This window comes from Triticum urartu, chromosome 6 (genome assembly GCF_003073215.2).
Source record: "Triticum urartu cultivar G1812 chromosome 6, Tu2.1, whole genome shotgun sequence".
Lineage (NCBI taxonomy): Eukaryota > Viridiplantae > Streptophyta > Magnoliopsida > Poales > Poaceae > Triticum > Triticum urartu.
In genome coordinates, this window is record NC_053027.1 from 497,331,348 (window position 1) to 497,403,218 (window position 71,871).

At 46.0% G+C, this 71,871-nt stretch overlaps 3 protein-coding genes and 1 pseudogene across 4 annotated transcripts; 2 read left to right on the forward strand and 2 right to left on the reverse strand.

Annotated features, from left to right (window-relative positions):
- Positions 1–18,747: 18,747 nt before the first annotated feature.
- LOC125516881 lies at positions 18,748–21,085 on the reverse strand (annotated as a pseudogene).
- Positions 21,086–21,507: 422 nt separating this feature from the next.
- LOC125514553 (nicastrin) lies at positions 21,508–27,382 on the reverse strand. The gene is made up of 16 exons (XM_048679893.1): positions 27,170–27,382; positions 26,341–26,454; positions 26,093–26,210; positions 25,801–25,874; positions 25,636–25,712; positions 25,361–25,438; positions 25,209–25,280; positions 25,016–25,089; positions 24,739–24,871; positions 24,591–24,662; positions 24,224–24,343; positions 23,797–23,868; positions 23,132–23,272; positions 22,922–23,006; positions 22,401–22,839; positions 21,508–22,075 (listed from the first exon to the last, which is right to left on the reverse strand). Exons 1-16 carry the CDS (start codon positions 27,246–27,248, stop codon positions 21,811–21,813), a joined length of 2,013 nt encoding a protein of 670 aa, XP_048535850.1. The 5' UTR covers positions 27,249–27,382; the 3' UTR covers positions 21,508–21,810.
- Positions 27,383–27,432: 50 nt separating this feature from the next.
- On the forward strand, positions 27,433–37,342 carry LOC125514552 (ATP-dependent RNA helicase DEAH13-like). 2 transcript variants are annotated; one of them, XM_048679891.1, is made up of 13 exons: positions 27,434–27,624; positions 27,699–27,777; positions 28,051–28,206; positions 28,313–28,387; positions 28,464–28,513; positions 28,600–28,660; positions 28,746–29,165; positions 29,259–29,471; positions 29,593–29,823; positions 30,226–30,339; positions 30,423–31,601; positions 31,700–33,197; positions 36,968–37,342. In XM_048679891.1, exons 2-12 carry the CDS (start codon positions 27,706–27,708, stop codon positions 33,125–33,127), a joined length of 3,999 nt encoding a protein of 1,332 aa, XP_048535848.1. In that variant the 5' UTR covers positions 27,434–27,624; positions 27,699–27,705; the 3' UTR covers positions 33,128–33,197; positions 36,968–37,342. The 2 variants fall into 2 exon arrangements, with proteins under 2 accessions (XP_048535849.1, XP_048535848.1); XM_048679892.1 differs by lacking the exon at positions 28,313–28,387 and having other exon boundaries at positions 27,433–27,624; positions 28,051–28,128.
- Positions 37,343–38,424: 1,082 nt separating this feature from the next.
- LOC125516882 (NAC domain-containing protein 2-like) lies at positions 38,425–40,999 on the forward strand. Its single transcript, XM_048682163.1, has 6 exons — positions 38,425–38,740; positions 38,848–39,164; positions 39,827–40,003; positions 40,490–40,541; positions 40,577–40,713; positions 40,748–40,999. Exons 1-6 carry the CDS (start codon positions 38,425–38,427, stop codon positions 40,997–40,999), a joined length of 1,251 nt encoding a protein of 416 aa, XP_048538120.1.
- The last annotated feature ends 30,872 nt before the right edge of the window (positions 41,000–71,871 follow it).

The following is a 71,871-nucleotide window of genomic DNA, read 5'->3' on the forward strand; positions in this document are numbered from 1 at the left end:
TTATGTTCAAATACGAATCCAACGATATAGTTCTTAGTGACATGCATTAAAATTTACTCAGTTAAATCTATGGTCAAATTTTGATACTACAAAATTGGAAGAGTAAACCAGGACGGAGGTAGTACTTGCTCTTAGGGTAACCATAGAGTTACTGGAGTAGTCTAAGTTACTTTCTACTATGACTAGCCTAGGTTACTATAGTAGTACAGCATAAAAACGATGCAGGTGATCACGTGAGAAAAAATACTAAAAACATTTCTTTCGGTGCAGTGCGTAGATGCAATGTTGAACACTACACTTGTCATCGTAATTTGGGAAAATTACGAAAAAATTGAGCTACGTTGTGATTACCGTTTACTTATAGAAAAGAAGTTTCACCTCGATGAGTAGCTTCTCCGTGCACGGAAAGCATGTAAGGAATCCAACAACTTGATCCAGATTGGGGCCGATAGATTTTAGTGCTAAGATCTTCACCGTGCGCATGGACTGGGTCAAGCTTGTGGGAATCATTTTCTAGAAGACGGTCGTAAATACATCAAGACAAAATTTAAAAATGTGAATTTCAAGAAGACGGAGAAGAAGATGAGTGATGTACCTGAACGATTACGGATCCAATAAAGAGTTCGGAGAATTTAGCAGACGAGTACACCAACGCTGTCAATTTCGGCGCGTCAATGACCCTGATTTTTGTTGGACCTTCTAGATCCGATACAAGCAATCTCTCAAGGAAAGGCACATTCTCAATGACCATAACATGGAACAGCTGGAGTGATCTCTTCCCAATTGATGTCTTGTTGCGGGGCCAAAAGACACATAAATCCATCGGAGATTCATCGAGGCGATGTGGAGGCTAATGAACCCGTGGATCTGCTCAAGACGAAGGTACTCGAGCGCAGTATAGCTGCGGAGCAGGTGCTCCATAGCCTTATTCGAGATGACAACGTCGAAGAGGTCGAGCTACTTGAGTTAAGGGAGAAGAAGAGCGGGCGTGGCATTAATCTGGGGAAGATAGCAGGAGCTGAAGCTGGCGCGGCACAGCGTTGGCGTGAGGCGGAGCGCGGACGGCGGCAGAGAGCGACATCGTTCAGCTTCAAAGCTGAGCTCCTCGAGCTGATCTAGGGCGGGGGATAAGAACCACTTGTCGAACTTGGGTTGGACCTTGCAGTTGGTACTGAACATGCGGATGTCAAGGCGTTTGGCTGGCCCAGGGTGCGATGAAAGGATCTTGGAGACTGCGGCCATGCGTTTGCAATCCCCGTCGCAGAGGCAGCTGTCGATGCTGAGGTTGAGGGGGACGCAGCGCCAGAGGGGGCGCCACCGCCGGGAGAGCAGGGCGGTCCGCACAGCAGATTTGGTGGGGAGGAGGCCAATGATGACGAGCAGCATGTCATCGGGGAGGCTGCTGATGAAGTCCAGGCTCGCTGGATGCGGTTTTGGCTCGAGCCGCCTCCGCTTGTTGGCTGCCTCACCGTCCATCTCAACCGGCGGCGACGCCGGTGTACACGTGTGCTGGTGTGTGTTGTGTGCTGGGTGTGCGCGAGTGCGTCCTTCTGTGCATGCCGCCGCGCAGTGGTGAATTGTGCGCGAGTGCGTCCTTCGCGCGCAAGAAGTTTGTCCTCAATGTGCCCTCAATTTACTAGCGTGTGTGGTGCTACCCCGAGTGGTTTCAACTTTGTTTACTTCACCGCGTGTCAGATGGGCCTCTAGTTTACTTATTTTCACCCACTACCACATGGGCCAGCACACGAAGATACAAAACACGAGCTGACAAGGCAGCATGTGGATTGGTTGACCGGTCAACTAAACAATATACGGAGCTATACGCTGACATAGTGAGCGTATAATCCGTCAGTATAGAGAGTTCGAGTGAGAGGGGAGGCCCGTGAGAGATAGCAGAGAGAGAGAGAAAGAGCTACTCCCTCCGTTCGATAATGTAGTTCCAACATTTTTTAAGTCAAACTTTTGAAACTTTGACCAAGTTTATAAAGAAATTACTTATATCTACAATACCAAAGATAAATGATAGTATGAAGTAAGTACATGTTGTGATGAATCTAATGGTCGTTCCAGATGTAAATGTTTTTCTCCACATATACCTGGTCAAACTTTTCTGAGGTTTGACTTTTCAAAACATCCATATGCTTATGGACGTGACAGAGTCCCTAATAAGAGAGAGAGAGTGAAAAAAGTGTGTGTGCGTGTGTGAAAGAGACATGGACAACACACGATAAAAGTAGAGAAAAAGCGTGCGTGTCTTATGCAAACATATCACACATGCATCTTCAACAACGGAGGCAAGTTGAGGAGATAGTGTGTGGTTGTTTGGAACCGAGAGAGCAAGACCCCTAGCACGTGGCCAAGAGGGGTCGGACAAACAAGGGAGAGAGGTCGAGAGAGACGTACGGAGAAAATGCAGACATGGGGAGGAGAGAGTGTATGTTTGTCATAGAGAGATCCCCTGAAGATCGTGATGGGACTACATGGGTGGGAGATCGAGTGACAAGGTGTGTGCGCGATAGAAGATGCCCCGAGAGATATCGAGATAGACGTATGGATGGAAGGAGACAATACGTGTGTTCCTGATGGCTAGTAAGAGATAATCATACTTAGGAGGGGGGAGTGCTTGCGCCTATGATGGATTGAGGGATTATGGTACTTAGGGGGGTGCGTCACATGGAGAGAGAACAAGGGCGGAGAGTGTTGGATGGGTCTATATGTATAGCGCGAGTGAGACATGTGTATGTGTGAACCAGGGAGATATAAGGCCAGTTTGGCTTGCGTCCTGAGCATCTTTTGTCTGGCCTGGGGTTGTGGCTGGATTTCATGCACGCTTGTTTGGTTGCTACCCTGTGAAAAAGAAAGCCCGCCTGGCCTGGGTTCCCTTGCACTTTAATTAGCCTGGCTGAACTCCAGACACTGCAAGTAGCCTGGCCCAGGCGACCAATTTCGAACGCCTGGCCATGCCTGGTCGTGTGGCCACGAGGCTAACAGCAACATGGATGGATATTAGCATTAAATAATTGATGCATGGATTGATTGATGGGACGTTGATGCTTTGCCTGGCCCAGGCATGAACCAAACGCTTCAGCACCACACAAGCCTGGCCAGGCAGAAATATTTTACATCTCACGTCCACACCAGGCAGTACCGGCCATCAAGGCATGAGGGTCAGGTCAGGAACCAAACTGACCAATAAAGTTTGAGAGAGATTGAGGAGCCCCGATAAGGCTGAGTGGTGCATCAGATAGCTGAGAGGGGAAAAGAGATATTCCATCCGCTCGATAATGCAGTGCATGTAAATTTTTTAGAAGTCAAACTTTGGAAACTTTGATCAGGTTTACGCAAATGTTATTTATATCTACAATACCAAAGATACATCATACAAAACTACATCTCATGGTGAATCTAATGGTATATGTTTGCCGTACTAGATGTAATTCTTTTTCTCCACGTACATGGTCAAACTTTGTGATGTTTGACTTTTCAATAAATCTATATACTATGGACTGAGGAGAGTACCTCAGTCGAGACAGATCAAGTGTGTGTGAAGGAGAATGAGTAAGTGTGCAAAAAAGAGTATGTGTGTGAAAGAGAAAGTGACAACAAACGATAAATTAGAGAGAGTGTGTGTTTTTTCGTTTCTTATGCGAACATATCACGCATGCATCTCCGAGATGGAAAAGCGAGGCGAGGAGATACACGAAGATAGCTAGTGTGTGATTGTTTGCAACGGAGAGAGACACCCCTGTAGCACATGTCCAATAGAGGTCTGGCCAACAAGGAACAAAGGTCGAGAGGGACACATGGATGGCATGGACGCATGTGGAGGGAGAGAGGGTGTGTTTGTGATAGAGAGATCCCGTCGAGATCGTGAGGGGACTATATGGGTGGGAGATCGAGGGAGTGCGTGCGCGATAGAAAGATGCCCCGAGAGAAATCGAGATAGACCATGCACATGTTTGTGATGGAGACTAAGATTAGCTAGTCATATACATATAGGGGGGGACTGCGTGTGCCTACAATTGAGTGAGAGACCATCATACTTGGCTAGCTGAGCATGAGATTGTGTGTGTGCGCGTGTGAGATGGAGAGAGAACGAGGGGGAGAGATAGAGTTTTAGATGGGCCTATCGAGCGCGAGTGAGATATGCATGTGTATGTGTGACCCAGGTGGATGGAGAGTTTGAGAGAGGGGGGAAGAGCTCCGAGACGACATAGTGGTGCGTGAGAGAGTTACGGGCAAAGAGCCAAGGAACCTGTGTGCGTACGATGAGTGCACCCAAGATATCTAGCTTGGACTAGCTAGAGTATCATACATAGTGTGCGAGAGAGACATATAGATGGTGTATATATGCATGCGAACTAGAAAGACCCCCTCCCCCACAAACACACACACAAAGAGAGAGAGAGAGAGATGGAGAGAAAGGGAGAGGGACCAACAAGGTTTTTGTGTCAGATGCGTGCGACAGAATTGAAGATTGTCGGCGAGAGAGAGAGAGAACAGGAGTCCGGGAGAGGGGGAGGTCGCGTTTTATGCATCCAAGACTGATATAAACCATGTTTCGATATAAACTTGCATTCAAATATTTAAATTGGAGAACATGTTGTCTGCAATCCACACATGAACGGATATATGCGTATATCAAACAAGTTCATTAATTTGACTTTCAACATGTTCATGGAGTACTATAATAATGTACAACATGCTACTCGATTGAGGTGTTCAATTTTGGATTTAGTTCACTATTTTGACCTACTGAACGAGCTATTTCATTGAATCGAGCTATTTCATTTTGGGTTTGATTCGTGTTTTTGAGTGGGTCAACTATTTGTCATATAGTAAATCGCTAGCAACGAGCATGTAAAAACACATTACTCCCGAGCATCATCTCTCCATCTAAAAAAGGAGTGGCAAGCTAATATTTCAAAATTTGATCCGAATCGACTTGGTAAGGTAGACGTGGATGCTCGTTCTCCCAAAATTTGAATGAACCGTTAAACATCCTCTCTGCTCGGTGGAATTCGCCAGAGCAAATAAATGGGAGACGCGAAATTACCATCCTATGTGGGACACGCATCAATTGGCCCGTTGTACATCGAGGGTAGGTTCGTAACTTCATCCAAGCGCGCCTTCTCCTCGGCCGAAATGACATGTGCCGAATAATTCATAAACCATGGTCGGCAAAACACGCTCTCCTCGCCCGAAATAGCTCGCGCCCACTATTTCAAAACACGTTCTCCTCGCCCGAAATCGCTTGCGCCCACTATAGTTCAAAACACGCCCTCCTCGCCCGAAATCACTCCCGCCCACTATTTGGGGAGAAGCAAAGTTACTCTACTATCCCTGACCCTCAGTACACAGAGCCAAGCCGAGAAGCCTATATGCAAGGGTAGAACTGTAACTCCCCCTCACATTTTAGACAAATGCGTCTTTAAGACATGGTTCCACTCCCCTCCCAATCCCCCCCCCCCCCCCCCCCCCCCCCGCCCGCCCCCATTCATACCTCGTGGGTGCCAAATCACCTTCTCCCCGGGAAGCTCCCTTCTCCCAAGCCGCGAAACCTCAGCCCCACCTCCATGGCGCCCCCCACCGCACCAATTTCACAGCCGCCCTCCTCCCTAGTGCCGGAGACACTGTCCATTTGCCGTCGTGCACTGGATCGTGTGCCTCTTACTCCGTGCTGCTGGTGCTGCCTCGACGACGGCCGCGTGAACCGTATCGGAGCTGATTCCCCCCCGCCGTTGTTCACGGCGTCGGAGCGGCTCCAACTTCGGATCCGTCCAGAGTCCTGGCGCTGCTTCGGCGTAGCCGTCGACCGTCGCGACATCGCTCTTTCCCTGCCGTTGGTCGCCACCGCAACCGCGCCGGCCTCATCGACTCGGCAGCTGGACCTGCCTACTTCACCATGCCGCCAGATAGGTCGCACCCTCATCTCAAATCACATTCTTTAGGCATCAGTTGTCTGAATTTTTATTCTAGGCCAATCAATTTGCAATGGGAAGCAGCACCCCTCGAGGCAGCGGAGCTCCTAGGCTGTCGGTTGGCTGGTGTCTAACGTAAGGGTGGGGGCCGCAAGTTTGCTGCGGAAGCAGCGCTTAGATGGCTATCATTTAGAGTTGCGTGGGTTGAAGGTACTGCCGCCGCCGGATCTGGATGATGGGGAGTCTTTGTGGATTGGCCCGGGGGCGGCGCAACCACGGCAGTGCGGTGGGGCGGGGAGCGGGGTTTTGGCCGGGGCCATGGACGGCGGAAGCAGGCTGCTCTGCCGTTGGTCACTGGCTCTTCGGGGAAGATTCCGAACAGTGTCAGCCGGGAGGCACAAGATGGCCATCCATCCGACGTAGATCGGACAGTACCAAAATAAAATAAAATCGTGTGACCCCAATTTAGTCTTCAGTCAACAGACGCGTGACCACTCTCGTACCTTGCTATTGATCTCTTAGTGTATTTCTTCAGATCAAAGAGATATGTCGTTCTTAACATTATGCGTTATCTGCATCTTCAGACACACCGTCTTCTGACTCACCGCAGCTGCTCCAACAAGGGAAGCATACACCAGAAGGGAGCTATAGTCCCCACTCAGCAGTTCCCTGCATCGAATGCACGTGCCCGACATGCACAGCCACAACAACTGCAGGGCCATCGACAAGTCAGCACATGATGCTCACTCCTATGGATGGCAGCCAGATAGGTTGTACCCTCATCTTACTTGTGTGCAACATTTATGGCTTTATTATTCATCTAAGCATGGAAAATAGATCATCACATTTCACTGTATATTCATGCTGATCTCTTACGGGTCTTGTTCAGGAGTTAACGTTGTTCCATAGTTCAGGTAAGATACTTGTTCTTTAGGTAACACTGTTCCATAGTTATCATCCATCAGCCAATGCTATCCCACAGGCTGGTGATTATAGTATTATACCACTTCTAGTATTACCTATGTTGTTCTTTAATACTTTTGTGTGCCATCTAGTTAATCTCGAGTACAAACAATACATATTCTGTAACTTTCATCTGTGTTCTCCCTTTAGTTTATGAGACCTGTTGCTGCTAGTTAACCCCAGTCCTACTATTTATGTCGTCTCCTACAGGCACTCATTACATAAATCTAACTACTAGTTGTCTTCCATGCATGTCAGATATAATTGCACACACTGATATATCCACAAGAACCTCACGGAGCAATGTAAAGGCCAATAAACTTGATGTCAATGATACCCAATATGATGGAACATGTAAAGGCAGTTCTTTAGAAGACTTGCAGAAAGATGATGAATCCTCTTCACCCCACAAGGTCCTTGCTCTAACTTGGCCTGTGATATGGGTACAACATGCATATAATGTCCTGGAGTGTATCTACTCTGTTGCAATGCCATGTGCTTAGCATGCTGATCATGCATGTAAATATGTCATGCCTTCCTGTTTTTCAGTACTATCATTCTACTCTATCGCAATGCCATCTGCTTAATTTGGACATCATGCTTCTGAATATCTTATGCATTGTTATTCATCAGTATGTACTTCATCTGTCTACCATACCATGTTTTTTTACATTGAAGTGCTATTCTAGTGCTCTGTTGCAATGCCATCTTATTTTCCCAATCATACACGTGTATGTTGCCTTAGTTATTTCTGTACGTATTCCGCTAGCATACAGTTTTACATTCAACTAGTGTTTTTTTTTCTATGTTGTCCTGTCGTATCCCTAGCTCTTACACCATACTTCCTCCGTCCGGATTACATGTTGCCGAAATGGATAAAAAAAGGATGTATCTAGAACTGAAATACGCCTAGACCCATCCATTTTTTTCCAGATGGAGGGAATACATGTCAATATGTCATGCCTTTCTATTCTTCAGTACCTATTTCATCTCTCTACTGACGCATGTTTTATAATTAAAGCATCATTCTTCTATACAAGGCATTCAAGGGGAAGATGACTATGTTAGAATCTGAAGGGTTACAAACAAGGCCTTTGCAAAAGATCCAAACGCCAGGAGATAATAAACCAACTCCATTTTTCATAGATACTGCTCCAGCACAGAGAAACCCAACTCCCACTGATAATAAGCAGATTCCAATGGCCAAAGAACTAGTCCGCTCCAGTCCAGCAAAAGAATGTCAACTCCATTCTAAGAAGCGTGTGCGTATCCTCGCATCATGAAATTTTATAGCATTCTTATCATATTTTCTACATGTTTATTACCCATCTCTCTTTTAGAAAATAAGGTTAAACGATACAAGACTTCCTCCATTGGGATCGTATTCGAGGAAAATATCTTGCGGGAATTCTCTGTGCTCCAGTGCTGATGTAAGTATCTGTTGTATATCACTATATTTTTACATCAGCATGTATTTTGTTAATCGGCGTGAATCCAACCTTTATCTGATCTAAATTTAGTTGTAGCAAAATGTATGATTAAAGGCCACGATGTTGATTTTTGCAAGGAAAACTGCCTGGTAGTTTTGCATCCTGAGCTGCATGAGTGTACTATCTCATATCAGTGGGTTTGAATACATTGGTTCTGCAGTGGGTTTTTCAGTGTTTTTTTTACTGTGTTGTCCTGTCGTATCCCTAGCTCTTACATCATACTCCCTCCGTCCGGATTAAATGTCGCAGAAATGGATAAAACTGGATGTATCTAGAACTGAAATACGCCTAGACCCATCCATTTATTTCTGGATGGAGTGAATACATGTTAATATGTCATGCCTTTCTATTCTTCAGTACCTATTCCATCTCTGCTGTAGCATGTTTTATAACTGAATCACCATTCTTCTATATAAGGCATGCAAGGGGAAGACGGCTATGTTAGAATCTGAAGGGTTACAAACTAGGTCTTTGCAGAAGATCCAAATGCCAGGAGATAATAAACCAACTCCATTTTTCATAGATACTGCTCCAGCACAGAGAAACCCAACTCCCATTGATAATAAGCAGATTCCAGTGGCCAAAGAACTAGTCCGCTCCAGTCCAGCAAAAGAATGTCAACTCCATTCTAAGAAGCGTGTGCGTATCCTCGCATCATGAAATTTTATAGCATTCTGATCATATTTTCTACATGTTTCTTACCCATCTCTCTTTTAGAAAATAAGGTCAAACGATACAAGACTTTCTCCATTGGGATCGTATTCGAGGAAAATATCTTGCGGGAATTCTCTGTGCTCCAGTGCTGATGTAAGTATCTGTTGTATATCACTATATTTTTACATCAGCATGTATTTTGTTAATCGGCGTGAATCTAACCTTTATCTAATCTAAAACTAGTTGTAGCAAAATGTTAAAGGCGCCAATGTTGATTTTTGTAAGAAAAACTGCCTGGTAGTTTTGCGTACTGAGCTGCATGAATGTACTATCTCATATCACGCACATTACTGAATTGTAGTGCTTCTCTGGTTGCCCATTCATTCATTGTGTCAATGTTGCTTTCGTATTACCTTACCTGGCTGATGATAGCTGTGCCATATTGTGTTAATTTGGTGTAAGCTAGTTGCCCAAACGTTCATTGTGTCAATGTTGCTTTCCTATTATCTGACTTGGCCAATGATAGCAATGCTAGTGTGTTAATTTTGTGCAGGCTGCTGAAGATAAGAAGACAAACTCTGAAAATAGCAAGGCAACCCCATTGTTTCTTTCCAGTAAATCTAGGCCAGGTAATATGGCAATAACTCATGATCAATCTATTTGGTTCTCGTCCTAATTTATGTTATGATGCAGTGGTCGAGACACTCTCCACTATCAATAATACAAGCCTGCCAAAATCGCCATCTGAATCTATTTAGTATCCTCTGTCTCAAATGCAACGGAATAAATGTATGTTTGTGAACCAATTAATGGTTGAAGCAATGATGGAAATGGTGGATGAATCAGAGGTGCAGAGTCGTGCGACACAACAACTGATCAATGTTTTCAGAGACAGTGTGGCAAAGCAGCAAGAACTTGCCCACATGCTTATGGGCGTCATCTGTGCTGAGGTTGCAGATTGTGACGTTGTAGATGGTTAGGTTCTGCTCATTTATTTGCACTGGCATCAATCTTTGATTGCCCAGTGGATGTAATTTCCTGTAACATATTCTGGATGTGCAACGTTATTCCCTGTATGTCGTACCTTTGCTCGTCGTAATGGGCTCAAATTATCTAATTTGGCCTAAAGACATGAACGAACTTTAGTGGGCCCATTAAGTTAATGGGCCGTTACTAGGCCGAAAGTTAATGGTTGGCCCTCTTACCTCCCGGGTCGTTAACAGGCCGACATCGAAGCGGGCAACAGGTGGCCCCAATTTATTTCACGGGCCGTTAACAGGCCGTTACTAAGTTTGGGCTACATATGGCCCAACTATACTGTAGGCCTTTAGCAGGCCGAAAGAGACAGCGGGCTTGTACTGGACCATGAAGAGTGTGGGCCGCTAAGAGGCTGAAAGTCAGGTCGTATTGTAAACGGCCCAACTGTGTTGTGGGCCTTTAGCAGGCTGAAAGAGAAACCGGGCTGGTATTGGACCATGAAGGGCATGGGCCGTTAAGAGGCCAAAACTAAGGTCCGACTACAAATGGCCCAACTCATTTATGGTCCGTTAACAGGCCGAAAGGCACACAGGGCCAGGAATTGGCCCAACACTTAAATGGGTCGCTAAAAGGCCAAAACTCAGGTCCGACTACAAATGGCCCAACTGATTTATGTGCCGTCAACAGGCTGAAAGTGACACCGGGCCAGAAATTGGCCCAACACTTAAATGGGCCGCTAAAAGGCCGAAACTCAGGTCCGACTACAAATGGCCCATCAGATTTATGGGCCGTCAACAGGCTGAAAGACACACCGGGCCGGAAATTAGCCCAACATTTAAATGGGTCGCTAAAAGGCCGAAAGATGTACATCCTGAAAATTGGCCCATCCATTAAATGGGCCGTTAACAGGCCGAAATCTCATCGGGCCGATATTGAGCCCAAATACATAGCGGGCTGTTAACGGGCTCGAACCGACGATGGGCTGCAATGGTGTCAAATCTTTAACGGGCCGAATTGGCACATCTCGTATGGGCCGTGGGCTTAAATGGACCTGACACAAGTAGGCCTTATATGGGCCGGCCTTCTAATTTTTACTGGGCCGGCCTTTTTCACCGGAATGGGCCACTGTTGGGCCGTGCCACGTGTCGACCTATCATAGGCGCCTCCTGTCAAATGAGTGGATGACATCTATCCTAACGATGAGCCGACACGTGTTTCCTCTAGCCAATGATGATTTTACACGTGGGAAATCCCCATTGGTCGGGGTTGTTAACGGGTTATCAGATCCAAAACCCGACCCGATAGCTTAACGGCGTTCCATTACGGTGGATGCCATGTGTCGGTCACCCTTGACGAAAGCACTTCTGTGACGCGCGATTTATCATCATGGAAGTGGACACTTCCGTGATGATAATTTTGGTAATGTCATGGAACACTTCTACGACAGCACAGGTATGACTATCTTGATTCTGTCATAAATTTGTCATGGATGTACATGCATGACAAAAAACGCGACCTACTGTGACAAACACGTATCATGACAGAAGTGTATTTTTTTGTAGTGGGGGCTCTCTCCCCCTCGCTTCCGGTGGCGCCGGAACGCCGCTGTGGGCCATCATCATCACCGCGATCTACACCAACACCTCCGCCATCTTCACCAACATCTCCATCACCTACCCCCCTCTATCTACAGCGGTCCACTCTCCCGCAACCCGCTGTACCCTCTACTTGAACATGGTGCTTTATGCTTCATATTATTATCCAATGATGTGTTGCCATCCTATGGTGTCTGAGTAGATTTTTGTTGTCCTATCGGTGGTTGATGAATTGCTATGATTGATTTAATTTGCTTGTGGTTATGTTGCTGTCCTTTGGTGCCCATCATATGAGCGCGCGCGGATCACACCTTAGGGTTAGTTGTATGTTGATAGGACTATGTATTGGAGGGCAGAAGCTTCAACCTAGCATAGAAATTGATGCATACGGGATTGAAGGGGGACCAATATATCTTAATGCTATGGTTGGGTTTTACCTTAATGAACGTTAGTAGATGCGGATGCTTGCTAATAGTTCCAATCATAAGTGCATAGAATTTCAAGTCAGGGATGACATGCTAGCAGTGGCCTCTCCCACATAATACTTGCTATCGGTCTAGTAAAGTAGTCAATTGCTTAAGGGACAATTTCGCAACTCCTACCACCACTTTTCCGCACTCGCTATATTTACTTTATTGCTTCTTTACTTACAACAGCCCCTAGCTTTTATTTACGCTCTCTTTATTTTCTTGCAAACCTATCCAAAAACACCTACAAAGTACTTCTAGTTTCATACTTGTTCTAGGTAAAGCGAATGTCAAGCGTGCGTAGAGTTGTATCGGTGGTCGATAGAACTTGAGGGAATATTTGTTCTACCTTTAGCTCCTCGTTGGGTTCGACACTCTTACTTATCGAAAACTGTTGCAATCCCCTATACTTGTGGGTTATCAGCGGGGCCTCCCCCTGGCGCGTCTCTCTCTCTCCCCTGGCGACGGCGCGAGTTCTTTCAGCGGCGGCTTGGCGGCGTGGCGCGGCGGAGCTCCGGCGATGACTCGGTCCTACGGCGGGGCGGAGGGCAGGGCACCATCCAGTGGTGCTGCCTCCACGGCGACTGCGGCTTGGGGCCCTTGACCCCGATCCGATCTGGATCTGGTGGTGCTTGGGCCTGGGCCATGGCGGCTGGCGAGGCGTGGTGTTCGTCGGGGCTTGTCGGCCTCTAGGCACCATGGGGGTGCCGGCGGCGCGTGCCCGGCGTGGCGACGCTGATGGACGTGGTGGTCATCTTCTTCCAGAGATGGCCGGCCAGAGGCTTGGTGATTGGATCTCGAGATCCATCATCTAGTTCCGGCTGCGAGTAGGGGAGACATGGTTGCCGGTGAAAACCGAGCCGACAGCAGGTGATGGCGGCGTTCTTGCCGTTACCTTGATGGAGGCATCATCGTGTAACTACTGTCGACCCACTCGTCCTGCTCCGGGGAAAACCCTAGGATCTGGTGTTCCAGATCGGACGATGGCGGCACTGTGGTGTCGTTTCTCTCTTGGGAGCATCGTTTGTGGAGCAGCGCAGGAAGTCAGAGGCAGGATGTAACATCCCAAATTTTCAATTTGGAATGTTATACATTAGATCATCATTGCATATTATATTTTATTTGCTTTTGGTTTCGATCCTAGAAAATCCTAAACAACTCAAGGACCCACGGAGAGAGTTGGCGATTTCGTTATTTTCATATTTGACTTTTCTTAAATTTTGAGCATAGGATCATTTGATTTTATTTATTTTATCATCAAATATTTCTATTACAAAAATATGAGAGAGAGAATAAAATGACTTTCCCAAAATATAGAAATATGGAGGATTTAATAAAAAAATCAAATAAGATTTATTTCAGAGTTTTTCGGTATTTTTATTTGAATTTAGGAAAAATATGCATTTTTCAAAATTGCATTTAGGCCCCAAATAAATGTTCACTTTGTCGGGCTTGATTTTAGAAGTTCGGGAAAATTTATTTCGGGATTTTTGGAGTCCGTTTAGTATTTCTTTTTATTTTTCTTCTGCGCGTAATTATTATTTAAAAAAACGAACCGACCTACGGGCCGTGTCCGACCGGGACTCCGGCCCGAGGTGGCTTTATAAGCCGGGGGAGCCAGACCGAAGGCCCAGCCGCCCCAAACCCTAGCCCCGCCGCCCCTCGAGCCCGCGCCAGCGCCGCCCCGCGCCGCGCCAGCGCCGCCGCCGCTCGCCGGAGCCACCGCCCGCCCGCCGCCGCTCGCCGGAGCCGCCGCCCCGCCCGCACGCCGCCTGAGGTTCGCCGCGCCTCATTTTACGTGCCGTCGGTTTTAAAAAAACCGATCGGTTTTCCGTCGATTTTATTTTCATTTTTTTAGTTTTCGTTTTTTTATTAGATCGGTTTTTTTTGGTTTAAGTTAAATAGCGAGCATTCGCTCGTTCATTCATTTTAACGAACGTGTTCACCATTTATATCTGGATAACGAACGTTCGTTCGTTAATCCGTTCGTCGTTTTTCTTTTTCTCAGAATTTCCGCGGTTATTTTCTAATCGCGATTTCTGATCCAATTTTCGTTTTAGTATAACTTTTCGCTCGTTTATCGGAATTAGGCGATTCAAGCGCATGGAGTTTCATCTCGAAACCCTCTTTCCGTTTAACCAACTTAAACAAGTTTTTGTTACTGTAAAATTTTACTTAGGTCCAGATTAGTAGAACGAAGTTGTTTTCTTTCGTCGTTTGACTTTCGTTTCTTTGTTTGATTTGATTCTTTTTGCAAACCGGAGTTCTTAAGTTGAACTTTCTGGTTAGATCTTTTGTTTGAGTTTTACCTGTGCATTAGATGAGTACTTATTGTATACTTGTTTGTTTGTCTGCCATAGAATACCCGGAGTGCGCCGCCTGTTACTTCAAATCTCTAGGTTTCGCGGATCATCAGCAAGGCAAGTAACACTTTGATCATACCTCTTTTACTACCCAGTTTTATTGCATTAGATTAATCCTCAAACACTGCATGATTAGGATCTAAATTAAATTGTGGGATGGGAAGTAGTTGAGGTAGTACCTATTACCTGTTTTATTATCAAACCCTCGGGAGTTACTTCAACGTTTGCTTATTATGCCATGCTATGCTAGTAGACGTGGATTGGGTGAGTGACATCCATGACGGATGTGAGATTGTTAATTAATGGTTTATCTAAGGTGGCAACTTAAACACACATCTGGGTGGATTGAGGTACCTGGATATTCCAGGATTGCCTGTTGTTTTTTTATGGACCGCCACCCAGGCCCAAAGGGATCATGAGATTATTCAAACTAGAAACTTCCGTGTGCAGCCACAAGCCATTATGGGCTCTGGCATAGTTGACTAAGTCGTGCGAACTCTTACAGTGGTAGACTAGCAGATGTAGGGGATGTAGGTTGGTACGGTCTATCACATCGTAAGGTGCTAGCGCTTCTGAAAGACTGTGTCTCGGTCATCCGTTTCTCAAACACCATGTAGTGCGAGAAATCCAACGGAGGCGATCGAGTCTTGTGGGGAAAAGTGTGCAAACCTCTGCAGAGTGTACAAACTAATCATGGTTAGTCGTGTCCCTGGTTATGGACGTTTTGAGTATCTAGTACTTGGATATCATGTGAATCTCATCATGTTACTCTAAATTAATGTTGTTGGGTTTAATGATGTTTATTTTAATTGGGATTGAGGATGCTGTCAACCATTCTCAATGTTTAACAACCACCATGATAGTTAAATAAATTTATTTCTTTGCAGTAGGGAAAAATTGGTTTTACGCAAAACTGTAACCATAGAGCTTTCCACCAGCCATATATGCATGTAGTATAGGCTTAACCTTCAGTACTCTCTATGTGTTACTTTGCCAGCATATTTCATGTGCTGACCCGTTTCGGGCTGCAACGTTTCACGTTGCAGACTTTTCAGACGACGAGTAAGGTGCCTTTTAGGTCGTGGTTCTATACTCAGTGATGCCGTTGGAGTTGATGGACTCTCTTATCTTCCAAGCCTTCCGCTATTATCGTTATTAGATGGCCTTAAGCCATATTTATTGTAATAAGTTCTCTTTGAGACATTCGATGTAATAAGTGTGTGATTGCTACTCTGTTATAAATCCTTCAAAGTACTGTGTGGTGTCAGCATTACTGATCCAGGGATGACACCTGAGCACAGAGGTCAGACTGTTTGAGGTCTGGTCGCTACACAAGAGGTGGAGCGGCTTTGTCTTGCACGGAGCTTCGGTGGAGATGTCAAGTCATGCCTGACCGACAGGTGCTACGCTTTGTCATGCCTGGTCGGCAGGTGCTACGCACGACAGATCTTCCAAGGACTTCAAGCTGTGTCGGCTGGTGATACTTGGCAGCATGGCGCTGAGGTGTATCAGTGGTGACCGCGACGTGCTCAGATGTTTGCGCGCAGGGAGGAGGTGCCGTTGGGCGTCGTGGTGGCGTCGACGATAGCTAGACCGAGCAAGGTTGATGCATCAGTGCAGTTTTGAAGATGGAGCGGTGGCAGTTGGCGGCGGCGGCCTCTGAGAGCACGTCGGACCAGTGTGTGCCCCGGACCCGGCAAGTGGCTAGGTTGGGGTCTCAGGTCTTAGATGTTAGGCTCGGCTGCGATGTCTGTTTGGTATTAGGCCCAGGCTATCTGCGCCCCTTCATCAACGGGATAGGTGTAACGACAGTTTGTTGCTTAGACGACGGCTTTAGTCTTACTATTGTATGACTTTGTAAGGTCTGGTGAGAATAATTAATAAAGTGGCCGTATGCATCGCCCAGATACAGAGGCCGGGGGTCTGAAGGAAATATGCCCTAGAGGCAATAATAAAGTTATTATTTATTTCCTTATATCATGATAAATGTTTATTATTCATGCTAGAATTGTATTAACTGGAAACATAATACATGTGTGAATACATAGACAAACAGAGTGTCACTAGTATGCCTCTACTTGACTAGCTCGTTAATTGAAGATGGTTATGTTTCCTAACCATAGACATGAGTTGTCATTTGATTAACGGGATCACATCATTAGGAGAATGATGTGACTGACATGACCCATTCTGTTAGCTTAGCACACGATCGTTTAGTATGTTGCTATTGCTTTCTTCATGACTTATACATGTTCCTATGACTATGAGATTATGCAACTCCCGTTTACCAGAAGAACACTTTGTGTCCTACCAAATGTCACAACGTAACTGGGTGATTATAAAGGTGCTCTACAGGTGTATCCAAAGGTACTTGTTGGGTTGGCGTATTTCGAGATTAGGATTTGTCACTCTGATTGTCGGAGAGGTATCTCTGGGCCCTTTCGGTAATGCACATCACTTAAGCCTTGCAAGCATTGCAACTAATGAGTTAGTTGCGGGATGATGTATTACGGAACGAGTAAAGAGACTTGCCAGTAACGAGATTGAACTAGGTATTGAGATACCGACGATCGAATCTCGGGCAAGTAATATACCGATGACAAAGGGAACAACGTATGTTGTTATGCGGTCTGACCGATAAAGATCTTCGTAGAATATGTGGGAGCCAATATGAGCATCCAGGTTCCGCTATTGGTTATTGACTAGAGACGTGTCTCGGTCATGTATACATAGTTCTCGAACCCGTAGGGTCCGCACGCTTAAAGTTTCGATGACAGTTATATTATGAGTTTATGAGTTTTGATGTACCGAAGGAGTTCAGAGTCCCGGATGAGATCGGGGACATGACGAGGAGTCTCGAAATGGTCGAGACGTAAAGATCGATATATTAGACGACTATATTCGGACATCAGAAAGGTTCCGAGTGATTCGGGTATTTTCGAGGGTACCGGGGAGTTACGGGAATTCGTAATGGGCCTTAATGGGCCATACGGGATAGGAGAGAAAGGCCTCAAAGGGTGGCCGCACCCCTCCCCATGGACTGGTCCGAATTGGACTAGGGAGGGGGGGCGCCCCCTTCCTTCCTTCTCCTTTTTCCTTCCCTTCTCCTACTCCAACAAGGAAAGGAGGAATCCTACTCCCGGTGGGAGTATGACTCCCCCCTTGGTGCGCCCTCCTTGGCCGGCCGCCTCCCCCCCTTCTCCTTGATATACGGGGGCAGGGGGGCACCTCTAGACACAACAATTGATCATTGATCTCTTAGCCGTGTGCGGTGCCCCCCTTCACCATAGTCCACCTTGATAATACTGTAGCGTTGCTTAGGTGAAGCCCTGCGTTGGTAGAACATCAACATCGTCATCACGCCGTCGTGCTGACGAAACTCTCCCTCAACACTCGGCTGGATCGGAGTTCGAGGGACGTCATCGGGCTGAACGTGTGCTGAACTCGGAGGTGTCGTACGTTCGGTACTTGATCGGTCGGATCGTGAAGACGTACGACTACATCAACCGCGTTGTGCTAACGCTTCCACTTTCGGTCTACAAGGGTACGTAGACAACACTCTCCCCTCTCGTTGCTATGCATCACCATGATCCTGCGTGTGCGTAGGAATTTTTTTGAAATTACTACGTTCCCCAACAGGGTCATCCTTCTTTTCTAATAAAAAAATAGCTGAGGGTGATATACAAAACTAGCTGCATTATACTCCCTCTGTTCCCAAATATAAGTCTTTTTAAAGATTCTAACAAGGGACTACATACGGAGCAAAATGAGTGAATCTACACTAAAAATTTTGTCTATATGCATCTGTATGTTGTAATCCATTTGAAACCTTTAAAAAGACTTATATTTAGGAATGGAGAGAGTAGATGCTTTAGTTCATCAGTTTATAAATCATCATTTAATGCTTAGTAAACTGCTAACGTAACAGCAAAGAATACCAAACATCAATCATTTGATTTCCACATTTCTAAAGGGTTATGTGCACCACCAAAGAAATTTACCTGATTGTTGATACAACACACTTGCCTCCACCCTCCACCTCTCCCCCTACGCATACTTCACTTTCGTAGCTGCACTTTCCTTTATTATTATTTTGACATGATATTTTCTGCACTTTCCAGTACAAGAGCTTACGTTGCCTGCCATGTAGAAGTTCTGTCTGCCAAGAAGTTCCATATGAACCGCGAGGTATCATCTGCGTATGCAGGAAACTGCGTGCTAGAAGCTGAATCCTGGAAAATGCAAAATACCTGGGCAGGAATTGCTTGAAGAAATGAAGCTCTTCGCGATGCCACAAGAAAGACAAGGGTCACAGGTTAGTAGACATCCAATGTAACATTCATTTTTGTAGTGTTCAGTGTCATGAGATCGACGGGCATATCAGCAGTAGCAAGAATGTACAATGATCTGGCAACCAAAGCAGCAGCTGCGGCTATTGATGAAGAATTGATGTTGCTGTAGCCAAAAAAGAACAAACGTTACAAATTGTAATTGATGTTTGATGTAGTTATAACTTTCCCTTTATTAAGAGTCATGTTTTGTACTGGATTAAGTTATACTATACTTAGTTGTATCCAACGTTAGAATGCCATAATATAAAGTGTAAACTATATTTGACACAATTGTAATAGGCAAAAGGCACACAGTTGAATTGCGGTGACACACTGACACCCTAAAAATAATTCAGCATCCACTACTCATAACTCTGCATGTACCTAATGAGGCAAATATGGTTTTTCTAAAGCAAAAGATACCTAATACATAAAGTTTTTTTAACACAATATAATCGCGCAAATGCTCACATACATGCACATACACTCACTTATGAACACACACACGCACGCACGCACGCACGCACGCGCACGCGCACCCACACACGCACACGCACACGCACACACACATCCTAATCCTATGAGCACCTCCGAGATACTAAGCTGGCACAACATTTTGTGATTGGCAAAGTCGCCACACACGCTTCGTAGTCGAATGGAATGTCTTCTCTCAATGAACGAATATCACCGAAAAGTCTAAAATAAATCTAGAAAAATGCAAGCATCAGTGCCAAGTCTAGGATTTGTGCCCTGCTGGGCTGGTTCACCATAAGAAACTTAACCTTATGAGCTACACTCAGTTCGCCCCTAATGCATAAACTGGTTCAGTGTGGAGGAAAGATCCACGTTGTGGCATTGAAGTCAAGAAATCTCTCCCTCCGACAATGACCGATGTGTCTCGCCTGTGAGGATTTCATGCAAAAGACTTCACCACCAAAATCGGCAAAATAAATAGCGTCCGGTTCTACCTCCCCACGAGCTAAAACAGACTTGCTGAAGAGTTTGCTGATAAAAAGCGTATGGCCACCTAGCCCGCCGCCGGAGACCGGAAGCCATGCAGGTGCATTGACATCGAGCACAAGAAGCTCCACCTTGTAAGTGAATCTCGCGCTATCCGCTTCTCGAATCACCATGAAAAGCTTCCCACATGACTCGACCAAGTACCGAAAGATTATATAGTCGGCTTCACACCGGAAGCCGGGGCCTACCTTGCCGTCCCTAGCTTTTAACATCAATTTGATGTGATTACGCCGTTCGGCTTTATCCTCTTCGCTAAGACGAAGCTCGTCATTATCATTCTCAACCTCACCAATGTTTTGCTTGGCACCCTCATCGTCTGTGTTATCCTCGTCCTCGTCCTCATCATTGCCTGCTACATCGTCATAATCAATGTTGCTCCATATGATCTGCTCAATACTAGTAGCCATGGGTATGTCGTGGACATCGTCGAAGGTGATGGGGAGGGACACAAGTCCATCCATGGTGAGTCCGTAGAGTTTATCTCCAAGAAAGGCAATGTCGACGACGGTGCCCAAGTCCACGGGAGCTGTTTTCGGCTGTGGTAACAACACACCTTTCCCTCGCTGCACTGAAAATATAGGGAGATCCCTGTTGTTGGTCATAACCACGATGAGGTCATCAGGGGTCGACCGCATGAGCACCTTGCGGATCGTGAACAACTCGAGACGTCGCCGACGACGGCGTCCAGCTCCGGGAGCGGCACGGTTGCCCTAGAGAAAGGATCATGCAAGAAGTAGGCATGCCTTCCCTCGCCGTCCGTGCGGTCGAGGGCGAGCCAGCTGCCAGTGGAGCCGACGCACCGCAGGTTCTCGGGGAAGGAGGCGGTCGGTTCCGGCCAGACGTCGGACAACTCCGGAGGGAGGTCTTCGAGGAAGAAGCCGCCCGGGAGCACGACCCACGGATGTTGCCGCCGCCGGGAGAAGACCGAGCGCCAGATATGGCGCCATGGTGGTGGCTGGCGTTGGGAGGTCGGGGGTGACGATATTGGTAGGCGGTCGACGCTGATCGAAGGTAGCAGTGTCCCGGGAGACGAAACGGAGTACCAGGAACGGCACACAGCGTCGACCCACGGTAGCTGCCGTGTGTCGGGGTAGGGGGCCGAGCGCCAGGAACGGCACACGGAGCTGAAGCGGGCGCGGTCGGCCGGGTCTGGGAGCTCGGCGACGATGAGGCCTAGGAGGTCCAGTGGGAGTTCGGACCACGGCGGCGGCGATGGAACGCTGGGGCACGAACGGCACGTTGCGCGGAGGCCGGCGATGATGGGACCGAGGAGCTTTTCAGGCCACGGTGACGGCGATGCCATCTATCTATGCTGCTTGTTTCGGATCGTAGAAGACGTAATATGCCAGTTGATTGGGTAGGGCAAATAAATAGGGTGTAGAGGAGTTGGCTCCTGACCGGGATTCATGGTCGGATTGAAACTTGCTTCGTGACGGACACTACTCCACTTGTTTGTTGTGAACGCATCACGCCGGATGGAGAGCTTGGTTATCCCGAGCTGGCACGGCCGCCTCGCAACGGGCCAACGGCTCACCTCGCTGCTTAAAACCAGGTTTGAATTTCTGGCTAGTGGGCTCGCCATCATCTAAAAGCAGCTCGACTCCGCATGATATATCACTCTCAAGTCTTAACCAACCCACCAAGCATGTTGCACCTTTGCACTGCACGCACATGGCGAATCCGAGGGCCGGTGCCGGACAAGAACTCCACACACGAGGCATTTGATTTCAGCAAACCATCTCATCGAGAGAAGACAATTATTGGGCAAAGTCTTAGTCGCAGGGAAGACGTGCACAACAAAAACCACTTGTCGTCCAGTATACACACGCAAGTAGTCTGCTCTAAGCACATTACCAAAGCACCTACAGTACCTACCAACAACATCCGCACGGCAACCCACCCAGGCCACATGCATATGCATATGCTCTGGTGGAAGTCTGCATCGCTCCGCTCAAGAATTACATCCATACTCGGTCCATCCCTACAAAGTTGCCAGGTCAGTTCTATATGATACACGTTGTCATGTTTTTAGTCTCGCTTCGTGATCTTCGAGATGTACGCTCTGCCGACGATCACCCCGAGGTACGACGCCGCGGTGACGGCAAGCCCTGCAAGAAGGATGAGCCTGTCGGAGGTCGTGGACTGCACCGCGTAGACCCTCAGGCCGATGGTGTTCCAGTAGCTCTCGGTCCATACAGGGTCGACGGCACCCATGGGGTCAGAAGAGTTTGCCGGTAGAATGTGCCAGGCGTTGTCCTCGAACTTCAGCCTGGTTGAATAGGCAGGAACGTACCTAAACAAGCGACCAAAAGTACAGCAATTCAGACAAGCAAACAAAAAGGAAACAACACCTTGACCAAATAAGAATGACATAAGGTTGAAACTAGACGATCGATGACTATCACAATCAAGTAAAATGAGAGTAATTCCGTATCATGGCTTGTTCTTCCGTAGCAGCCGAGCACGATGCACAAAACTAGGTGCATTATAGACGCCTTACTTCATCAGTTTATAAGTTTTCGTGTAATGATCACTAAACTGCTAATGTATCAACACACAGCGCTGATTTGATTTCTACATAACGGAAGGGGCATGTGTGCCACAAAAGAAAATTTTACCTTGTTGTCGATACAACGCACAGGCCTCCACCCTCCACTTCTCCCCCTACGCATACTTCACTTTCGTTGTTGCACTTCCCAGTACAAGAGCTTGCGTTGACTGCCAGAGTTGAAGTTCTGTCTGCCAAGAAGTTCCATATGAACCGGGAGGTATCATCTGCATATATAGGAGACTGCGTGCTAGAAGGTGAGTCCTGGAAAACACCAACATAGTGACTCGGGCAGGCATTGCTTGGAGAAATGAAGCTCTTCGCGATGCCACAAGAAAGACCGGGATCACAGGTCAGTAGACATCCAATCAATTCTTCTACCAGTGTAACATTCACTTTTATAGTGTTCAGTGTCATGAGATCGACGGTCATATCACCAGTAGCAAGAATGTACAATGACCTCGCAACCAAAGCAGCAGCTGCTGCTATTGATGAGGAATTGATGTTTGCTGTGGGAAAAAAGAAAAACATTACAGATTCATAACTACCTTTGGTGGGACAAATGGCCACATCTATGAACGGTCAACTTACCAGGGCTGTCCAAATGGCTGTGATAAAATCTATTGGAAAACTGGGAATCGAAGTCCTCTAACACAACTCCTGAAGTTGATGTATTCTGCACGGATGGGTCAACAGAAAACAGACTATGACACAATAGTCTTCAAAGAGAATAGCAAGGAAAAAAAAGATCAGATTTGGAAAGTTAAATTCCCAGGGTTTAATGAAACCAATGGCTATTACCTTTCTCATGAATGACATCAATGAAGATGGTGGTACACCAGGGTTTGATGAAGCTGCTGGTTTTACTTTGACATTATCAGAGCCAAGTGAATCACTGCCACTTTGGAGACCATCTAAAATCTTCTTTGAAATTGATGAATTCTGTACAAGCAGAAGATACATATGAACAAGATGGAACTTTTTTCTTATTGTTTCTAGTCCCCAAATTCAAAAATAAAACCCCAATTACAGGTACAAGCACAGCTATCAATTGGACTCCCAGTGTGTTGTACTCAAGAAACAACAATTACTCTGACAGATCTCTTCACAGCTAAATATCTTCATAAAGTAATGTTTAAAAACATATTCAGTACAAATTTGACAAATATTGTTCAAACAATACAGTACAAGGATCACAGGCAAAAAAAGTCATGCACAACGACACCCCACGGATCTCATGTATCTCAAAAGAGGCATTCGTTTATCAAACATTTTAACAAGTACAAGATGAGTTTTTACCACTACACCACCATGAATCTAGAAAACCAGTTTGCATAATATGTCAAGAACAATTAGCAAGAAAAATATAGTTATAATCTCTATGGCCAATATGGTGAGCTAAAAATATTGCCATACTACCTAGCAATATATTAATTTGCGTCATGCGTGATTCAAAGAATCGTTACCCTTGAAGCATGTGCATAAAATAATGTATCTCCATGGCGTATGCCCTTGCCAACCGAACCAATCTCCAGTACCTGAATTATGTTCACAAACAGCTTGTTACAAAAATTAAGCATGATAGGTAGACAATTGTGAAATAACAGAAAGATATAGCAGTAATGCAGTATAGCACTCAAGAGACTTAAAAGTTAAAACATATAGTAAATCCATGAATGTAAATTCATTATATCCCATAAACAAAAATATGCAGAAATGCATGAAGAGTGAAAAAGATGTCTCTAGGAAAACTCATCTATATGGAAACATATAGACGATTCGCATATATCATAGTTTATATGAAAAAGATGTCCCTAGGAAAACTCGTCTATATAGAAACATATATCATAGTTTGATGATGCAATTGCTAGTGCCATCAAATCAGGTACTCACCTGCTCAATCATTGAGCTGTTAATGCCATTCACAGAATCATCACCTTCATCCAGTTCTTGTAAGAATTTTCTGCTACCAAGATAACCCCATGCTTCACCATCAAAAGCAGCAAATACAAGCTGCAATACATATGGGATGATGTTAGGAACAAGAACCATGATGGCTTAGGAGCCAATCACCAGTTCACCACAAATATGTCAAACACATTGAATCTACTGATTCAATGCATAACTAAGAACGTAGAGGAAGATACCAAAAGCTGCATGCTCTCAATATAGCAAAGAATATAAATAAGCGGATGAGATGTACAGGACACCGGTGATAACATGGAACCAACTAATAAAGCAATTTTCGGTCGTACAGTACCTGTTTCTTGAGTTTGCCTAGATCATGAAGGTGAGAAAGAGCATCAACAGCGGTGAGCAAAGCAATCAATCCCTGTGTAAAATTTAATATTATTGTGTAATGCAAATAAGAAATACAAACAAGACAATCATGTGTCTCTACTACTTACTGATATGGGAGAAGCAGCACCCAGACTGCGGTCCCTAAAGAACGATGCAGAATCCTGGGATGCAACGACCATTATTATTGGTTTCTGATGCTCTGCTGATGCATTGCTCATTGGTGGTAACGAAGCCCATACACTGCCCTTCAAACATGACGATCATAAGTTGACGTAAAAAAAGAAGATAAAACAACATGTGAGGTAGACATCTTGGAACTCTACTATATGCATAATATTGTGAACGTAAGAGCAGGATGCCTTATGCAAGAAAGGAAGTACCGACCTCTGTCCTCCTAAGGGCAAGCACGACTGCTCTTTGAGGCAGGACTCTGAACCATTTGTTTCAGCTTTAGTTGTCTGTGGTTCATGCAATTTTAGAAGTATACAATACATGCATCACTGACAATACTTCTATTATCAATAAATAAACATGTATTGATAGAAGTAAAGAGAAATGGCCAGAAAAAACTCTGAACCTGCATAACAAGGTCAAATTCCGCTACATTTGCTTGATATAAATTGTTAGACTTCTCATTCTTGTCCGCAATCTGTTATCAACAGCAATGACCAATTATATAGGCTTGTAACTTTTGGTTAATTTTGAACTGAATAAAAGCAGATGGAATACCTTTCGCAGAGTCTGTGTGCTCTCCTCTGAAAGTAGAAACACGGGAAAATCATATCTGTTCCACATAATACCTGACCCCTACAAGGTAAAACTGTACCGCTAACAGAGGTATACTGGAAGCACAATAAGAGCTTTTGCATTAAAGGGGTACTACACATTTAACTATTTTTGAACTGAACAGCACGTTTAACACTTGAAGGGTTAATCTACTTTTCGAAAAAAGAAAAAGTAAACTCTTGAAGGGTGGTAGCATTCCAATAAAACCTAAAACTTACAGCAGGATTCCAATCATGGCTGACATTTGAGTATGGTGCAAAATCCTCTTGTGGAAATTTTCTATCCGGTGACAACTCTACAGTCAGAAACAGAACATTTTCTTGGTGATAAGACAACAAGACATACAAAGAGCACACGAAAAACAGGGAGATATTTCCACTGACCTAATAACTTGTCACCATTTGATTCAACCAGTACACCGGCAACCTTATGGTAAAGTTCTGGCTCATTGGATACCCTGCACAAGAACATACAAACTACCAAATGTTACCATCTCTCAACGTGTCAAGTGCAATGCAGCTATGAAAGACAATCAGAAATATTATGTAACTTCAGTATCTCTGTTGTCCCATCAAGGAAGAGACACGAAAACTTCATTTTTCACTGGCATGCACAAACACTATAAAAACATCTGCAATTATCTAAACACAGGATTTCAACAATCTGATCTTATACCTCAGAAAGAAAGCTGGCATCTGATCCAAGGGAAGAAGAACTGCAGATGGTTGAGCCAACTGGTCATCGCTGTTTTTGAATCTTACAATCGGTGCAATAACCAGGCCGTGCCCAGGATCTGATTAAACAAAAGAGACACTGAGAACCAATTACACTAGACAACACAGACTTGTTGAAGATTGTTATGGACACAGAACATCAAATCCATTCTATAAGCATACAGCATTAGGGGAAACAAAGATACTCACTAGAGCAGCCGATTTCACCAGAAAGATTCAGCAGCCTGACACAAGGGAAGCTTTCAATGTTTACATACATTGCCTTCACAAGATCTGGAACAGATTCCAGCGTAGCTGCATCTCCTAGAAAAACATAAAGGCAACATGAACCTCTTCGCTACAGTACAGCAAGTGAGGAGAAAAAGAATTTAACAGAGCCACTAGCCATAGAGAAGCCAGAACTTATCACATTGTTTTGCAAATCTATCTCCAAGCTATTCAAGCACAAGACACAAGCGAAAAACAATGCAAGCACGCAAAGCAACCATACTAGTTTTGTAACTAAATCGCCTGTAATAACAGCACACAGTCTCATTCCGCCAACACAGTCCCAGAATCATGACCTTCAATTCAGACCAAAACTTAAACGTTTGCAGTTGTAAGGCATCACGATGCATTCCCCTTACAAATGTGGTGTGGCTCTAGTATAATCTAGCTCAAAGCAACACTTCTAGAACTGAGATAGCAGCACAAGCCGCGGACACATATCGAAGCAACTACCAATCCATGCTCAGTTAATGAGCAGCACAGCAGCTTGCCAAAGCTTACAACTACTAGTAGCCAACAAGGTCCACTACTTGGTTCACCTATAGGTTGAGACGGACGACCTAATCCCTACGCGGATTCACCCTAAAGCTTAGCAGCAGCGAACGGAAGGCTCCAAGGAAGCGTGGGATCGCCTCGACTGGACTCAATTCTCACATAAAATAAGCACGGCGAACTAGGCGAGGATTACTTTTGCTTTTGCTTTGAGAACGAGGGTTTTGGATGAGGCGAGGGGCACGGAGGACCAACTTACCGGAGACGGCGGGGGCGAGGAGCACGAGGACGGTGCAGGCGACGGCCGCGAGGAGGGGAGCCGCGGAGCCGGCCGCCATGGCGGACGCGGCGGCGATCTGAGACTCAGGGGGCGGACGAGGCAGAGGCAGAGGCCGTCGTCGTCTCGTCTCTGACCGGAACCGGAAGGCGGAAGAGGCCACTGGCTAGAGAGAAAGGTTCGTAGGCTAGTGGGCCCTTATGGCCGTTTTCTTCTTTTTGCGGCTCCGCGACACTTAAGCCCAACACGGCCCTAAGCCCTAGCCAAGCGCCACACCCGCGCCGGCGCCGCCATCCCCCTGCTGCTCTCCTCCGTTGGCGCCGCCCCCTCCCTCCTCCGTCGCCCCTCTCGGCCTATCTGCCCGGAGTCCGCCCTCCAGCGTGCCGCGGCCAAGCTCCAATCTCCACGCGGCAGACGTCGGCGGCGGCAGCTGCAGTGTGAGTTTCCGGCCGCCTTACTCGCATACGTGGCGCGCTGTATCCGCGGTTTCTGATGCTTTTTCATGTCGCAGTTCGAGCATGGACGAGGAGGATAGCAACGCGCCGATCTTGCCCTGCAAGAGGAAGAACAAACCGCAAGGGAAAGGCAAGGTAATAATGGGTACATTCTACTCCCTCCGTTCCTAAATAATTGTCTTTCTAGAGATTTCAACAAGTGACTACATACGGAGCAAAATGAGTGAATCTACACTCTAAAACATGTCTACATACATCCGTATGTTGTAGTCTATTTGAGATGGCTAGAAAGACAATTATTTGGGAACGGAGGGAGTACATTTTATCTGCCCCCCGTGTCTTGGTTTTCCTTCTGACCGGATGCTAGTAGTATATGATTGTGTGAACCTCTGGTCTCTGGATTGCCAGGATGGCAAGAAGAACAAGACCAAGGAAGATGCTAAGATGAGCAAGAAGACTCAGCTTAAAAAGCCGCAGAAATTGGAGGTTGGGACTCCTTCTGTTGATAGCAACGTGCTGATTTTGCCCTGCAAGAGGAAGGACAAATCGCAAGGGAAAGGCAAGGTAATAATAATAATGGGTGCATTTTATCTGCCCCACGTGCCTTGGTTTCCCTTCTGACCAGATGCTAGTATGTGATTGTGTGAACCTCTGTTTTCTGGATTGCTAGGATGGCAAGAAGAACAAGACCAAGGAAGATGCTAAGATGAGCAAGACTCAGCTGAAAAAGCTGCAGAAATTGGAGGTTGGGACTTCTTCTCTTGATATCCAGCTTTGGTGTTTGTATCAGCATATATTGATGCCGGTCTGATTGTTCGCAGGAGGACAAACAAAAGAAGGCGCTGCAAGCTCAAAGCATCGAGACTTTGCAGTATGTCGTAAACTTATGATGTCTACTTTCTGTGGTGGTTTGTATTTCTTCTGACGACTGTGTATGACAATCGCCCTGCACAATAGGAAGCACAGGATCGCTGATGAGGCATACTCGCTGCTGCACACTTCAGGGTCTATTGGTCAAGTACGGTGGCCCCATCTTTAGCACCTGGATTAGTTCCTTTCGCATTGCAGGATTATTTTCCTCATGGTATTTTGTTGCACTGCAGGCTGCGACTATGAAAGAAAAACGTAGGCGTGCCATGCAATTATCCAAGGCTGGTTTAGATGTCCCTGAAGAACTTTCGCTATTCAAGAAAAACTCTGATCAGACAGGAGTTCCAGTTCCTGAAAACACTGAAGCTGCGCCGGAAGCTAGCCCGGTGAAGTTAGTTCAGGCCGCGAAACTCTATCATCCTGGTAGTGAACGTAAGAATCATGAGAGTGACGCAGTGAAGCCTAACAATGGTGTTGGTGTGAGCATTGTGAATCAGAAAACTGAAGAGACTAATGATGATGCTGACATTTTGGCACATCAGAGCATTCCGAAACAACAAACTGAAAAGACTAATGATGATGATGACATTTTGGTACATCCGACAGTTCATTCATCTGTGCCAAGTTGCTCTGGTGTAGAGATTGATATGCAGGTGACTGGTCCGCATCTGAAATATATTCATCTCAGAAAGCTGGTCCCATGTTCTGACTTAACTGAATTATTATCCTTCTGTTGTTTTTGTTAGGATAAAGAGCCACAACAAGGTGAAGCCGCTGTACAGGAGTGCTTCAATTCTCCCATTGTTGTGCATGTGTCAAGACCACATGAGGTTGAGAAGGCGAGGAGGGATCTCCCAATAATAATGATGGAGCAGGAAATAATGGAAGCTATCTATGAAAATTCAGTGGTAATTCTGTGCGGAGAAACGGGCTGTGGTAAAACTACTCAGGTCCCTCAGGTGAGTGTGCTTACACATGGCGCCTCTTAAACATTGGTTTAAACTAGGAGTTCTGATCCTATAGGCTTGTATTAAGAATCTGCCAAGTTTTTTATTGCTCTCTATGCTATTTGTTCTGCAGTTCTTATATGAAGCCGGCTTTGGCACAAGCAATCGAGCTGATAGAAAAGGGATGATTGGTATCACCCAGCCACGGCGTGTTGCTGTTCTTGCCACATCCAAGAGGGTATCTTATGAGTTAGGACTTAAGCTAGGAAAGGAGGTTGGTTTTCAAGTTAGACATGACAAAAAGGTGGGAAATAATTGCTCCATCAAGTTCATGACAGATGGCATTTTGCTACGAGAGGTCCAGGTTGTGCATCTGTTTGCTTTTCCTTGTTACTTCTATCAGTCTATTTATTACTCTATTCAATATCATGTCTTCATTAAAGTTTCGTGTTTGTTGTAATAAACTGATAACTGGTGCTAAATTATTATTCCACAACCTGAAATGCATCAAAAGCCATAACTGCAGATGAGATGACTCAAATTTATAAATAACTTTAGCGAGGTTTAAACTTTGGTTAAGTCTGATCGCTCATTTAGCTGTCTTCCCTAACTGTACCGTTCACAATCAGTTGTCTTCCGTAATTTTATAATTTGCACATTTTTTCTGTAAAACAAATTCTGAAATTCATATGCATCACTTTAATGGAAGCTGTGTCTGTAATAAAGATTGAAACTCCTTATCAGATGGCTTAGTGGTCTTCTGCAGAGTGACTTTCTGTTGAAGCACTATTCGGTGATCATCTTGGATGAGGCACATGAAAGGAGTTTGAACACAGATATACTTATTGGGATGCTTTCTAGAGTTATAAAGGCACGCAAGGTAGAAACTCAAGAGCTTACTTCATCTTCATTTTGATGAAAGGTAAAACATACAGGCATTACTAACTTCTGTGCATATGAAAGTTTGTGTACGCAGACCAACAGAAACAAATACGCTCTGGGATGAAGATTGACCTGGCAGATATGGTTAGTCAGTTGAAAGTGGTCCTGATGAGTGCTACCTTGCAATTAAAAGACTTTATTTCAAACAGAAGATTGTTTGATGTGATTCCACCAGCTGTAGAGGTGCCTACACGACAATTTCCAGTAACAGTTCACTTCGCAAAGAGGACACATGACGATTATTTAGCGCAGGCTTATAAGAAAGTTCTGTCGATCCACAAGAGTCTACCACCAGGTGGAATCCTTGTATTTGTTACTGGACAACGAGAAGTGGATTATTTATGTAAGAAATTGCAAAGAGCATCCAAGCGGCAAATTGGTAAGAAGCCTGAAATGGTTGGAGATGAGAATGGTTCAAGACCAGAAATAGAAGAGAAGGAAATTTTTGAAGCATATGATATTGATAGAACTGAACCTGAGCACCAAGACGACATATTTTCCTCATATGGTGAAGATGAAACGGATGATGAGCTAAATGTCGCTTCTTCTGATGCTGAAACAGAGAGTGAGATGGAAACTGACAGTGATGAGGAGGATTCTGTTGCACATGAAACCGCAGAAGAAGATGGGCCAGTGTTATCATTTTTAAAAGGTGCTGAGAGTTCATCTGTACTGAAGGCATCCTTTAAAGCTATATCAGGACAACCAGAAACTGCTGAGGAAGCGAGCAATGCTACAATTGCAGAAAAGTCAGGTCCTTCTGCTTCGCGTGCTAGGCTCCGTGTTTTACCACTTTATGCAATGCTACCAGCTTCGCAGCAGCTTAGAGTATTCCACGATATTCCTGAAGGGGAAAGATTAGTTGTTGTGGCAACTAATGTTGCAGAAACATCTTTAACAATTCCTGGCATAACATATGTGGTCGATACTGGAAAAGAAAAGGTTAAGAACTATGACCATGCTACTGGGATGGCAAGTTATGAAGTACAGTGGATAAGCAAGGCATCAGCATCCCAACGTGCTGGGAGAGCTGGAAGAACTGGGCCTGGGCACTGTTACTATAGAATACTCAAGCTTGCATGCCTGCAGGTCGACTCTAGAGGATCCCCGGGTACCGAGCTCGAATTCACTGAGCCGGAGATCAAGAAAATGCCAGTTGAAGGCATTGTGCTTATGCTCAAGTCTATGAATATTGATAAGGTAATGTGCTTAAAAGTTATTTATCTTTTTCATTAATCATCTTTTTCTGATGTGTTGCCTTTTGTGCTAAATTTCATGCAAAATATTAATAATCACAGGTTGAAAACTTTCCTTTCCCTACGCCTCCTAACAAGGAAAGTTTGGTTGAAGCTCAGCGTTGCTTGAAGATATTGGAAGCAGTTGACAACCAAGAAAAACTTACATCAATGGGAAAGGCTATGGCGCAATACCCAATGAGCCCACGACATTCTCGTCTTCTTTTGACAATAATTAAAATGTTGAAGAGTCAGGAAGGATGTGCTAGATCTAACCTCATATTGGGATATGCAACTGCTGCTGCATCAGCTTTAAGTTATACCAATCCTTTTCAAGTTCAGGGCAACACTGATAGAGAAACAAATGAAGATGGCCCTGATCCAGAACATAAGGATCGACATGAAAGGAAGAGCCAGAAGAAGCTCAAAGCCATGGCTCGAGAAGCACGGAAAGATTTTTCCATCCCTAGCAGTGATGCTTTAACCATTTCCCATGCTTTACGGTCATTTGAGTATTCTAAAAGCCGAGTTGAGTTCTGCAGAGACTACTCGCTTCACCTGAAAACAATGGAAGAGATGTCAAAATTGAGAAAGCAGCTTCTTCGATTAATATTTAACTATAGCAAATTTTGTGATGAATTTGCTTGGAATTTTGGAGGCTCTCAAGATGTTGAACAGGCCTGGGGGAGTGAAACCAACAAAAAGCCAATGCTGAATGAAGAGGAAATTCTGGGGCAAGGAATATGTGCTGGGTGGGCTGATAGGGTTGCAAAGAAGATAAACACTTTCTCTGGATTGTCAAAAGAGGATCGAAAGGTTCGAGCTGCACGTTATCAATCTTGCGCTCTCAATGATATGATATATCTAAACCGATCATCTTCTGTTGCCCAAATTCCACCAGACTATGTAGTTTACTCCGAACTACTAAATACAAAGAGATCATACATGTATGGTGTGACCAGTGTAAAGCCAGGATGGCTTTTGAAATATGCTAGTTCTCTCTGCACCTTCTCAGCACCGCTGGAGGATCCAAAGCCCTACTATGAGCCTCAGAATGACCAGGTCTACTGCTATGTCAGTCCCATCTTTTCTCGACATAATTGGCAGCTTCCACTGCACAGTTTACCCATCAAAGAAGCCACCCGTCGGGTGCAGATATTTGCATGGGCATTGCTTAAAGGGGATGTCTTGCCATGTCTAAGGGTGGTTCAAAAGTTCCTGGCTCTGTCACCATCTGTTGTCCTGGGGCCTGCCAGCCAAAGAAGAGTTGGAGATCTTCTTAGCAGGATGAGTAAAAAGACAATATATAGCCGGGCAGCATTAAGAGATGCATGGAATACTGACCCAGATTATCTTTATCCCGAGATTCAGGCGTGGATCCAGGATAAATATCAGAGCCAGCTTGGAGCAATATGGGAACAAATGCACCAAGAAGTTCGCCTTGAGGGGCGCGAACTTTTCCCGAAGAGGTTCAAGAAAGTTAAAGGGTAATCAATTAGAACAGATTGTGTTGTAATTGCTTGACTGATGGAAGCTGATTTGTGGTGGGAGCTTTCATGAGGTAACCTACGAAGCCACTCATCTATTACTGCCCTCTACTTCATTTACTGAAATAGATACGAAAGTAACAGTGAAGCATTCAATGTAATGAACAGTAAGATTGATATAGCTCGTGATGAAAACGATAACGAAGTAGGATATACGCTGTTGAACCTGCACATTTTGTCTCTAGCTGTGCAGATGTTTATCTCTTAGGGCTCATTTGGTAATCAGGGATCCTCCCGGGATCCCCCTCCTTTCCCTGGGTGAGGAAACCCCGAGCAGAATCGAGCCCGGGCAGTCTACCGCGCATTTGGTTCCCAACGAGGGGGAGGGATCCCGGCCCTTTCCCTGGCCCTTCCCCGGCTAAGATTTCCACGTCTCCACTGGTCGGGGAGGAGTTCCTCGTCTTGCTCGCTCTCGCGACTGAGATGTGACGGCGTTTGATGAAAGCCGACCGGGAGCGATGTGGCCCGCTCGCCCCTCCACCGAGCGCTCAGCCCCTGCGGCGCCAGTGACGGTGAGGGTCCGGTGGTCTTCCTCCTCCTTGCCCCGAGCTCCCCTCCGCCTAGAAGATCCACTCTTTGCTGCAACGACGTCAGCCATGAAGCTAAGTGATGCCCTCCACCAAAGGATCTTCCCCTAGCAAAGCTTCAGATCTATCTGCCCGTGGCTGCTGGCGTGGTCTCGCAGATCTCATGGTGTTCGGCGAGGACGACTTTGCCTCCCACACACATGGCCGCTGCTGTTGCCTCTTCAGATCATCCACAAACGGAGACTGAGCGGCAGTGACAGTATGGCTGTGATTGATGCGGAGGACGTCCAGAAGCCAGAAGGTGCTCATCTACAGCATATGCGCCATGGCCTGTGGCATTGAGCGATTTCGATTGGAAATTTCGCTGCTGCAGTTTGTTTCCCTGGTATGGCCTTCCCCGGTTATTCCGGTCAGCCAAAGGATCATGTACCTTTTCCCCGGGTTTTATGTTCGCACAAGATAATTCCACCCGAGGCATCTGCTCCCTGGGACTAGCTCCCCTAGCATCCAAATGAAGCCTTAATGTAAAGTAGATTTATTCGTTGCATCACCACCATGTTGATATAGTTATTTGTGCCCCTGCCAGTGATCTTTCGGGGGCGATTAGGATAGAAACATTGCCTCTGGTGAAAAGATACAAAAAATTAATATGAGCCATCGGATTGGAATTGAATGGCACAGATCTTTGTGGAGGGAGTTGTACGCATAACTACATGCTTCTGTGCAAAAAGGACACTCACTTCTAGTTATTTTCTAGCCAATATCCTTCTTCTTCCTCCGCAGTGGCAGCACAGCCCCGAAATTCCCCAAACCTAATGGAGTTACAGCCCCCTTCGAGTCCCTCTCGCTTGCCGATGACCACTGCGACAGCGGTCCAGATCCGTTGCCAAGCTCCAGCGCCCGGGTTGTGCAACTCGCATCTTCCCCATCTGAGGCTTCAGCATCTCGCGTACGGCAAACCAGTGGTGGGTTCCCTGCCTCCTCCCCCTTTCAAGATCAAGCAGCAGCTCATCGGCGGCAAGGCGGTGCTGGGCTCCTCGCCTCCTTTCTCTCCCAGGCTCCTCCTCAACTTTTCTGCAGTGCTATGCCGTCAGTGACATTTCTTGTTACTTGATGGCGAAGCAATGACACGCCTACGATTGATAAGGAAACTCGCAAGGCTTGCTGTTGTTGACATGGACTAGGGTCATATTAAGGTGCTTTCAATAATTCATTAATTCTATTGTCTTGATAAGTATTTTTTCCGCCAAAACTATTTTAGCCATGCTCAAAGTACAGCTTTTTCAATTAAAGCATCTTGAGAATCAACCTTGAAAGAATGTGTTTTAGGCCAAACTTGTTTGTGTTCTCTGTGGGGTTAACCATTCTTTTTTGTTTTGCATACCTGTGTTTATTACATACTTCTATAAAATCTCTCAGGGATTTTTGCATTGTAATTTTTTAAATAGAGCCGGTAAGCAAGAGTTTAGGAGGAAAAGATACTTTGTTTTGCTGATTTGGTAGGCCGAAGTACGAACCATAGATTCGGCTTAAAAAGGTTTATTAATAGTTTCTATTCTTTTCTTAGTTATTCAGCAGTAAGAATAAAATCTCAAGGGATATGAAATCACTCTGTTCTTTGGTCTATATATCCCCACATAATGATGACCCGTTCTTAAAAATGGCCATATCTATTTATACTCAAGTCACCACAAGTATCATAATTTCTTTGTGCCTTACATACCAATTGCAAAGTGCCTGACCAATAAGAGGTGCTTGTAAGCTGTTACAGCAGTGGAAACCAACACCTTCAGTTCACATGCAAAACACTGTGGCCTGCACTTGCAGTGCTGCTGTCAGCAGAGTTGTGTGCATTAAGGCAATGGTGGGGCATAAGCATAATTGGCAGAAAATGTCCATCAGAGGAAGCAAATGGCTGATTGTTTTGACCCACTTGGGCTTGATTCAGGATAGACCTTCGGGTGGTAACCAGCCATTGAGCCATCAAATTTATAATGTAATATCAATACATCAGTACAACCAGTTGTAAGTTGTGTGCATTAAGCAAGTCTTATTGGGATGTATGAGCTGTGAAAATTGACTTTAACTGAACTTCCGATCTAACAAAACAATGAGAAGTTGGAACTTGCAACGACATTGAATTGCACCTTCACTTTTCTGTTGATACAAGTGATCTGTCATTGTCAAGCTGTGAATATATTTTGCTGTATGGCTTACCTTGTGCTGCAGCATCAAGTTGTTTCTTTTGGCATTTACGAGTTAGCAGAAGAAGCTAAATTGCATTCTTAATTTGTTCACTGCAGAAATGAACTGTTATTCGACACTTAGTATTTTGTAATATAAATACTTACTGAGCACTACTACGAGCAATTATTTTGAGTGTTTATGCAAACGATGTTGGTATTTCACTTGCAAGGATGCGGTACCATGGTCAAATGTTTCAGTTGTTCTAATAATCTTACTACTTAATTTTCATGCTAGTCACCTAAATCTAGTATCCCGCTACTTAAAAGCACAAAAAGATATGCTTGTCACATGCTGACTTTGAAAATTTGACACATATAGTTTCTATCCATGTCTGCATGGGGCGCGATTGAAAACTGGCTTCACATACCTGTTGCATGGGGCCGAGGCCAAACTGGGGGAGACAATGTGGAATTCCACTGCTAGTTTCAGAAATGTAATTTGTTACTCCCTCCGTAAACTAATATAAGAGCGTTTAGATCATTAAAGTAGTGATCTAAACACTCTTATATTAGTTTACAGAGGGAGTAGTTTGGAGTTAAACTCCACTGATCTTTATCCAATTGGTCTTGAGGCCAACCTGATGGGTTTCTGGCTATTGAACACAACATCTAGTCTGACAAAGAGTTGGTCCTTCCCATTGGGGACCTTCCAAGACGTGACGCATTCTCCAAATAGATAAATCGCAGCCTCACTTCATGCATAATATGAGATCCAAAATTAGCTGTTGCAAAAGGTGAAAAAGGAAGTCCAGCTACTATTTTCTGTTGCAGCAGTAGGGAAACTGTTGTGATAAATTGAGTTGAAATATACAGAAGTCATGATGGTCTTTATTCATTGTTCGTATAACTATTATGATGTGCTAGCTACTACTCAGCAAACGCTACAGAAATGTACGTGCATGACTGAACCATAATTCAAAGCTTTACAACCTTTCAGCCCGTCAGAGAACGTAATTATTTCTATTTCTTGCCTTGTGATGTAAACTATAATTATTTTTCTTGTATTTGTAGATGGATGATGCTCTGACAACCGGAAACATCAGGACTACAGGTGGACAGAAGAAGATTTTCACAAAGTCTTCCCTTTCCTTACAATTGCGAGAACTTCTCTGCATACACCTATACCTGTCTGTGCTCAACTGAATCGCAAACACAAACAGGAGCAGTGACTGGCCAAGGACAGGGGATTGATTGCTTTAGGATGTTTTGTTTTTTATTTAACATATTCAGCCTATATAAGCAGAAAGAAAGTTTTCATGTCTAGTGCGTGATTTATAGATAGTGAATGGTTGGAGCTTCCGCGAAGCATCTGATCCCTCTGTTAACGACCGTTTCCTGTGATGATGCACTTGATCCAAGCCTTTTAAGGTGTCATCTATTCTTGTATGTGCTGGCCAGTGGCCACTCCATTTTGTGGGCATGGATGCTGGTGGGAAAGGGTAGATTTCACAGGTAGTATGAGTTGCTGCCGGTTCTGAAGTTGGCAGAAACTATGGTTTCTTATCACGTCATCTACTGCGTGTGGTCGACATAGATCTGCGTTTGTTCGAGGTGGTAGAAGTTGGGACATCATATTGCTTACTTACCTATCATCTGTCGCCGTAATGCTCCTATTTTCTCTTGTTCAGTTCAGCGCTAGGCATGAGAAAAGGCTGGAACTCTGCCAATTCAACTACCTTACCATGTGTCGTGTTTGTCCAGTTATCTAAGCCTGCATTATTGACAACACTTGATTTGTGTATTGCACGAAGCTTTGTTTGTGTTGATTTATGCTCCTTTTAGACTGAGCAAGCACCAAACTTTTCTTGTGGAATGTTACAGCAGTAGAACCGAATCCTGCTGCGTGAACGCCATGCCGCCGTTGTTCCTCCAGCTTCTGTTGAAGCATATGGGTCATGACACATCGGACATCGGCGCGCGAGCGTAGTACCCCATGAGCAGCCATGATCCACCGTGGCATCCCGGCGGTCTGAACGGAGCTTGCGTGCCGTTGGCTTGTAGTGCTGGTGCTGGTGCTCTGCACGCGGTTTTGCATGGCGGGGGCGTTCCACCACGGCTGCTCCTCCGCGGGCCTCTCGCCAACCTACTTCTCCGTCGCCTCTGCCTCCGCCGGGCACGCGACGGTGCGGTTGCCCCTGTTTGAGCACCACCAGGGCGGCGGCGTTCATGGCGGACCGGCTGTCGGCGGGGCGGAGGGAGGGCAACAGGCCCCATGACTCGATCGGTGCCGGAGGACGGCATAGGCGCGTATTCTATTCTCTTCCGGATCCGAGTTCGTAACGAACCCGAGTCTGTATTCGATGCGGACACAGGATTTGCACCACATCCACGTTATATAATGCAGCCTGCGGCCAAAGAAGGCCAAAACCAGAACCAGATCGATTGTAGCACGCCACGCCACGGCACGAGAAGGCCAGAACGATCTCCTCTTCTTTCGCGAATCGCTAGTGCGTGCTCTACTCGCCGACATGGCAGGGGAAGGGGACGGCGCGGAGGAGAAGACGATCGTCGTCGGAGCGGGAGAGCAGGAGGGGCAGATCGTCGTCGCTGGAGCAGCGTACGAGGAGGAGGAGGTGGACGGCGGAGGAGGAGCCGCAGCAGACGAGGAGAGCGGCGGGGGCGACGGCCAGTTCATCATTCCGCCGCCGGGGTTCCGGTTCAGGCCGAGCGACGACGAGCTCATCAGGTACTACCTGCTCCCCAAGCTGCAGGGCCGGGGCCACGCGCCCAACAGGGCCATCATCGAGCACAACGTGTACCAGTGCCACCCGGACGAGCTCACCGGTACGTTTTCTCGCCGGATTTCGCTGCTACTAATCGTCTTACTTACAGCCTCTGGTGATCAACTCATCGACATGTTCGTTTGCTTCGTCTCCGTGGATCTTCTGCAGGGAAGTACAGGGGCCGGGGCGAGGGCAAGAGCTTCTACTTCCTGTCGCCGAGGGTGCGCCGGTACGACAACGGGGACCGGCCGCGGCGGGACACGGACGACGGCCGCGGCCGGTGGAAGGTGTCGACGGGCAAGAAGGACATGGGGGAGGAGAAGAAGGTGGCCGGCGACGGCACGACCCGCTACTGCATGAGCGTGCTCAACTACTTCGAGAGCCCCAGAGGCGGCGGGCGCAAGTCCGAGTGGCTCATGAGAGAGCTCACCGTCCCGGCGTACGAGATCAAGCTCCCCAAGGACGGCGGCCCTGGAGGCAAGACGGTCAGTTTTCCGAGATTTCAAACCACGTTACAGTTTCGAAGTTTTTTTCTTCCTTTCTGTTTTTTTGCTAGAAACGTTGGCCGATTTCTAGATTATGAACAATGATTTTCCAAATTTATTTATAATCGTCATATAAATCGTGAAAATTTTGCACAAAAGAGCACCTGCGCGAACAACGCCAGAAAAGACCTGCTCACAGAATCAATGAAATTTCTAGATTGCCGTTCCAAAGTGTTTTTCTTTTTCTTTCTATTTGCTAAAAGTAATTCGTTTAAAGCTAATTTCTAAATTATGAACAATCGATTTTGTTTGCTGGCAATAATAAGTTCTTACTATCATTTGATTTTACATAACGAAGCTTACAATTTTGATTATATATTCTCTAGGAAGTCCATATATAATACTCCCTCCGTCCCATAATATAAGAACGTTTTTGAAACTAGTCTAGTGTCAAAAACGTTCTTATATTATGGGACAGAGGGAGTAGTAAGTATTTACTCTCATTTGATTGAGACATATTAGGGAGATATTGTTAGTGGATCTTAATCAACTGGAATTTTCTTGAAGTCCTGATGGATTTTAGAGAAGTGCTTACTCTCATTTGATTGACACATATACGGACCCAATTCAAAATATATCTGGCTTTGATTGGATGCATGCAGTTGGATAGGTACGTGATGTGCAAGATTTACCTCAAAGACGACAAAGGCGACGACGACGAGGAGGCAGGGCCCAGCAGCGCCTCGCCGCTGCTCCTGCACGGGCCGGTGGAGGGCGACGAAGGGGCGACGTCGGCGGAGCTTCCTAAGCTTTCGAAGAAAATGGCGGGCAAGAGGCCCGCGGAGGACCAGCAGCCGCGGAACGCCGCCGCCACCGCGAGGAAGCGGGCTCACCACTCCTCAAAATGCATGCAAATCGAGCCACCAGCACCATCGCCACAGGGCAACGGCATGCAGGCTCCGTTCAGCACGCCGGGATGCTCATACTACGGTGGATCAGGGCAGCCCATGCTCATGGGGTGTCACGCTGGCACACCGATGCCGCGGCCAATGCTGGCATACAACAACGGCCAGGTGCAGGTGCCGCGGCAGCAGGTGGCGTACAACGGCCAGGTGCCCGTGATGGCGCCCGTGATGGCGCGACAGCCGGCGGCGTACAACGGGCCGGTGCCGGTGAGGCAGCAGCAGGTGGCGTTCAACGGCCAGGTGCGGCCGCCGCCGTGCCGGCCCGCAGGTTGCCGCAACGTCTATGGTCAGAATCCGACAATGATGACGCGGCCTTCGTGCCCGGCCCCGGTCGGCCAAGCGGTGAACCCGCAGGTGCAGAAGCAGCCGGAGACGGATGAGATGCGCGAGAAGCGGGTGCTTCAACAGAACCTGCAGGAACACCTCCGGATGCAGTCGCAACAACAGCTGATGGGGTTCACGCAGCAGCAGCAGCAGCAGCAACAACTTGCGATGGCGTCCACGCACCAGCAGCGGCAGGCGATGGTGTTCATGATGCGCCAGCAGCAGCAATGGAGGATGTCGTTCATGATGCACCAGCAGCAGCAGCAGTACCATCAGCAGCAGCAGCAGCAACAGTACTTGGGCGGCGCCAACGCCGATTACTATCACCACGAAGGGGCCATGGTCCTCCCGACGGCGAGCAGTTCTCCAGGAGAGGCGGCGCTGGTAACAGCAGACGGTTCGCCGGTCAGCACGGTGGTGTCTGTGGAGGGAAACGAGGAGGGTAACAACGGGGATTGCAGCAGCCATGGTCGGGGGGAGTCTGCGGGCGGGGTGACGGCACCGGCATCGGCACCGGCAGAGGGTGATGGCCCCCAGCATGCATAATTCGGCACAGTGGTCGACGCAAGTGTACATGTATTGCACAAAGCCTTGTTTCTGTTGGTTTATGCTCCTTTTAGACTGAGCTCTGCACCAAACTTTTACAGCAGCAGATAGACCTTCTATGCTTTTAGTCAACTGTATGTTGTGTTTCCTGAATTGCAACAGCCTCAAGAGTAAACGTAATTCAGCTACGTATTTATTTCTGTTTTCTTTTTCGTTGATGTGTTTTTTTTTGAAAAACCCCACCCATATATTAATTAATTTACACAAATGTTCGTACAATCATTCGTTACAGCTCTTGCCACGCAGGGCGGAACACTATTAATAAGAATACCATCAGATCTATTAATAAAACTAAATTTTACAATCTCATGTGCCACTATATTCGCCTTCCTGTTAATCTTGATAATTTTTAAAGTACTCATCATCTTGAAGACACTCAACGCTTTATTCTTCAAATCAACAAGGTTTGACCTGTCCAGATTATCATTTGCAAAAACCGAGACCACAAAAGAGCTGTCAGTTTCCAAAATAATGGGCTTGTAAAGAGTGATACCAATGTAAAAGTCTAAGATGGCTGCTCGAAGTTCCGCTTCCTTAGCACTAAGACAGATACCAATATAATCTCAAAAAGAAATAAGAACTTCTCCAGAACGAGGCGAGCAACTATATGTTTTTCTTTTCTTTTTGAGCGACTTCATCTAGCTGAATCTTCTTAGAAAGTTTTGTTATGAGGCGAGCAACGAACGCTGCGGCAGCAGCCAGCAGTTGATTGATGCCGACCGCGTACGAACGCCACGAACAGCAAAAACATGGATGTGGCGAGCAACGAACGCTGCGGCAGCAGCCAGCAGCATTTTACACAACACGAAGCGAATCGTGGCTAACGGACACGGCCGGGATCAAATGGTTGGCTCACTCAACTGAACCCGGCGAACGATACGGTGCCGCCCGCCTACTTCCCCTGCTCCGCCGCGACGTCGCCTCCTCCCTGTCCGGGCGGGGGAGCTGGCCGCACGCGGCCGCCGACCGCGGGTGCGCCGTTCACCGGGGAAAGGAGGAAGCGGAGCGCGCCGCGAACGGCTCCCCTCAGCACCGCCCCTCTCTTGGGGATGCGGCGAGGGCGTGCCCTTGCCGGCGCCGGCTTCTGGCCGCCACCCGCGTGTCCACCGCCGCAGCTCATCCCGGTGGCCAGCGTGGGGAGAGGCGAGCTTGCAGTGTGGGGGGTCAGTTTGTAAGGAGGGAGCGTGAAGAAACAGAGAAACCGAGGCGTCTGCCGGAGCCAGGGGACCACCGCCATTAGAGGCAGGGCAGGCGCGCGCGTGCGCGGCTACAGTGCACACAGAGCAGGGAGGAAAGCGGCTGGAAGCAGGGGTGAACTGGACCGGAAGAGGTGGGGGTGAGGCGGCGATGGCTACTGCTGGACGATGAGGTGAGATGGGGTGAAGTGAACTTGTGAGGCACACTGGTGGGTGGGAGCGGTGGAAGTTTCTTCCGTTGGTTGACGTCGCAGGAGGAGCCCAGCCAAGAGGGAGGGAAAGTTTCAGGGAACCGGCGGCAGACATGTGGTGGCTCCATCTCGATCTCGATCCGCCGTGGGAAAGCTCGATTCCAGGCCGCACGGGGCCCCTCCGGATCGCGGCGGTGCTCCTTTTGTCCCGGCCGGGCTATACGCAATGATGACTGGCAGTGGCGCGCACGAACCCGTCCATCCATCCACTTTCCCCATCACCAGCGACCCCAACCCAATCACCCCATTCGTGATTCGTGTCACTTGCTCGCATGAGAAACAAAATGGTACCAGAAGGACGTGCCCCGGTGTAATCTACATTTCTTTATTTACGTCAATGATTAAGTGAAAACGTCCTCGTAAACATCTTGCGTAATCTAGATTTCTTTATTTGCCTAAGTCTAATCAAAGACCGCTATCAAGATATTTCATATACCATACACTGTAGAGATCTAGTAATTTTTTTAGGGATACACTATAGAGATCTATAAGAAGACCTCGGGCTGAAAAAAGTGTGCTTCTGTTTAAGAATGCACGTACAAACATACTATATGCTATATTCATGCAACAATCACAAATTAATCGGATAAAACATGTACTCCCTCCGTCCGGAAATACTTGTCATCGAAATGGATAAAAAGGGGTGTATCTAGAACTAAAATACATCTAGATACATCTCCTTTTATTCATTTTGATGACAAGTATTTTCGGACAGATGGAGTACATTTTTAATTTATTATTTTGTAATATTTAAGTGAATTTGGTTTAAATACTTTTAAGATGCAATATGTTAAAATTATATATAACTGTGTTTTCACAAAAAGCTATTTATAAATAAGCACTATTGTTTAGTTTAAATGATTATATTTATTTCGATTTGCACCGGGCCTAATATTCGGTTGGACCGGCCCAGCTTATAGTAATATGTAATAGTACTCCTCGGATACACTGGAAGGTCTCTTCTTTCTACTACTACTCAACGAAACACATCCGAAAATAAGACAAAACGATGATGGTAAAGATTGGTGTGTCGCGCCGCCAGCGGGCTCCTGCTTGATTTGTTGATATCGGGCGTGGGACGGGCATGCTGACCTTGGTCGTTGGAGGGTGGATGCGGCTGGGTACACGATGGATGAATCACTCAGCGAAGACGAGATGCCCGGCAACATTTACGTCTGCGAAATTTACAGCCGGAAACGCCGTCAACTGAAGAAGAGAGAGAAGCAAGAGAGTCCAGCATGTGACCAAAAGAAACGAGAAGACATGCACCCACATCATCATTATTTATTCCTTACTAGTTAATTGCCCGTGCGTTACAACAAAACATACATATTATGGCTTTTGAACATCAATTTTGTCATGTCTAGTATATTTCTTTATAACCCTCATGGACATTAGGAGTATTATTTACAATTTTCCCATTAAAGCACACTTCTTCACCTACCCTCTTCGCGTCTTCGCCTCCTACTCCAAGGTCATCACCTCGTCAACGACACATGCAACTATCTCCTTTCCACCACACATGTACTTTGAATTGAATCTCCTTTCCACCCTCACTCACCACATACCTCTCAAGTATCTTTTTCTCGCTGTGCTGTAAACTTAATACAGATGAAAAACCACATGTATACAAAACATAAATCTGAATGAATTTAAAACATTAAAAATCTACTTTCTACTAAAATGAGTTTATAGAAAAGTTATACCATTTCAATGGTGTATGTATACAAGAAAGTAAGGACATGACTAATAATTTATTTAACTATCATTTAAGACGTATAATCACAAATATTAGTCAAAAAAATAAATTAAAAACACACACTCATACCAATAATTCTTAAAGACGAAGCAGGACAGAGAAAGAAAAATCCAAATAGACATTGTACTTCATCAGTAAGGCACTCACCACCATAGTATGTCACTACAGTTTCCACGCCGCCAAATCCAATACCCATCACCAATCTATGGTCGTCGACAACCCATAACTCTCTCTCTCTCCCCCCCTCTCTCCCCCTCTCTCCCTCTCTCTCCTTTACATTCGCAATTGAATGTGCAAATTAGCTCAATGTTTGGATGCCCGTGGTGAGTGAGTTATAATAGCTTGAGTTAACTATAAATCATTCAATCCAACACCACTATGCAAAAATATCATAATACTGATTATTTTTCCATCACAACAATGTACATAACACACATACACACAAATTGACACTACAAAAAAAAGACACATCCGTGACATTTTGGGCCGAACGATTTTTTTCCTGTCATACTTATGACACTTCTATGATGATAATTGTGACAAAACCCGATATCATCATAGATGTGGTGGGCTCCTACTTCTATGACAAAAAATCATGACAGAAAATGGGCTTTTCGTCCTGGGCGGACCGGAGACGCAGCTGGATGACATTCTTTGGGCCGTCCATGACGGAAAAAATCATGATAGAAGCGAGGGCGAGGAAAATATCTGGGTGTTCCCGGTTACGGTGGGTGGTGGGCCGAGCGATGCATGGAGGTTTGCGCGTTTCTCTCATACACGCACGCGCGTGGGTGTGAGACGTTGGGCTCTAACTAAACCCGATCGAGCGAGGCGTTCGCCTACTGAACCCGAGCGATTGCACTGCAGGCTACGCGTTACTGAATCCGAGCGATCGATCGATGGTTGTTAACTGAACCCGATCGAGCGATTCCTTCATTACTGCTGCTAACTGAAGCCGATCGATGCTGCCTCTGGATGAACAGTGAGTGTTGCTGGGGGGTGGATGAACAGTTCCCGGTGGGGGTGAATGAACAAGACCCCGTGGTGTTACCTCTGGATGAACAGGACCCCGATCGATCGAGCCGGTTGGGGCTGGATGAACAGGACCCCGTGGAGGGCTGGATGAACAGGACGACCCCATGGAGGTCTGGTTGAACAGGACGACCCCGTGGAGGTCTGGTTGAACAGTAGACGATGGAGGGCTGGATGAATAGTAGCCCGTGGAGGGGTGGTTGAACAGGAGCCCGTGGAGAGGGCTGGTTGAACAGTATGTTGGAAATATGCCCTAGAGGTAATAATAAAAGCATTATTATTATATTTCCTTGTTCATGATAATTGTCTTTATTCATGCTATAATTGTGTTATCCGGAAATCGTAATACATGTGTGAATAACAGACACCAACATGTCCCTAGTGAGCCTCTAGTTGACTAGCTCGTTGATCAACAGATAGTCATGGTTTCCTGACTATGGACATTGGATGTCATTGATAACGAGATCACATCATTAGGAGAATGATGCGATGGACAAGACCCAATCCTAAACATAGCACAAGATCGTATAGTTCGTTTGCTAGAGTTTTCCAATGTCAAGTATCTTTTCCTTAGACCATGAGATCGTGTAACTCCCGGATACCGTAGGAGTGCTTTGGGTATGCCAAACGTCACAACGTAACTGGGTGACTATAAAGGTAGACTACGGGTATCTCCGAAAGTGTCTGTTGGGTGACATGGATCAAGACTGGGATTTGTCACTCCGTATGACGGAGAGGTATCACTGGGCCCACTCGGTAATGCATCATCATAATGAGCTCAAAGTGACCAAGTGTCTGATCACGGGATCATGCATTACGGTACGAGTAAAGTGACTTGCCGGTAACGAGATTGAACGAGGTATTGGGATACCGACGATCGAATATCGGGCAAGTAACATATCGATAGACAAAGGGAATTGCGTACGGGGTTGATTGAATCCTCGACATCGTGGTTCATCCGATGAGATCATCGTGGAGCATGTGGGAGCCATCATGGGTATCCAGATCCCGCTGTTGGTTATTGACCAGAGAGTCGTCTCGGTCATGTCTGCTTGTCTCCCGAACCCGTAGGGTCTACACACTTAAGGTTCGGTGACGCTAGGGTTGAGAAGATATGTATATGCAGTAACCCGAATATTGTTCGGGGTCCCGGATGAGATCCCGGACGTCACGAGGAGTTCCGGAATGGTCCGGAGGTAAAGAATTATATATAGGAAGTGCTGTTTCGGCTATCGGGACAAGTTTCGGGGTCACCGGTATTGTACCGGGACCACCGGAAGGGTCCCGGGGGTCCACCGGGTGGGGCCACCTATCCCGGGGGGCCCCATGGGCTGAAGTGGGAGGGAACCCAGCCCTTAGTGGGCTGGGGCGCCACCCCCCAAGGGCCCATGCGGCTAGGGTTAGAGGGGAAACCCTAGAGGGGGCGCCCCTTGCCTTGGGGGGCAAGCCCCCCACCCTAGGCCGCCGCCCCCCCCCCTAGTAGATCTCATCTACTAGGGCCGGCGCCCCCCCCCCTTGGCACCCCTATATATAGTGGGGGGGAGAGGAGGGATACACACCAGCCCCTGGCGCCTCCCTCTCTCCCCGTTACGTCTCTCCCTCGTAGTCTTGGCGAAGCCCTGCTTCTGTGACGCCCTGCATCCACCACCACGCCGTCGTGCTGCTGGATCTTCATCAACCTCTCCTCCCCCCTTGCTGGATCAAGAAGGAGGAGACGTCTCCCGTCCCGTACGTGTGTTGAACGCAGAGGTGCCGTCCGTTCGGCGCTGGTCATCGGTGATTTGGATCACGTCGAGTACGACTACATCATCACCGTTCTTTTGAACGCTTCCGTGCGCGATCTACAAAGGTATGTAGATGCATCCAATGACTCGTTGCTAGATGAACTCCTAGATGATCTTGGTGAAACGAGTAGGAAAATTTTTGTTTTCTGCAACGTTCCCCAACACAGTAGCCGATGAAGTAGCGCGTGGTGGAGGCTGCATGAACAGGAGCCCGTGGATGAACAGTCGCAGGTGGAGGCTGGAGGAGGTCGACGGTGGATAAACAGTAGCCCGTGGAGGCTGGAGGAAGTCGACAGTGGAGATGAACAGTATCCCGTGGAGTCCCGTTTTGCGGTACACCACACCCCTCCCGATGAACAGGTCCCCCGTTTCGACCGTAGCGCTCCAACACAAGTCCGTTTCCTCCGTTTTACGGTATGCCACACCCTTCCCGATGAACATGACCCCCCGTTTCGACCGTAGCGCTTCAACCCAAGTCCGTTTCCTCCGTTTTGCGGTACGCCACACCCCTCCCGATTAACAGGACCCCATTTGGACCGTATGAGGTCCAACACAAGTCTGTTTCCTCCGTTTTGCGTTACGCCAGACCCCTCTCGAAGAACAGGATCTCGTTTGGACCGTGGCCGGTCGAACACAAGGCCATTTTCTCTGTTCTGCGATACTCCAGGCCTCGTTTCCATCGGCTGTTCCGTCCAAACCCTCCCGATGAACACGACGATGCATTCCGTTCTGACCCAGCCGGTTGGCTCCCCATGAACACGACGACGAGGCTGTTTCTCCGTTCCGACCCAGCCATGTACACGATCCCTGGCCGTACGTATGCTCGAGTAGGCGTTCGAGACCCCGTCCGTATGTACGTACGTGGCCGTATTTTCTTTCTTGCACCCTGGCCGTTGTACGTACGTGTACATGCTACGTGTGCGCCTCTACTACGACACGTGCGCGTCTACATCGACCAGTATGTACGTACACGTTGGCGACCAGAATGACAACGCTACGTACGCTTCGACCAGGTGGATCCCGACTGTCAGGCACTTCCTTTCGTGCGAAGATGTAGCTGGTGGGTCCCAACAGTCAAGGGGGCGAATCGTTTTTTTCCCGGATGCACTTCCTTACGTGCGAAGATGTAGCTGATGGGTCCCAGCAGTCAGGGGGGAAACGTTTTTTTCGCGAAATACGGTAGCCTGTCCAGTGGGTCCATGCTGTCAGGTGGAGGAATAATTATTTTGCGCGTAATAAGGAGGCACTTCCTTGCGGCTGTCGTGGACCCAGTTGTCAGCCTCTCCACGTACAGTACTCTTCCGATGGAAGTCGTTCCCTGACCATGTTGACCACGCCGCGCCGAGAGCACCAGGGCGGTGGACGACGGCGAGGCCTAGGAAGGGGACGATGTGGAGCCGGGGAAGACGCGGCAGTGAAAGCCCGCGCAGAGAGGAGTACGAGGGTTCACTGGTTCAGCTGCGGTGTGAGGCTTCCTTCGCCGTAGAATAACAGGGGACGTGGGTGAGTGGAGGAATGGCCTGGCCAGCGGTGGGAGTAGTAGGGGGCGGTGAGGCCTCCGCGACAACACAGCCGGCCACGGGAGGCAGGAGGAGGCGACACAACCGGCGCTGCTTTGGGCAGCTGGAGCAAGAAGACCAGAGGTTGAAGAAGCACTACGGCCGTTGGATGGACATCGTACGATCACTGCAGCTAGAATCGTTTATATTGACTAAGTTGACAAAGCCATTGGTACGCGTCAACTTAGTAGGCCCACAGGCTAGCCTCTGAAAAAGTGCACCCCAAATGTCAAGGGGAGGAATCATTTTTTGGGCGGCCGAAGCTAGAATATTCGAGATTGAAGAAGAAGCACGACATCCGTTGGATAGACATCCAACGGCCACTGCTGCTAGAACCGTGTGTTGACTATAATAAGTTGACAAAGCCTTGCATACGCGTCAACTTTTTTTTAGGGGACGCGTCAACTTAGTAGGCCCACAAGTGTGTGGCAGAGAACTTATAGCCCATTTGTGATTTGTAAGAATGTACAACCCATTTTTGTATTCTAATGGAATTTACTATAGTCCATTTACAGTTTGTTAAAAGTACAACCCATTTTCTAGCTAGGACAACGATTAATAATTTCAACCAACCGTTCAAGACAGAATTCAATAAAATTTCCCACATTTTGATGGGATCCAAAATATTTTTATCCCGAAATTTCTAGTTAGATTAAATATAAATTTGTATTATGTAAAAATCCAACGAAACATTGCGCGTGCAACAATTAAAAATTAAGATTTTTCAAAATCCATAAATAATATTTTATAAACTAATTTCGTGTTTGGTGCATTTTTTTATAGTTACTGTCCAGTTTTTATAATTATATCCCATTTATTATTTTTAAAGCCCATTTTCCTGTTAAGCCTAATGCATCCCTCCTAGAAAAGATTTGCACCCCAGCGGGGCAGAGAATAACAAGTTGACCTTGCATGGGTATTCCTCAAAAAACGTATAGCTGGTCTAGCCATTTTCATCTTGAAAAATAATAATATCTGGGCTGGATATCTGTCCTGGACTAGACGGGCCATAGCCCGCCCAGTTAATACCCTGCTCTCCTCTGAACAACAACGAAAACATCGCCAAGAAAAACTCTGCTGTGCTCACGCCTCAAAAACATAAATACTGCTCGAGCTGCTTGGTCCCAGCTGTCGGCCGCACCTTATGCAATTCTCTCGTTTATATTGACTACATAGGTTGACAATGGTGTGGGACCGTGATGTCAGGAAACCAGGAGGAAGCAAAAAAATATAGTTGTACATAATAAGGAGGCACTTGCGTACGTACAGCTATGGCCCTAGTGAGTCCCTACTGTCATCCAGTCAAAATAGAGTCATCTCCTGAATCCTCATGTTCATTGACCATGTTAACAATGCTCGGCGCCACGGCGAGCGCAACAACTAGAAGGACGACGGAGAGGGCCTCGCGGGCCCTACGGATGGTCTGATACAGCGCCCACTTCTCATTCAGGAAGCCAGGATCATCGGACACCTATGAGCACCTTCGAGAGACTGAGACGGCATGAAACGGTAATGCCGCGCTTGGGAGCTCTGGTTTATTTCACACCTGTGTTAAGATACAAGTGTAATTTACTCGTCATCGGAAACAACGTGTAAAATACAGGCGTAATGAAACCGAGGGCCCGAGGTCTGTAAGTAAAACCGGCGGGTTACGCGTGTAATTTGAGAGACCAGTGTATATTTTACTAGTCAAAATCGACCAACCAAGCGCTTCGCCCGAGACCATCTGCTTTTATTTACAAGCGTCAGTTTTACAAGCGGTTTTGGTTGGAAAACGACGATCCAATCACAGCCTAAGATGATGAGTTGGTCGGAAGATCATATGGTTTCACGTCTAACCTACCCGACTTGCCGTATAGGCTATGAATGAAACATAAGACGATGAGCTTCTTAAGCACGGAAACAACAGAAGAGGATGATCTTCTTAACAAACAAATCACTGGCATTAGATCGACATGCAAAACAATACGAAGCATTATTCTCAGGAGGCACGGTGAATAGCTCGTGATGCCGCATGTCAGAACATTCCAAGCTCAACTTTGCAATCAAACACAAGGCCTGGCATTACATAGACAATATTCAGAACAAGCTCTTAACACAGGAATATCTCAGCGGAGTAACTATTTACTTCTAAACTGAACACAGGAATAGGAAAAAACGATCGACGCTACTCACAGCAAAGGGCGTCCCACTCAAAAATATCAAACGCATGTCTTCTGGCTAACATCAATGAGCAAAATTTGATAAGGTTTTCCAATTCCAATATATTAAACTAATGTCTTCTTGCTAACATCAATGATTAAACTTTGACAAGCTTTTCTCATTCAAATATGTAAAGTCTATGGTCGTGGAGTCCTGTCCTGGCTTCTTGTACTTGTTTGGACACTTTTTGCCCAGTGCACTCCACGTGTTGTAGAGTTGTCTATGCTCTTTGCAGACTAGTCATGTCACCAGCGTCTAATAATACTCTGTAAAGCTTCTCGATCATTCCTTCTGTAATGTAGCACAAACAGTGACTGCTTCTTTCTGCAAAGTGGAACGACCAATTGGACCCAGTAATGCAACAGTTTGCCTTAGACACATTGGCTCCTTTTGTGCAGTTCAACTAAAATAAAAGTCAGAATAGAAACGAGCTTTAATTTTGATGTCCCTATAAGCAACAATAGGTATAAGGGAAATAATTACTGAGAAATAATGGTTGATGACTTGTACTCCCAGAAGAAAAACATCTACTGATCTACCTTATCTTAATGGGGAACAAAGCAGGAGAGTAGCAATTCTCAATCAGTGTGATTCATTCATATTAACTGAGACATTATCTTAACAATGCCTTGTTTCAACACGTATAAAGAACGACAAAGAAGAAAAGTATCATTCCTAAAACAATGCGACTGATTTATTTTAACAGAGACATTATCTTAACAATACCTTGGTTAAACATGTAGAAAGAACTACAAAGCAGGATAGTAACATTTGTAAAATGCTGTAACTGATGTATAATAATAGAGACATTATCTGAACAATACATTTCTTAAACATGTACTCCGGCTGATCCCTAACAGAAATGGTACTCCCGCCGATCCCTAATAGAAATGGTACTCCCGCCAATCCCTAATAGAGTTTGTTGTAACAAAGCAACAATCATCATGTCTGGGTTGGTACCATTTTTGTTCACTACTTAATGGGAAAAGAGAGCAATACAATAGCTTCAATTCAACATTTATTTAAAACAGTACCAATACAAGTAGCACAACATCTCAAAACACACTGCACGATCATGTGGATGAAGGCAAGTACCAACCTGTCATGACGCACACAAGATCACCTACGAATCTGCCAACACGAATAGGAAATCCAATCTCGTTTTGTGCAGTTGCACTGAAATCAAGCAAAGTCATCGGTGTGACGTTTAAGTTTGCTAGGCAACAAGTTGAATAGATATCCCTATTTTAACAGAGGCAAAAAAGGAAACAATTACTGGCCAATAAAGGAGGATGAAACAAATGGCGACAGAAAGATGCATCTAACTTATCTTGATGGAAAACTAAGTAGGACAGTAGCATTTCTGAAACGGTTGCATTGATTCATATTAACAGAGACATTCTCTTAAAACAACATTCGTTAAGAATGTAATTTACTTTTAACAGTGGCATTGCTTCAATTTTCCAGCAGCATTCTTAGATTAACAACAGCAAAATAGTTGTATGGGACATGACATGGGACATGGGACATGCCAGCACCATGTGCGTCCACACGTATAAATGGGTGATGTAGAGTATGTAGCCAAGCAGCATATCTGCGTTGGTACCATATTTGTTCTCTTTGAAACTTTTTCCTATGTGAGGGCATCAAATCTAGTCCTGCACAAACTACCCAACCCCCCAGTTTCTTTCCCTTTTCAACAAAGAGATCGGTTCCTTACAGATGTGTGTACTGGGTTACCCCCCTTTTCCCTTTTCGACCAACAAAGCGGCTGGATAGCTAGTCTATACTACTTTCCCTCCCTCCTTTCCTCATTGAACCACGTCCTAGATTCATGCTCCACCCCACCGCACCCTTCTTTCCTCTTTGAACCAAGACCTAGATTCTACTACAGAATCAAAAAAGATCTGCATGCAGCTAGAGCAATGACGGTTTCAAAGAAACTTATACCTTAGGGTCGTCGGGATGTGGCAAGGCGTGCAGCGGGAGGCCGGATCTTCCCACACTACGTACGGCAGCGAGGAAGAATGGGTCGGTGGCCCTCCCGCACAGGCGCTTGGTGAAAGAGAACATCGCAGCCGTAAGTGGATTGCCTCCCTCGCCGAAGGCGATAGAGTGAATGCTACACCTCCTCCCCTTCCCGGTGCGACGGGATCCGGACGCCTCCTTCACCAGCTGTGAGAGGGGAGAGAGAGACAAGAGGCCAACGCAGTCTTGTCTAGATCTGGTGAAGAGAGGATGAGAGACTGTGAATATAGCAAACCCTAGCAAAGGAACGCTGAGCCTCCGGCGTGTGTATATATGTAGTGCGGCGAGAGTGTGGAGAGTGCAAACCCTAGCGAACAAGCGCTATGGCTCCAGCTTATATATATACTATAGTATGGACTGAGCTCCGGTGCCTTAACTGCACCTGCTTTTGGCTGTATGACAGGTGGGCTGGCCCACCTATCATAAACCCAAAGGCAGGTGCACTAAAGTCAATGAAGCTGCGTCCATATAGTACTCGTGTATACGACTAATATATAGTGGAGTGGTTTTCTTATTCTCTCCATAATAATCATTTTAAATTATGTAAGTACGAAACGAAACTCTTTATTTAACGTACCAGTGAAGAAAACTACTACTCACTCTGTTCCTAAATATATGTCTTTCTAGAGATTTCAACAAATGACTACATACGGAGCAAAATGAGTGAATCTACACTGTAAAAAATGTCTATATACATCTGTATGTGGTAGTCCATTTCAAACCACTTGAAATACAAATATTTAGGAACGGAGGGAGTACTTTCGATGAACTAACGATCCACGCGTCCTGGTCGCACTTCCTGTCCTTCACGTGCGGTACACTACCCTCCCTTAAGTGAACAACCACACATGCGCCAAATTATCGAAAACGTGTGAGAGTGTGTACAAATAAAGAATTTTAATTTCGGTTATAGGAAAGGTTTGAGAGTATGTATAGTTTGCCCTCTCTAATAATTATGGTTTGTTGTGTTCGGCCTAAACTTGGTCAAACTTTACAAAGTTTGACTTCAGTCAAATTTAATATGCAGAGTAAATAAAAATGGAGGGCTACTACGTCCATCCGGCTTTTTAGTCCACACCATTTTTTTAATCAAAGTTAATAGCTGGACAAATAAAATTACAGGGGAGATGGAGACAAAGTTGTGAGAAGGCTTAGAAATCAATACAAAACTTATGCTCTTAGTACCAACGTCGATCCTTCTTCGAGGAAACATTTGGTTCGTAGCCAATTGTGTGATAAAATTGCACCAACGTGAAAGACGACTGCGTCTCCAACGCAACCAAGGTGAACTGACGAAGGATATCATCTTTGTGGGTAACAAGCAAAGAGCACTGATGGAAGACAATTTGTTTTTCATTGAAAATCGATCAGCTTCACCAGCCGACGCAACCATGAGGAGCAACCATGAGCATCGATAGGTCATCGTGGTGATGCATCATCCATTTGGCATCAAGTTTGGGTGAGGCACCTATGAAGTTTGACAAATCCTCACTGTGGTCTGTTTCTTCTCAGTAATCAAGCTCGAGGAAGGAAGAACCACGTGGCAGAGGACAGTGAGGCGGAACAACAATGGCCATCCAATTTTGTGCAGTTCCACTAAAATTGAGGAAGACATGACCGGGTATGGAGATACGCATCGTTGTTTCCAAAAATATAAAAAGGGATATAGTGTTGTTACTTTGTTTTACAAGATTAACAATGACATCTCAATTGTCAATAAGAATTATGAAAAGTACACCAACAAACAGAAGCATCATGATTATCTTGATGGGAACTAAACCAGGATACCCAAGAAAAAAATCATTTCTTCATTTAACCAGTGATAGTATTAGATTAGCATCAGCAATAGGAGCATATGGACAATGACTGCACAACCACCATGTACTTTTTGTCGAAACAACATGTATACCTCCACCGAGGCATAAATCAGGACAACTTTTTGAGTGACATTTCCTCTATAATAGTAGGTGATGTTGGACCAGCAGAACAACCCTAGCTACTATACATGGGGAGCTGGGGAGTAGTCGCATAGAAGAAAACCCGCATGCAGCGACCTGGGGAGCTGGACTAGTACAAGAAGTTATACCTCAGGTGGGTGAGATGTCGCTTAGGCGGGCGGGCGGGATCTGCCCACACGACGACAGCGAACAAGGGCGTGGAGGACCTTCGTACGCGCCAGCGCCGGCTCCGAGAGGACGGTGCGCATTGGCTTCCTCCATCACCGACGGCGACAACGTCAACGCTGCACCTCCTCACCTCCCGCAGCAGAAGGAATTCGGCCGGATCTATGACCACTGGTGAGGAGAGAGATAGTGTGAGCACTGTCATCTTTTTTTGATATGGATAGGGTGAGAGAGCGAGACACGAGAAACTCTATCAAATAAGAGGCTATAATGGAGTAAAAAATCTCTCCATAGCAGTGGTTTTAAATAGAATACGCGCGTTCCCGAAAAAAAGAAACGAAAACTGGCGGACAATTTTTTAATGTACCAAGAAAGTAAACTCGATCAAAAACAGGCCCCCGCTTTCAGGTCGCGAGAGTCGTCGCGCACACACACATAGACATAGACATGCATATCCGTGTTTACGTAAAATTCCATTTCCATCGCCATCTCCAATCATATTTGTCCAACTGGCACATTATTTACGTTGTTAATTATATACGCGGCAATATTAACGTACAATGATGTCTACCACGCAACCTTCTTCTTGTAGACGTTGTTGGGCCTCCAAGTGCAGAGGTTTGCAGGACAGTAGCAAATTTCCCTCAAGTGGATGACCTAAGGTTTATCAATCCGTGGGAGGCGTAGGATGAAGATGGTCTCTCTCAAGCAACCCTGCAACCAAATAACAAAGAGTCTCTTGTGTCCCCAACACACCCAATACAATGGTAAATTGTATAGGTGCACTAGTTCGGCGAAGAGATGGTGATACAAGTGCAATATGGATGGTACATATAGGTTTTTGTAAACTGAAAATATAAAAACAACAAGGTAACAAGCGGTAAAAGTGAGCGTAAACGGTATTGCAATGCTTTGAAACAAGGCCTAGGGTTCATACTTTCACTAGTGCAAGTTCTCTCAACAATAATAACATAGTTGGATCACATAACTATCCCTCAACATGCAACAAAGAGTCACTCCAAAGTCACTAATAGCGGAGAACAAACGAAGAGATTATGGTACGGTACGAAACCACCTCAAAGTTATTCTTTTCAATCAATCCGTTGGGCTATTCCTATAAGTGTCACAAACAGCCCTAGAGTTTGTACTAGAATAACACCTTAAGACACAAATCAACCAAAACCCTAATGTCACATAGATACTCCATTGTCACCTCAAGTATCCGTGGGCATGATTATACGATATGCATCACACAATCTCAATTCATCTACTCAATCCAACACATAGAACCTCAAAGGGTGCCCAAAAGTTTCTACCGGAGAATAACGACGAAAACGTGTGCCAACCCCTATGCATAGGTTCATGGGCGGAACCTGCAAGTTGATCACCAAAACATACATCAAGTGGAACGTGATATCCCATTGTCACCACAGATACGCACGGCAAGACATACATCAAGTGTTCTCAAATATTTAAAGACTCAATCTGATAAGATTACTTCAAAGGGAAAACTCAATCCATTACAAGAGAAAAGAGGGGGAGAAGAAACATAAGATCCAACTATAATAGCAAAGCTCGCGATACATCAAGATCGTGCCAAATCAAGAACACGAGAGAGAGAGAGATCAAACACATAGCTACTGGTACATACCCTCAGCCCCGGGGGTGAACTACTCCCTCCTCGTCATGGAGAGCGCCGGGATGATGAAGATGGCCACCGGTGAGGGATCCCCCCTCCGGAAGGGTGCCGGAACAGGGCCCCGATTGACTTTTGGTGGCTACAGAGGCTTGCGGCGGCGGAACTCCCGATATAATCTCTGTTCTGGAAGTTTTAGGATGCGTAGGTATATATGGGTGAAAGGAGTACGTCGGTGGACCGAAGGGGGGGCACGAGGAAGGGGGGCGCGCCCCCTACCCTCGTGAGCACCTCCTTCATCTTCTGACGTAGGGTCCAAGTCTATCTGGTAGGTTTCCTTCCAAAAATAACTTCTCCAGTTGATTTCGTTCCGTTTCGACTCCGTTTGATATTCCTTTTCTTCGAAACACTGAAATAGGCATAAAACAGCAAATGTGGGCTGGGCCTCCGGTTAATAGGTTAGTCCCAAAAATAATATAAAAGTAGAAAATAAAGCCCAATATAGTCCAAAACAGTAGATAATATAGCACGGAGCAATCAAAAATTATAGATACGTTGGAGACGTATCATACAACATCTCTTGTTAGCGGGCGTTCGGACCGCTGCCACGGCCGCTCCTGACCAACCCGAACCCTCTTCATCACCCGCGCGTGCTTCCCGCCCGAAACGGTCAGTGCCGCATTCATGCCCGGCCAGAGTGGACGCGACCTCTCATTGGCGCCGTCATTGAAGCGGCGCGCCGGCCGAGAAAGCGTCGCCCGTGCCGCTTCCTAGTGCACGCGACCGCTCCGCGTTCAAAGGTCGCAATAGCCGGCCACAACATGCATGTAAAAAGTTCTTGGGAGTCCGTGCTACAGCTAGCTGTCCTCCCCCAACTCGTCAATCTCTTCCAGTAGTGCTAGTACTCCATGGTGCGATCCATCGACAAGCAGGTGGGGAAGTTATCGTATACTCGGTTTGCGGTGAGTGGCATGCCGAGCGACCGTGTGGGTTCGAGCCGTGGAGGAGGGTGAGACACGAACGCGATAGACGTGATTTAAACGTTGGTTTTGCTTGATGGCGCGATCCAACGAAACGAAACGTTGGTTTCTCTCCGTTTCCATTCCATTAAATACAAAGGAAAACTAACACGCATGCTGATGCATCTCAATGATTCACAGATCATAGCCAATATTTACTTCACAACTAAAGACAAAAGTTGTGAGAGCGTGTACGAAAGAAAAACTACTAATGGGGTCACTACGACTTAAACCCTAAACCCTAAACAGGATTTAATTTCCTGGCCAGGTAGAACCTGTCGAAGGAAAGACGGCTGTCACCCTCGGATCATACGATGCTTTTGTGCAGTTCCACTAAAATCGAGTTGAGCATCCCTGATGGCAAAGATATTGAAGAAGTGTGATTAGAATAATAGTACTGGCACTAGTTCATGAGACAGAAACTCATCACAAGTAGAAGCCGATAGAAGTAGAGAAAGATCGACATGGAGATGGAGCTACGTGGGGAGCTGTGGCAGTGGAGCAAGCCGGCTCCAAAAGGAAGATGGACTACCTGGGACGTCGGGCTGTAGCTAGAAGGGCGGTTGGGACGCGGCATCGGCCCATACCGCGGTGACCCCCGATTGGGACGCACCGACTGTGGATTTTCTCCCTCGCCGATGTCGACCACGTCTACGCAGAACATTGTTCCCTTCTCTTAGCTGTGGGATCAAGCCAGATATATGACCAGCGGTGTGGCCACCGTCGTTCTATGCTTGTGAAGAGAGCAACCCAAGCAAGCAGGCTTGTAGCTTAGGCTCCTGCTAGTGTATATATAGTAGTTTTCTTTTTCTCTCCATATCAACCATTTTATATTGCGTACGTGTCATTGAAGAGTGAAATGATGATTGCTTCTTCCGACTAACTTACTGTGTGATTTGACTGCTCCTTTAGTGGCCCCTACACGTACTCCCCCTACGTGTATGCAACAGTCACACGTACACATGGATGCAAAAACGTGCGCGACGCCCTAATGCATGCATATCCGAGCACACGACGGAACACACACGGTCACGCTCAAGTGCTCAACCTACACATGCTTGCACACACATACTCAGCCAGGGTGAGCTAGTGACCGTATAAACACCGGGAAATGTATATATTGAGCGCAATGAGCATATTATGAAGTCCACTGACCGTATTTTTACAAATATATAGTGACATACAGTGTATTTATCTCGTTTGAAATTAAGCCATATTAACCGGAGAGGAGGCAGTATGGACTAGCATTACTTTGCTGTGCCCCGTCAACTTGCCGAACAAGGAGAAGCTTGCAGGACGGGAGAAGCTTGCGCGCGGTGGCTCACAGGACAAGGAGAAACTTTTGACCAATGCAAGCTCTCCCTCGCTCAGGCGGTGGATGTGCAACAGTTAATTCAGTGTCAGATTGCAAAAAACATACACTATACTAGTACTATTATTGTTCGACTTCCCGAAGAGGCGAACAACCAAGTGCAAAGTTTACTAGTACTAGTACTACTACTACTATAGTCTATAGAGGTATGTACTATACTAGTACTAGGAACCGGATGGAGGAGCGTCTGCACTCTTATTATATTTTTAAAATGTGATAAAGCAATCTTCAACACATTTGGTTCTTTTCGAGGGTTCTCGCATGTGATAATGGAAGTTGATTGCATGGAACACTCGCCACAATTCTCGCTTAATTCTGGCTCATATCCTGTTACAAATAGGAGTGCTCGGTAATATTTCCTCTTTTTTTGTTATTCAGCATGTAAACAGGTCAGCAAACCTTGCAGCGCATCTTTGTGCGAACCGTGCTTGCTGCACTTTGAATGTGGCCGAGAGCTGGCTTGATGAAACACCTCGCTTCCTACTTCTTTTTTTGCGGGGTACCTCGCTTCCTAATGACCAGTGTCTTGGCTGATCGTCCTAAGAATGATTATATATGAATAAAGCTCTCTCATTTACCCGTAAAAGATTAAGCCATATTAACCGGAAAGGAGGGAGTATGGACTAGCACTACTTTTTGGTGTGTCCCGTCAACTCGCAGAACAGGAGAAGCTTGCAGGACAAGGTGAAGCTCGCTTACGCCTTTTGACTAATGCAACCTAGCCTCGCCCAGGCGGTGGACATGCATCAGTTCATTCAGTGTCAGATTGCCAGAGGCATACACTGTAGTACCAAACATGCGGAGTACCATCATTGTTCGACTTTACGAAGAGGCGAAGAGCCAAGCGCAAGGTTTAGTAGTATGAGTAGTACTACTACTAGAACCGCATGGTGGAGCGTTTGTACTCTTATTTTTTAATCTCTGATAAAGTACACATTTATTCCGGAGAAGGGCGGAAAACGGCAGCCCAACATGTAATGATGATATTGATCAACCATGCTCGAATATATCTTGGCCTCCGTGCGAGCCCGTCTGTGTGTTCTCGCTCCTCGTCTCTCTCAAGGAACGGTGGGTTGGCCATTTTGCCGTCAATTGAGATCGGTTTGCTCACACTCCGGTCCCACATGTGAGTGATATGTCAAGAGGAGGTGCGTTGACCGACTGGCCATACGCGTACTTGGTTTTGCACCTTCATACTACTCCTCCCCCATCACAGTTTATAGGGCGCGCTTCATTATGATGCATTTCTCTCAATGCATTTCCACCACCAGAGAGACTTTAGACGCGTTTGGTTTAATGCTCAATTAATTAGGGCGTGGTTACCACAATCAAGTCCAAAATTTTCTCTCGATGTACTACGAAGTGGAGTAAGTGCATGCCTGTGTGTACCCGGGGTGGAAGCACTGCATGCATGTGTGTACGCATTATTTCCTCTAGTAATAGATGCCGTGCTATAACTACCAATGCTATTTTTTAGGCCGATTGCTAGTCGCCTTGGTCCTAGAGTTTTTTTCTTTTTCTGAAGCACGCTCTATAAATAGTGACGGATGGAGTAGTATGAGCGGATTCAAAGAAGAGCGTATTGATAGTTGCTTCTTCTGAGCAACTTACAGTGGGAAAGGTGGGGCTTATGATTTGACTGCTCATTACTCACTATTAATGCGGCGCAATGACCGGGCTGAGTCTCCCATGCGGCTGTGCACTACCCCCTCGGTTCTTAAATATACTATGGAGTATTCGTCTTTCTAGAGATTTCAACGAGTGACTACTCAAATATTTGTCTTTTTAGAGATTCAAATGGACTACTACATACAGATGTATATAGACATATTTTAGAGTGTAGATTCACTCATTTTGCTCCGCATGTAGTCACTTGTTGAAATCTCTAGAAAGACAAATATTTAGGAACGGAGGGAGTACACATACGAAGCAAAATGAGTGAATCTACACTCTAAAATATGCCCATTTGAAATTTGTAAAAAGACAAATATTTAGGAACGAAGGAGTATAATTTTGTGGATGGCACATGGACCCGGATGCTGAAGAGGCTTCTGGCAATGCTATCAAGCTTCCAGCATTTGTTTACATAATTGATGTGCTATATAAATAATTTTCCAGCGACATGAAATCTTACAATGGTGTGAGCTTTCAGCTTTTGTTTCGTGTGTCTTGCCATCGATGCTCTTTCAGAAACAATAAAAAAACTAACTTCCTTGCTAATGCATCTCAATTATTAGCATATCAGAGCTAATATTTACATCACAACTGAAGACAAAGTTGTGAGAAGGTGTTAAATTAAAATTGATCCATGCTTTCGTTGGCAGCAACGTCCCCCCAGCTCTGTCTAAATCAACAAGGCATGTTGGGAAAAAAAGTAGCTGTCTGGAGCATGCAACATTCCGATCATTTTGTGCAGTTCCACTAAAATAGAGCTGAGCGTCCCTGTTCCAAAGATATTAAGTGTGATTACGATAATAGAGGACTGCTGATGAAACAATAAACACATAAATGGAAGCCGGTCACCTTTGCGGTCTCTCTTAAGACTAACTAGTTGGAGAAGATTTGGCTCGGAGTTGGATGAGGAGGATAGAGCAAAACCAATCTCCCTTTGTGCAGTCGCACTGAAATGTAGAGACGTTTCTCGTGTGACATTTTAGTACAGCTGCACAAAACACTCTTAAGAACAAAGTGATTTGTGCAGTTCACCAAAAGGTCGCAATAGCAACGAGGTGAAATGGATAGCCCTGTTTGCAAAAAAGAGGTAGAAAGGAAATAATTACTGGCCAATAACAATTGATGACACATGCAACGACAAAAAAGAAGCATATTCCTTGTCCTAAGGGAAGATAACAACACAGTTGTGTTTGTCTAAGATGGTGTGATGACGAGATTGCAATATGAAAAGTACGCCGGACGAGCTACGTTTTGGGCAAAGAACTATGGAAGATCCACATGCAGCGACGTGGGAAGACGGGCAGTGGAGCAAGGCCGGAGGGGATACCTGGAGGTCGTCAGGAAGTAACTAGGTGAGCGGCGGCGAGCGGAATCTTCCCATGCTGCGACATCGAGCAGGTGGCGTAGGCCCTACCGCGTGGGAGCTTGGTCAGAGAGAATGGTGTGTACCGCAGATCGGGACATGCTGCCTCGGTGCCGTCGAACGGAAAAACGATGCACATCCTCCCTTTCCGCCAGTGGGCGGGATGCGGCCGGATCAGTGACCAATAGTGAGAGAGAGAGAGGCCACTGAAGCCTTGTGTGAGATACTCTGAAGAGAGACAAACCAGGTAGGCATGCTCCATTGTATATAGTGGAGCGGACTACCTTTTTCTCCATAAAAATCGTTTTATATTCTGTGTACGTGCCATTGAGCGATATAACTTTATTTAAAAATAACGCGCCAACGCATCAAGTCGAACTTTGTTTCGTGCACGCGTGGTACATGACTTCTGTAGGTAAACAACCTCTACACGCGTTCAAATTAGCATGTGGGCTGCCATTTCATATAGAAATGAGCTCCACCGTGTACCCGCGCGGGTGTGGCTGGGCACGAAGCGTGAGTACGTGCACGGTGCACCTATTCTGTTCTTGTATACATACACCACCTACGTGGGGTTGTGTGAGGGAGATACAAACATAGAGAGATATAGTGTGTGGGTTCGTGAGAGTTTTTTTGGAGGGGGGGGTCAATCAAAAAATGTAACATATGCAATGTGTGTGAAATAGAGTCCTGGATATATCATAAATAGAGAGGGGGCGATCCACAAGAAGAGAGTGGAGGTATCATTGGCTTGAGGTGTCCATAGAATCGAAGAGAGGGATGATGTGTGTGTGTGTGCGCGCGCGATCGATAAAGAGTGCCATCGAATTTGTGTGTGCCCATGTCAAAGATATAGAGTGGCTGGCCTACTGGAACGTGAGAGGGGACAAGTGCAGTTTGTCTCTGTGGCATGGATACCTACCTACAATGCTCGACTATCGGTGTGTGGTGGGGGGGGGAGGGAGGCCTAATTAACTATAGAGGTACAATGGCTGGTATATGTGTGGAGGAGGAGAGAGGCCTACCTCATGTATTAAGGAAGATCGATCTACCTTATGTATTAAGGGAGATCGATCGGCATCCATGCATATGTGTAGGAGAGGAATAAGGTTGGGAGAGAGACAGAGCTAGAGTGTTGGAGGGGGTGGTAGTGGAGTTGCTTCTAACAAATGGTGGGATAGGCTTGCTAGACAAATGGAGGGCACGCCTGCAATATCAATAAGAAAGGGGATGGCTGCCTGTCTATGCACGTGCGTGTGAGTGACGGGTCAGGAGGCATGCACGAATGATGAGGGGGGACGATATGGCTGTGGTAAGAAGATGTAACTACATAGGAAGATCAATCGTCCTTTGTCAGAGAAAGGAGAGACATAACTTGTGAGGTACGTCGATCGATGGGGGGAATAGTTAAAGTCGACCTAGGTATATGTTGGGAGATCGATCGATATACATGCATGTGTGTGTTAGAAGCAAATGAGGCACGGGGAGAAGGATAGAGAGAGAGGGATGCATCTAGGAGGTGGTGCGAGAGTCATACTATATCAAGGGGGAAGGAGTGTGCGAGTACGAGATCGATGAAAAGAGTGGTGGGAGTGAGGCATGGACGGTGATAAGAGAAGAGGGGAAGCTTGTGTTTGTGCTAGGCACACCTGGCTAGAGAGGCATATCGATCGATGTGTGCTGTAAAGAAGGAGCTGGGGGGCCTACACACACCATGGGTGAACGACCTAAAGTGAAAATACGAATTTGCGCGATGGAGCTAGAGAATGCTGAGGGAGGGTGAGAGGGATGCGGGCGTGTGCATGCACGAGAGAAAGTTAGTGCTAGCTATAAAGATAAGAGGATTGTGTGGGTGTAAAAGACGAATATAGATCATACTTCATTATAAAAAGCGAATTCGGATATTTGAAGAATTTATCATAGTGTTTTAAACTGATGCATGTGTGAATATATATAACGGTGATACACATGGTGTGGTTATGAACATGTTATACTATATATAACATATTTTATCTCTACTCTTATAAAAAACGAAGTTGTTGATGATGGTGTGCCTACCATCCTACAATATAGGCCATCCGATTTATATCTAACGGATAGGAAGAAAACTATGGCAATTTTGAAAAAAGATACCCACACCCCTCTCCATATTTGCGAATTAGGCCTCCCCTTGATCACGTTGATGTTCTGTGGAACGCATGGGCATCTTGCTAGTACTACGTATAATATATAGAACATTGATTATAATTTGGGCTAATGTGTGGCTTTTGCAGCTCAGGTCTAAATACTTGTCATAATGTAGGGGGCGGAGCACTATATTATGTGTGATAAACACGGTGTACGTATGGAACATGGTTTAGATTATGAATATATAGTTAGTACATTAAATATACTATTACTTGGAATCAACATCAAGTGTGTTCAAAAAATAGAATTTGAGTTCATGTAGTACACATAGTTCATATCTATCTCTATAGTAATCATGTAGTGTGTTATTAAGGTAAAACACGAATGATGGTTGAAGTTGGCAACAATCATGATTGTAGATTCTTATTGAAATAGAGAAACGAATTCAAATTCAGTTCGAATTGCAGCGGTAGTATAGACATTTGGAATGCACTAAAATGTTGGTATGAGTAGGTTACATGCATTATACAGCAAACGAAAAAAATTAATTGGACATAACATGGATTCATACTCCCTCCTTCCATCTATATAGGGTGTAATGCGTTTTTTAAGACCACCTTTGACTATTGACAAGATTAATAGTACATGACATGCACAATGTGAAAATTATATCATTGAAAAAACCTTTCACAGACAAATTTAACAGTGTGCTTTGTGTAAGTTGCATGTCATATATTATTGCTCTAATATTTGGTCAAAGTTAGCATCAAAAAACGCATTAGGCCCTATATAGATGGAAGGAGGGAGTAGCTTTCAATAGCATTTTTATAGTAAAATGGGGCAAGACTCTCTCTTTGTGTGGTGTGAATAGTTTTAAGTTTTTCGTTTTCTTTTTGGTTGAGGGAAGTGCGAATTGATTTGGTACGTAGAAGTACAATATTACACGTTAGGCTTGTCCCTAAAATTCAACCCGCGCCTTGTTATATCCCGAAAATTCAGATATCGTGCTCCCAAAACTGGCGCCTTCACAATCCGCGCCTTGCTATCCCGAAATTACAACGCGCGCGAAAACTCCCTCCAGCTGCCAAATCCCGACACGCGAAATCCCCTTCTAACCCCGACCCGAAAGGGCCGCTAGTTCAAATCGGTGGGGGTACTTTTGTAGCACACCCTACATTTTGGACAAGCGCGTCCCTAAGTCATGGTTCACCCCTTCCCATCGCCTCCTTTTTGCCATTCGAAATCCCAGGCCACCATAACCTCTCCGCTCCAGCCGTGAAACTCCACCCTCCTCCATCCGCCACCTCACCGCTGCCCAGCCGGAGCCTCTTCCCCGACGACGTCGTCCACCGCAACAGCTCGACGTCCCTCATCCACCTTCCCGGATGAGGATCCTTCGTCCATCTCGTCATCCCGCCGGTTCAGCCGCCTCGTCCTCCACCTCCAAGGAGCTGCTCCGACGATCGCCTCGTCTATCGCGGCTGCTCCATCCCCACAACGCCGCCTTAACCTGCTCCACCGGAACCGCAACATCCTCACCGACTCCTCGGACGAGCCGAGGCCTACTCGGCGCCACCAAAGAGGTTGTACACTCATCGCATCACACCTTCTCCTTAACTCGACCTCTCAGCGCCGACGGTGCTCCATCCTGCACCCCCATGGAGCGGCTACCTTGAAGCCAGCGCCGCGGGCGACATCTCCATGGCGGTTCTCCCCCAGTGTGAGGCCCCTTCGGTGGCGGCGGCATCCATACCAGCCGGATCTGCTGCTGCTGCTCCGGCTCTTGCTCGCTCGCTCGCGCTGCTGCTGCTCCGGCTCTCGCTCGATTGCTCCCTCGCCCAGCTGCTCCTGCTCCTGCTCTTGCTTGCTCGCACTGCTGCTGCTCTCCCCCTCGCTCGTGCTGCTGCTCTGCTCCGAGTTAGCTACACTTCAGTCGACTGAATCGACTTTTGGGTCAGTCAATTTTTAGGGGGTGGGGGGGGCTCGCCGGAGTTAAGGAAGAACCACCCGCAACGGGGACGGGGGCTCGCCGGAGAGGTACCCCACTATCTATCTTAGGGTTCAGGGTGGGGGTGGGAGGCCTAGAGGGCTGGCCGGGGCGACAGCGGACCGGCGGTGGGGAGTTTTTTCGGGGCAGCGAGGCGGCGTTGGGGCTGGCGGTTCGGCCGGTGGTGGCTTGCGATTCAGGGGGGGTGCAGGTTGAATATGAACTGCAGGCCCTCCCTAAACTACATGTCAAGTGCCTCTCTGCTACCATTGCGTTCAGTTTCGACAATAACATTCATATTCCACAGTAAATTTCAGTTTCGACACTTAAGTTCAGAGTCAACAGTTTTTACCTCATCTGTTGTAGTCAGGCGGTTTTTGGTGATGTAAATTTTACATCTATTTTACATCATCTATTGGAGATGCTATTAGAATCCCACTTGAGATTGACAATGTCTGTCTTGTGCTTCTTCAGCCTTGACGTCTTACGGCTCACCGGAACTGCTCCAACGACAGAACGATCCATCACAACAGAGCAGTGCCCTGGACACCGTCTACAGATTCCTTAGATCTTCCTCCACACCTCCGATAGCCACCTCTGCCTCAACTGCTTCAGCGACCAACCCAATGATGCTGAGGTCGACACGGCTACGGCAAAGAGGTTGTACACTTGTTGCATCACTTATTACTATTCATTCATGTCGATCCATTAGGGCTATTTTGGTTCAACGGAAAAACATAGCAATAGGGAATTTTCCAATGGCACTCTACTATTCAATTATTCATGCATTTTGTTGAAAGGAATGAAGCAAAACATCCACCTGGACCTACTTTTCAAAATCCTATGCACGTAAACAAGACCAAGTGCATTAGTGGCAGAATAACATTCTAACTGTACACGCTTTCATATGGTTTCACTTTATTTTGGCCATGTTTCTTTGCATTCATCTGCTCTTCCAATTCCTATAAACCAAACACCCAATTTGACAGAAATCCCGTGTTTACAAATGCTCTGTTTACCATGTGCATTCCTATCCCATTCCGGTGTTTTTCCTATCCCTGCGTTTTTAGAATCATGCAAGCCAAATGAGCCCTTACAGAATTACTTCAGTCACAGGTAGGTGTCGAAGGGAACTTTGTGTGGTTTGTCCTGCTCCTGCCGTGACGTCATCCACCTCACCTAAGCTGCTCCATCGACATAAACATCCACCAAACCAGACAACACGACTCCTGACCGTCTTTCGCCGCCTCAGATCTCCTTCCTTGCCGCCGGCACCCACCACAACGCCATCACCATCATCGACTCAGCAGATGAACCTGAGGAGTACACGGGTCCACAAGAGAGGTCGCACTCTTTTGTTTCTGCTTATGTTATGCATTGCTTAAAATTACCTGCTACTTTATCATCCTGTTCACCTCTTGGACTCCAAGTCAGGTCCAAATTAATGTTCAAACTTGAGTTCTAAATTAGTTGTGGGGCACATATCGAGGAAGCAATGAATAGTATCTCTGTCTAATATCTGGTTCACCTACGGTATGCCTATGTTGTTCATCTTGGGTGGGAAACAAATAGTAAAGCAATCATCATCTGTCTTTTTATTAAATTAAAGCAATCATCAGCCTGCTATCATTATTTTTGGATCCATCCAATGGTTGTTACAATCACTCTAAATTTCTGCATGCTCTCCTTACATAATGTCACCATATTTTTTTCGTATGCAAGTCAGATATTGTACACAGTCATGCTGAACATGTAGAGAAAAAGAGAAGAGTTTTGCGCGGCAATACAATGTCATGCAGACATCGCTCCATGGTGAGTTCAATGGCAAACCCTCCCCACCCCTCTCCAGATTGTAATCCAGAGGAAGATATCTGTTTTGAGGCGGATTCAGACGCCGCTGACCACTCCTATTTACCTTCAAGGTGTTTGCTCTACCTTGGCATGATGATGTTAGTCATATCATGCATATGTTGCCTTGAAGTGCCTACTTTTGACATCATATATCTCATCTGCTTAGTTTAGACATGTTCTGTAATGCCATCTGTTTAGTTTCTATATCATATATGGGATTATGTAGTCTCATGTCTTTTAGCCAGCCATAATATATGTGAAATGTGCAATGCCATCCTGTTTAACCAAGCATCATATATTTAAATTATATCTTGCCCATCCTTTTCTTCATTACATTTCCATTTGTCGACAATGTTTGTACATTAAACTACTCTTCCTGTGAATCAGCCATTTGGGTGGGAGATGGAAAAATCTGGAGTGAAAATAAGGCCTTCAGAGCAAACAGTGCTACATGTCAAAGCAGATCTCTTGTTGGGTCTCGATAGCTCCTCAGAGATGGATTCAGAGACAGATGACCAGTCCTATTCCCCCACCGAGGTGTATGCTCTAACTTGGCATGGTTATACTGCTCATATCATGCATATGGTGTCTTGCATTGCATAGTTTAGACATCATATACACAATATTCAATACCATGTTCTTAGTTCAGATATCATATCGACTGCCCTCTGTTTAGCATATAAATCACATATGTGAATTAAATGACGCGATCCTGATTACTTAGATAACATGTAGGTGAATTATGTCATGCGATCCTGTTTAGTTATTCATCATATCTTTGAATTATGTTATGCTATGCTATCCAGTTTAGATAGAAATCATATATGTGAAATTATGTCATGCTATCCGTTTTAGTTAAACAATATACATGTCAACTATTTCATGCTCTCTTTTTTCCACACTATCTATTGCATCTGTCTCTCATACAATGTATGTACATTCAACTATGTTTCCTGTTTATCAGCCATTTGAATTGGAGCGGGTGATGCCAGTATCCAGCAGACTAAAAACACGGTCTTCAAATAAAACAGTGCTACCTCTTGGTGGAGATAGCATCTCGGTTGTACATGCACGAGAACCAACCCTACCACACATAACCCAAACTCTCGCAGATTGTACCCCTACTGCGATGGACAAAGAACCGGCTTCACCTAATCTAACCCCAACCCCACCAGATAGTAACCCAGTTCCTGTTGACACAGCACCATCTCCACCACAGAGCTCCCAAACAAGAGCAGTTAGTAAGGTAGCTCTAGTGCCCAAAGGGCCAGTACTACCACGGCGAACCCCAACTCCACCAGTTAGTACGCCTATTCCTGTGGAGGAAGCACAACCAGCTAGTCGTAGTTTAGCATCTATCGCATTTGATGTTGTTAAATCGTATGTGTGTATCTTCCCATCTTGGAAATATTATATTGAAGATGAAGGAAAATGCCAGTTGCAGGTGTTTGTCCAAGAGTTATGTGTAAGTAATGTTATCCATGGCAATTACTTTGCTTTGTCCCATACATCCTACCTCCATGATGGTTATAATACAACAAATTTTCCCATTTTCTCTATAGAGAAGGACCGATTTGGAAACTCAGGATGAGGTAACCTGTGCTAATACCTCTGCTATCTTCAAGAATGCTTGGTGGTAGTATCGGAATTACCTGAATAAAATGTACTTCATCGGCAAAGAAACTCGTCAAATTCCCTTACGTTCTCCTAAGACACATTTAGTGGACGATGACTGGGAACGCCTTGTTCTGTACTGGTCCCGAACCAAGAATGTGGTAAGATCTATGAGCTCATTTTCTATTTTGAAGTACTATATTATTGTGTCTTACTGTACTGTGTTCATGTAGAACAAGTGCCTAAACCTGAAGAACAACTGTTCTAATTTAAGATTCCATTGCTATCATAGTTCAAAAAAGCGATAGGCGTTAATTGTGCGTTTTGCCACCGCCTTGCACTTTACTGACCAAAGTGCATGCTTATGCGCAGTTGTGCACATATTAAGCGTAGTTATGCGCAATGCGTTTTGCCAACGCCTAGAGCCTAGGCGCGCCTTTTTTAACTATGATTGCTATCATGCATACTGCTTTGCTCTTGTATCACTGTATTTACTCATACAAACTTATTTTTAAATTGAAGGATCCAATCGAAATTCTAATGGCACAACAGGTATGTTCACGCATGTTTCTTTAACATGTTTGCTCTTATCAATAGCTCTGTTGATTTCAGTTTCAATTGTGTATACAGTTGACTTCTCATATCATGCACATTACTAGCATCACAACAGAGCCAATAGTGTTGTTGTACATGTAGACCCGTGGTACCCATCTGAAATCTTGTTGTGCCAGTTTCCCACACTTTGTATTCTTTCACTGCTGCTTTGTCTTGAACTAATATGATTTGAACCGTGTCTCTATTTTGATTTGGCAAGATAATGCAGTGACCATAGGACATAGATATATGTTTGTTTGATGCTTTTATTATGTACTAGTACTTGGCAATAGAAGACTTGGTAGTTTAATCCTGTCCACCTTACTATTGAACTAGTTCACCGAAATGAGTTTCATATACTAGTACATGCTAAACCTGTTATGTGTCTGCTTGTTTCTTCTTTTAGAATGCTGACAGAATATTGGGGAATAGTGCCTTATTAAGCAATGGTAAAGGAAGTAATGCAGATAAGGTTCAGGATAGTGACACATCCTTGTTGGTCTCGAACAAAGCTGATAATGTTGGGGAACGTAGTAATTTCAAAAAAATTCCTACGCACACGCAAGATCATGGTGATGCATAGCAACGAGAGGGGAGAGTGTTGTCTATGTACCCTCGTAGACCGACAGCGGAAGCGTTATGACAACGCGGTTGATGTAGTCGTACGTCTTCACGGCCCGACCGATCAAGCACCGAAACTATGACACCTCCGAGTTCTAGCACACGTTTAGCTCGATGACGATTCCCGGACTCCGATGTAGCAAAGTGTCGGGGAAGAGTTCCGTCAGCACGACGGCGTGGTGACGATCTTGATGTTCTACCGTCGCAGGGCTTCGCCTAAACACCGCTACAATATTATCGAGGATTATGGTGTAGGGGGCACCGCACACGGCTAAGAGAACGATCATGAAGATCAACTTGTGTGTCTAGAGGTGCCCCCCTGCCCCCGTATATAAAGGAGCAAGGGGGGAGGCCGGCCGGCCCTTGGGGCGCGCCAAGGAGGGGGGAGTCCTCCTCCTAGTAGGAGTAGGACACCCCTTTCCTAGTCCTACTAGGAAGAGAGAAGGGGGAAGGAAAGAGAGGGAGAGGGAGAGGGAAAGAGGGGGCCGCGCCCCCCTCCCCTAGTCCAATTCGGACTCCCCATGGGAGGGGGCGTGCCACCTCCTGGGCTGCTGCCCTCTCTCTCCCCAGGCCCACTAAGGCCCAATACTTCCCCGGAGGGTTCCGGTAACCCTTCCGGCACTCCGGTTTTCTCCGAAATCACCCGGAACACTTCCGGTGTCCGAATATAGCCGTCCAATAAATCGATCTTTATGTCTCAACCATTTCGAGACTCCTTGTCATGTCCGTGATCACATCCGGGACTCCGAACAACCTTCGGTACATCAAAATATATAAACTCATAATGAAACTATCATCGTAATGTTAAGCGTGCGGACCCTACGGGTTCGAGAACAATGTAGACATGACCGAGACACGTCTCCGGTCAATAACCACTAGCGGAACCTGGATGCTCATATTGGCTCCTACATATTCTACGAAGATCTTTATCGGTCAGACCGCATAACAACATACGTTGTTCCCTTTGTCATCGGTATGTTACTTGCCCGAGATTCGATCGTCGGTATCTCAATACCTAGT

Bases quoted from the DNA above. Each gene is read 5' to 3' on its own strand.
- LOC125514552 (XM_048679891.1), top strand. From the start codon at position 27,706: ATGGACGAGGAGGATAGCAACGCGCCGATCTTGCCCTGCAAGAGGAAG. The intron at 29,824-30,225 runs GTTGTGCATCTG...GGTCTTCTGCAG, and splicing joins TTTTGCTACGAGAGGTCCAG to AGTGACTTTCTGTTGAAGCA. The intron at 31,602-31,699 runs GTAATGTGCTTA...TAATAATCACAG, and splicing joins AGTCTATGAATATTGATAAG to GTTGAAAACTTTCCTTTCCC.
- LOC125514553 (XM_048679893.1), bottom strand. From the start codon at position 27,248: ATGGCGGCCGGCTCCGCGGCTCCCCTCCTCGCGGCCGTCGCCTGCACC. The intron at 24,872-25,015 runs GTCGGTACTTCC...TTTGAAGGGCAG, and splicing joins TTGCCCTTAGGAGGACAGAG to TGTATGGGCTTCGTTACCAC. The intron at 22,840-22,921 runs GTAAGTTGACCG...TTTTTCCCACAG, and splicing joins CAGCCATTTGGACAGCCCTG to CAAACATCAATTCCTCATCA.
- LOC125516882 (XM_048682163.1), top strand. From the start codon at position 38,425: ATGGCAGGGGAAGGGGACGGCGCGGAGGAGAAGACGATCGTCGTCGGA. The intron at 39,165-39,826 runs GTCAGTTTTCCG...GGATGCATGCAG, and splicing joins GCGGCCCTGGAGGCAAGACG to TTGGATAGGTACGTGATGTG. The intron at 40,004-40,489 runs GCGGAGGACCAG...CCGCAGGTGCAG, and splicing joins AAATGGCGGGCAAGAGGCCC to AAGCAGCCGGAGACGGATGA.